General features: G+C 40.7%; 1 protein-coding gene and 1 pseudogene across 1 annotated transcript; one reads left to right on the top strand and one right to left on the bottom strand.

Annotated features, from left to right (window-relative positions):
* Positions 1-14,474: 14,474 nt before the first annotated feature.
* LOC125366940 (vomeronasal type-2 receptor 116-like) lies at positions 14,475-27,420 on the bottom strand. The gene is made up of 6 exons (XM_048367629.1): positions 27,323-27,420; positions 26,075-26,198; positions 24,199-25,005; positions 17,759-17,986; positions 16,307-16,430; positions 14,475-15,397 (listed from the first exon to the last, which is right to left on the bottom strand). The coding sequence occupies exons 1-6, from the start codon at positions 27,418-27,420 to the stop codon at positions 14,475-14,477; spliced, it is 2,304 nt and encodes a 767-aa protein (XP_048223586.1).
* On the top strand, positions 27,419-38,692 carry LOC125366939 (annotated as a pseudogene).
* Positions 38,693-72,089: the final 33,397 nt, after the last annotated feature.

Below are 72,089 nucleotides of genomic sequence, written 5' to 3'. Positions count from 1 at the left end.
AAGCCTAAAGTGCACGCGGCCAAATGAGATCCCTTTTTCCACCCTCCTTACCCACCAAGGAAGCCAGGTGCAGATGGATTTCGGAGCTGCTTCGGAGAGCAATCCAATTTAATCGGGAGGGGCTTACAGTAATATAGTAGTGATGACGAGGATTGAGCATGAGCTTGCGATAGGCTGGCGAGCTTGTCCATCCAAGAGCAGCTCCCAAGGACCTCCCTCATGGGCTAACGTCACTTCCCATAGTACCGCCCTCTGGGCAAAGCGCTTGAAAAGGGAGCACATGTGCTCACTGGCGCAAGGTGGGGGATGGTCTCAAAGCTATCCCTTCTGGTTCCTGACCCAGAAGGAGATAGGTGTGGCTCATTTCCACACTGCCCCAGGGCTGGGGGAAGGGCGGCATCTCTGAGCACTCTCCTTACCCTTCCCCCCTTAAGGTCAAGATGAATCCCCAACAATTGTTGATTATTTATTTCTCTTATTATTGATTATTTATTGTTATCTATTATTTATTATTATCATTTATTGTTATTTATGAGTATTTATTTTCCTTACTATTTATTTTTTATTATTTATTGCTATGCTTTTTATTGTTGATTATCAGTATTACTTTCTCATGATTATGTGTTAGCTATTTATTATTATACACTGATATTTATTATCATTGATTGCTATTATGATTTACTTTTTTCTTATTTATTCTTTATTGCTGTAGTTTTCATGGCTGATTATTTGATGTGTTTAATTATTTGTTTCTTTCTATTCATTTTATTATTAATTAATACTTATGGTTATGTGTTGTTGTCATTTAATATTATTATTTATTATTATCTTTATCATTATTATTATTTATTGTTATCATTTTTATTACTGATTATACATTACTTGCTAATATTTATTTCCTATTGCTGTTTATTATACTCTGAATCATTTCTTTGTTAGCCATTGCTATTTTATCATTTATTATTATTATTCCTCATTGTTAGTGATTGCTATTATTTATTACTATTATAATGGTTATTTATTGCTCTGATTTTTATGGTTGATGATTTATTATGTCCTTATTTGCTTCCTATTATTATTTATTTTGTCATTTAATATTTACTTTACTATGTGTTGTCATTATTTGTTTTTTATTATTTATTATTTATTATTATTTTGTTTTCCTGGATGATGAGGGTGAGGATGGTGAGGATGAAGATGATGAAGATGATGAGGATGAGGAGGGTGAGCTTAAGATGTTGGAGACAATGAAAATGAGGGTGAAGATGAGGATGAGGAGAGTGAGGAAGAGGATGAGGATGTTGAGGATGAAGATGAGGAGGGTGAGGAGGAGGATGAAGAGTGTGAGGATGAGGATGGTGAGGATGACGATGAGGATGAAGATGAGGATGAGGATGAGGATGGTGAGGATAGTGAGGATGGTGAGGATGAGGATGGTGATGAGTAGGGTGAGGAAGAGGATGAGGATGATGAGGATAAAGATGATAAAGTTGATGAAGATGAGGATGAGGATGATGAGGATGAAGATGAAGATAGTGAGGATGAAGCTGATGATGATGGAAGAAGTGGTGGTGGGCAAAAGGAAACGGAAATGGACAGAGATGGCTGTGGTTTTCCTTTTCTCTTCCTCTCCCTGCCTTTCCTCCTTCCTCTCTCTTCCTCTCTCTCTCTCTCTCTCTTTCTCTCTCTCTCTGTATATATATATATATATATATATATATATATAATCAAACTGAATTACAGAGAGGTTACCTCTTTCCTCTTCCTGTCTTGGTTCTTCTTCCTGTTCTTGTGCTGGTCCCTCTTCCTCTCCCCCCTATTCGTCTTCCTGCTTCCTCTTATCCTTCCTCTTCCTCTCTTTCCATTTCGTTGTCCTCTCCTTCCTATTCGTTCACTCCCTCTTCCAATCCCACTTCCTCTTCCTCTGCCTCTAAGTGTTTTCCTCTTGTTTCTTTTCCTCTTTCCCTCCTTCTTCCTCTGCCTTTCTCTTCCTCTCCACTTCCCCTTCCCTTCAACATGTTCATCCTCTTTCTTGTCTTGTTCTCCATTTCCTCCTGCTTTCTCTACTTCCTCTTTCTCTCCATATTCCTCCTCCAATTTTTCCCTTTCTGTCTTCTCCTTCCTGTTCATCTGCTCTTCCTTCCCTCTCCCATCCTTCTCCTTCCTGTTCCTGTTTCCTTCCTTTTCCTCTTCCTCTTCTTCCCCAACTCCTTGCTCTCAACATTCCTTTCCCTCTTCTCCTTTTCCTCCTCCTTCAATCTCATCACCTCCCTCTTCCTCTCCCTTCCCTGCCTTTTCCCCTTTCCTTTCTCCTTCCACTCCTGCTTCCTCTTCCCCCTCAAATTCCTCTTCCGCTTACCCTTTATCTTCTTCTTCTTCTGCTTCCCCTCCCTCTAACTCTTCCTGTCTATTTCCTCCTCCTCTTCCACTGCTGCTTCCTGTTCTCCCTTTACCCTCAATTTCCTTCCTCTTCTGCTTCAGGTTCCCCTCCATCTTCTCCTTGCCCTTGTTGTGCCCCTTCCTCTTCCCCTTCTACTTCCCATTCTGCTGCTTATTCCCCTTTCTCTTCCTCTTCTACTTCCTATCCTCCTTCTTCTTCCACTTCTCATTCCCTTCTACTTCAACTTCCATGCCTACTTCCACTTCTGATTCTGGTTAACCGCCCCCTTCCCCTTCCTGTTTCCCTTCTACTTCTGATTCCCCTTCTGCTTGCTCTACTGCTTCATCTTCTCTTCCCGCTTTCCCTTCCCTTCCTGTTCACCTTCCACTGTCTTGTCCCCTTCCACTTCACATTTCCCTTTTTTTCTGCCACTTCCACACCTACTTCCTCTTCTGCTTCCAACTACTCTTCTACTTCCCTTTCCTCTTCACCGTCTACTCCCGATTTCCCTTCCAATTTTTCTTCTGCTTCCTCTTCCCCTACCCCTTCTCCTTCCTGTTCTCCTTCCACGTTCTATTCCCATTCTGCTTCCACTTCCATGCCAACTTTCTCTTCCACTTCCGGTTAACCTTTCACTTCCGGTTCCCCATCCATTTCCACTTCCTCTTTTGCTAATCCTGCCACTTCCAAATTCCCTTCAACTTTCTGTTCTACTTCCACTTCCTGTTACCCTTCCACTTCCTAATCCCATTGTACTTCCTCTTCAACGTCTACTTTCTCTTCCACTTCTGGTTCCCCTTCCCATTACCCTTCTACTTCCGCTTCCCCTTCTCCTTCCTGTTAACCTTCTACTTCCTACTCACCTTCCCCTTCCTCTTCCCACCTCGCACAGGTCAGTTCTGCACGATTGTAGCTGCAGCCCTGGTGCCCAGTGGCCTCCGCGTCATCTGTGGCCTCCCCGTCCCGACCCCTGGGATGTGGTGCCAGTTCCACCTGCTGCTGCTGCTGCTGCTGCTGCTGCTGGGCTGCATCCCCACCACCTGCCCGGCTCCCTGGCAGCCCAAGGCCCTGCTCCTAATACACCCCGGCCGCGCTGCACAGCACCTTCCGTGGCCTCCACGCCTTGCCCAGCGCCCTGCCCACTGACCTGGAGCGTGTCAACCTTGGGTGAGTGAGCAAGGGCATGGGTGAAAGGGTGCGTGAAAACAGGTGAAGGGTGCCGTGCAAATAGGTGTGCCCACAGGAATTGTTGGGCTTGTATGGCATGGGCAGGCATGCAGATGACTTGTGTGAATGTGCAAGGAAGGTGTGACTGCAATGTATGTGAGTGTGCAAGATGCACTGAGTGTGTGTGACAGGCATGTATACAGGAGATGGAAGTGCAAGCCAGACATGGGCGTGAATGTTCAAGTTGGTGTGAGTGTGCAAGGAAGATGTGAGTGTGCTCAGTACATGGGAGTGTGCAACATAGGCATGTATCCAGGTGATCATCATGTATGCATGACAAGCCTGTGCATGTAAAAGTGTGATTGAGTATACAGGGTAAGTGTGAGTGTGTATGGGCACTGTGAGTGTGCAAGACAGTTGTAGGTGAGTGTGTGAAACATAGGTGTCCATGCACCAGAAAGGCGTGCATGTGTGAGATAGATGTTTATGTGCAAGATAAGAAGGTGTGCATATGCAAGATATGTGTGCATGGGGAGATAGGTGTGCATATGCAAGAGATTGGCATCCATATGCAAGATGGGTGTGCATGCACATGATAGGCGTGAATGTGTAAGACAAGTGCATGCAGGACTTGGGCGTGCGCATGTGAGATGCCTGTGCCCATCTGAGGAACGTGCGCACGTGTGTTGTGACGAGTTCAGGATGTATCACATGATGATGTCGTGTACAATCCCATAGATTGTATCAAGTAGCACAATCCCACGTCCTCATTACACAACATACTGTTTTATATACACGTAATCATGACGTATAACATAGGATGAGTTACTATTACATCACATATATGCATAAAATAATATAATGCATATAAAATTATATATAGCATGCATATTACTATATATAACATATAATTACATATGTATATAATCATGTAATACATATTATATACAATTATATAATATAACACATAATATATAATAATATATCATCTAATATGTGATGTATAATAACATATAATAAATCAAATAATATATAATAACATAATACATAATATATAATTCTCATATAATACATAATATGTAATAACATTTAGTACATCATTTATAATATATAATATCATATCATACATAATATATAACATAATAACATGGAATATATAACATATAGTATATAGTAACATAAAATACGTAATATATAACATAATACATAGAATATATCATATAATATAATATATAATTTACAATAACATAATATAATATATAATAACATATAATACATGATATGTACTGCATAATATCATGTAGTACATAATATATCATATAATATGTAATATATAATATAAAATAACATATAATACATATTATATAATATGTAATAGCATATAATACAAAATATATATAACATATAACACATAATATAATACATAACATATACTATTTTCTAAAATATAACATAAACATACTACGCACAAGGTGCAATCATGACATTGTCTGCAATTACCCTATGACGTCTCACAATTCACTATGATGTCACAGTAGTGGATTCTGATACAGGGCTGCACATTGCGTTTTGGATGGATGAAAGAATGCGTTATCGTATCACACCCAATCATATCATATATGATAAGGTAGTATAATGTATATTACGTGTCCCCATGTATGTGATATAAAATATAATAATATATGGATAATAATGCGTGGGTCATGTGGTTGGATCAATGTTGCGCTGGGAGCATGACACCAGTTATATAAGGATACCTAATATTAATATAATGTTGTAGACTATATATATCATCTGATATATAATATATAATAATAATAATATACATACAATACATATGGTATAGAACATGTCACCAATATTATATAAAATATATGTGATATATTATAATATGAATAAAATATCAAATAATATGGATACGAATATGATTATATGTAGTTATATCATATCGTCTATCGCATTCCATCGTGTTCTGTGGTGAAATATTGTTTTATTCTATACAACATAGAATAATATGTCACCCATATGTATGTTTCTATAGAATAATGTAATCATTCTGTGTTGAAAATACCACCCTGGGGAATCCGTCCACAGACCAGAAGTGGCTTCTGGGAAGTGAACTCTCTGAGAAGTGACTTCTGGGAAATGGGATCTAGGAAGTGGCTTCCGGGAAAGGGGTTCTGGGAAGTGGCTCCCGTGAAGTCATCTGTAAGGAGGAGGTACAGAGAAGTGGCTTCCAGAAAGTTAACTCGGAGAAGTGACTTCTGGGAAATAGGTTCCAGGAAGTGGCTTCTGGGATGTGACTTCCAGGAAGTGGTTTCTGGGAAATGAATTCTGGGAAATGGGCTCCAGGATGTGGCTCCCCGGAAGTGGGTTCTGGGAAGTGGAATACAGGAAGCATGTTCTGGGATATGACTTCTAGGAAGTGAGTTCCCAGAGGGAAGTGGCTTCTGAGAAATGAGTTATGGGAACTGGGCTCAGGGCTGTGGCTTTCAGGAAGTGAAATCTGGGAAGTGGCTTCCTGGAAATGTGCTTCACATAAATCAATCTATGGAATTCTTCTCTGCAATATCAGGTTTCACATTCTCCAGGCATTGGCAGAAACTTCCTTCTCGGGTCTGCGGAAGCTGGAGCTACTGATGCTGCATGGAAATGAGATCCAGGAAATCCCAGATGGCGACCTGAGCGACCCTGAGTCGCTGCAAGTAAGCAGGAATGAAGGGCAGAAGTGAGGGAAGAGAAAGAAGGAAGGGAGGAGGGAGGGAAAGGAGGAGGGATGGATGGAGGGAGAGAAGGACGGAGGGGGGAGGGAGGGAAGGAGGAGAGATGGAAGGGAGATGGAAGGAGGGAAGGAAGGAAGGAAGGAATGAAGGGAGGGAGGGAAGGAAAGAGGGAGGGGAGGAGGGAGGTAGGAGAGAGAAGGAAGGAGGGAAGGAGGAGGGATGGAAGGGAGAAGGAAGGAAGGAGGGAAGGAAGGAAGGATGGATGGAAGGAAAGAGCGTTCCTTGGCCATTGGTTTTTATCTAGTGCTCTTTGTCCAATGTTCTTTGCACAGTGCTCCTGGTCGAGGGCTACTTCCACAGTGCTCCTTTACCCATGACTATGGTGTAGCGCTCCTCATCCAGTGCTCCCCCTCCAGTGTTCCTCACACAGTGCTCCTCACACAGAGCTCTCCCTCCCTGGGTGCTGAAGCTCAGCTACAACTGCCTGCGTGCCCAGGGCCCCATCACCTGCGTGGCCTCTGCTGCCTCGTCTGCCTCCACCTGGACCACAACGAGCTTGGCATGGTGCACCTGGCCATGCTGCTGACACTGCGGTCCCCGCCGGGCCTCAACTTACCTGCTGTGTCCATCCTGTGCTACCTGAGCCTGGTGAACAATCATCTGCACGCACTGCTGCAAGATGCACTGCATTGGAGCTGGGGCTGGAGATTCTGCACCTGCTTGGGAACCCATGAGTCTGCGGTACCAAATGCAATGGTACCTGGGCTGTGGTGGACAGGGCTCAGATGTGGAGTGGACTCAGTGTACATTGCTGAATGCAATTGCCCTTGTACAGTGGTCCTTTGCAAATGTTCCCTGCACAGTGCTCATTGCAAATGCTCCTTTTACAGTGCTCATTGCAAATATTCCATGCACTGTGCTCCTCTGCAGATGCTCCGTGCACAGTGCTTAATGCAAATGCTCCCTTCACGTGCTCCTTTGCACAGCTTGCTTTTCAAATGCTCCTCACACAGTGCTCCTTTTACAGTGCTCATCTGCAAATGCTCCATGCACAGTGCTCCTCTTACAGTGCTCCTCTGCAAATGCTACCTATACATTGCTAAATGCAAATGCTCCTTGTTCAGTGCTCAATGCCAATGCTCCATGCACAATGCTCCTCTGCAAACGCTCTGTGCACAGTGCTCCTTTTTACTCCCTGTACAGTGCTAATGGCCAAGACCAGAGATACCATGGAGGCCGAGACCAAGGAGACCACAGAGGCCCAGCCCTTGGAGGCCCAGACAGTGGAGACTATGAAGGCCAAAACCAAGGACTGAGACTGTGGCAGCTGGAAACACCAAGACCACGAAGGCTGAGACTATGTAGGCTGAGATCTTGAAGGCTGAGACCTAAAAGGCTGAGACCATGGAGGTCCAGACAGTGGAGGCCAAGACCATGGAATCTGAGACCTTGGAGGCCCAGGCAGAGAAGGCTGAGACCACAAAGCCCGCAAACACCGAGACCATGGAGGCCAAGACCATGAAGTTTGAGACCACAGAGGCACAGACATTGGAGGCACAGCCCTTGGAGGCCCCGCCCTTACAGGCCTACACAGTGTAGGTCCATGCCTTGGAGACCCACACAGTGGAGGCCCAAGCCATGAAAGCCCAGCCCTTGGAGGCCCAGGCAGCAGAGGCTCAGGCCATGGAGGCTGTGTGGCGCTCTCCAATGGATGCCAGCACCTTCACCACCATGCCACGCACCCTTTGGACTCAGGCTGGTTCCACTGCGTGGCCCACGCGTGGTCAACCACAGCCCAATGATCCCACTGCATCCTTATCTTCCCTCAGCCCCAACTGGAGGCCCAGATGGTGGAGGCCCAGATGGTGGAGGCCGGGTGCACTTTACACCTGCCCTGCGTGGCCCAGGCTGACCCTGACCCCCATGTGGCATGGATCTTTTAGAAAGGCCACATCCTGGCTGCCATGGACAATTCCTTCCGTGCCTCAGTTCTACCAGATGAGACCCTGGCCATTGAGGACATCCATGTTGGGGATGGAGGGTGCTGCATGAGTGTGGCTGCCAACTACGTGGGGCAGGCCAAGTGGGACATGGAGATCACTGTGGAGGCCCGGCAAAGTGGAGGCCCGGGAGGGAGGATCGAGGGTGGAGGCTTTGGATGGAAAAGTGGAGGCCCGGTGCGAAGGATAGAGGGTGGAGGCACACAGAATGGATGCCTGGGCTGGAGGATCCAGGGTGGATGCCCGGGATAGAGGAGGATCGAGTGTAGAGGCCCACGGAGGAAAGGTGGAGGCACAGGACAGAGTAGGATCGGAGGTGGAGGCCCACAGAATGGAGGCTCAGAACACAGGATTGATGGTGGAGGCCTGGGATGGAGGAGGTTCAAGGGTAGAGGCCTGGGATGGAAAAGTGGAGGCCCAGGAAGGAGGAAGATCGAGGTTGGAGGCCCACAGAATGGAGGCCCAGAACACAGGATTGAGTGTGGAGGCCCAGGATGGAGGTCTGGAGTGGAGGATCAAGGTTGGAAGCCCAGGATGGAGGAGGATTTAGGGTGTAGGTACATGATGGAAAAGTGGAGGCCCAGGCCAGAGAAGGATTGTGGGTCGAGGCCCAGAGAATGGAGGTTAAATTTCTTGTGATCTCCCATTAATCACATTAAGGAATTAGTAGTTGAAAAAATAAAATAAAGATACTACATAGTTGAATTTGGACTATTATTCTCATTTGAAAATTTTACTACACATGGCAATGAATAGCATTGTATAGCTTTTTCTATCTTACTCCATGCAAAATTATGCAAAGTTAAAGACTTTGACACACGTAGAAGCACAATTTAATGTATCCAATTCTGCAAGTTGAAAGGGAGCCTATTAATTTCTCCTCAGGGGGTTTATTACCTCAGTGTGCATAACAGCCTTAGTTAGAAAAGCATTCCTTATGGGTAAAATAGAGGGATTCAATCATTTTTTTCTTCTTTGAACAGGTGAGAGTATATGCAACCATTATTAATGAAGAATGCTGAAACATTCCCAGCATGAAAATATTTAACAACTCCTCTAGGATAAGCAAGGATTCTATTTTCTCTTCATATCTGATAGAGCTTTGCAAAGAATCACGCGTGTTGCAGGTACACAACATATGCCTTTAGAAGTGAATGAATCAATGTACCCAGAAACCAAAAGCGAGAGTGCTGGAATATGCTGAAAACAAAACTCATTAAGTAAAAACTGTCTTGGATGTTTGGGAGGCAGAGCATATTTAAAAAAAAATAGTTGGTAAATATAAAAAGCTAGTTATTTTGTTAACCCTCATTTGGAAAATGATTATTTTCCTGGAAACCTGTGGTATAAAATGGTTTCTTTTCTTGGCTGGCAATTTCCAGTGCCTAGTCTCAGAGACTATGATACTTTTATTCCAACAGAAAGGCCAACCTAAATCAGAAACCCATGTGAGGTGTGGGGCACTGGCTTGCAGCTTAAAGAGGCAATCCTAGCAGGGCCCGCCTCTTCTCCAGCCCTGGGGCCACGTGGCTTCAAGCCCCGCCTGTCTTCTCTGGGTCCGGAACCAGAAAAGCGGCTCTAACCACCCCGCCTCCCACCTCAGACTGCATTTGCACCAAGATGGCTGGGGATGATGAACCCAGAGGCGGTCCTGGGGGCCGTGATGACTGCCCTTAGGGCAAGCCCCATGACGTTACTCCTGATGGACAGGTTAGACATCAAATCCCAGCTCCTACGTAGGTGCATGTACCCCTCCCCTTCCTCTGCCCTCCAACCCGTGTAAAAGAACAGATCATTTCCCAAATAAACGAGTTAGATCTGACTGGCTCCCAGGATGCATGAGTGTCCTCTGTGGAGAGGGGGGCTGGGTGGCGGTCTGTCAGTCGTCTTAACCTCTTCCTGGTCCATCAGGGTGGGGCATGTTTTCCCGTCTCTCCTGCAGGACAGGAGAACCCAGGAGGCTAAAATCCTACGACCCTTTTTTGGCGCCCAATGTGGAGCACGAAGCATTATGAGGTGAAACTTTCGGCGGGTCAGGCGAGTCGGATGTCGAGGTGAGGGCACCCGAAGTGATGGGGCAGGCACAACTTCAGCATGACGACCGAGTACTCAGAATGCTGAGATTCATGCTACAAAACATAGGTTTGGAGATCTCGGACTCCCAGGCCAAGAGGATCTGAGAAACCTGTTAGCACGCTGCACCCTGGGTGGTGTCCGCTGACTTTTTAGCCTGGCTACTTGGGATGGAGTAGAACAAATGGTAAAATGGAAGGAAGTTAGCTTAGGGGTGGAGCCCCCTCCCGGGCTCTACACAATCCTCTCTGCCCTTAAGGCTTGCCTCTCCCCAGGCCCTTCTAAGGAGAGCGACTCGGCCAGGGAAGCATCTGGGAAAGAATATCGTGGAGGGACGGTAGACAGCCCTTCCGCTGCCCAGCAGGGGAGGGAGGGGCCTGGGCCAAGTTCCCCAGGTCTTGAGTCAAATGCCCATGTCCCAGAACACGTGGCGGACAGGCAAGGCGGAGGATGGCCTCCGCCGAGCCACTCCCCTGCTGGAGGCTCCCCACCACATTTTGAGAGCCTGGGATAGCCCGGTGAGTCGCCCACTCATGGTCTCGGCTCACGCTTACCTTGCATGGCCTTCCCAGTGAACGCTAACCCGGGACACAATAGGCCAGACCGGTGCTACGTCTAGGAAGCCCACGACCTTCAAGATCTTAAAAAGGCAGTTTCTGAGGATGGGCCTAACTCTCCCTGGGCCGAAGCCATCCTCCAAGGTCTGTCTCGTCAACAGTGCACCACCCAGGACTGGAAAAATTTAACTAAGGCCGTACTTCCTAGCCCACTGTACATAAAATGGTGTGCTTTTTTTTTTTTTTAACCAATGAGTGCCAGGCTCAAGCTGAGAGAAATCAAGCCGGAGAACCCCCGGTCTCCAGTGCATGTTGGGTCGACTTTGAAATGTTTGAACTTGTTGTCATTTTCCTTTGGGTCCCTTCGTGATTGTGTTCTTCCCTGGGTGTGAAGCTCCACATGGTCTCCTCTCTTCAGCTATTTCCAAATACAGGCCTGGGAGGGATAGTGTGGCTATTTTCCTCTATATAGTTAGCCATAATGGTTTGCGATTTATCCTCAAAATATTTTTAAAGCATCTGAGTATAATGTTACCATGTGATGTGAGGCAATGTATCATAAATCAAAAGAGGTCCTTCCTAAGAAGGAAGTATATATCAGAGAGTGTGATTTAAGAGACCCATAAAATGAGAAGTTTGAGGTGAACTATCAAAATAGTCATGAGACATCAAGACGATTAAGTACAGCATGGAATTAGATTTTGTACATTTACATTGAACAAATAACATTTTTCCTTTTACATAGGGATATGGTCATAGGTGTACATAAGATACACTGTATATGATTCTGGTACACTGGATATTGTATATATGCTTATCTGAACTGGGGAAGGGAAAGAAAAATGAAGGAGGGTGTAACAAATATGACAGGAAATGTATTCACTACCTTATTATGTAATTATACTCTCTCTGCATATCATCTTATCAATAAAATTTAAAATAAAATAAAATAAAAAATAATAAAAAAGACTTGACCAACAAAAAAGTGATTAAAGTTGAAATAAGTAAAACTAAAATTTCCCCCAATAGACAAATAAAATCTAGCTAAAACACCTCCATCTCTGAGTCATTAATTGTTAAGAAAATTAAAATAAAACAAGAATATTCAATTCACTGATTAAAGAAATATTGTATTTCCACAAACTTGGAAAAGCTTAGCTCAAACTCATACAATATTGACGGATCACTAAAATAAGACTTAAATTTTAAGAAAATAAAAGCTGTACTATTGAAAATGCAGACTTTGTTCACCTCTCTGTCATCTAGCTAAAGAAGAGTGTGATATTCTACTGGAACTAAATTAAAAGGTGTGGCTGATTTATCATATTTAGCAGCACTTTGATAAAGCACAAAAGCTTCTGGGCCTGGATTAAAAAAAGGAAGAAACAGCCAGGTACCCAGTCGTTCATGCCTGTAATCCTGTCTCCTCTCAGAAGACTGAGATCTGAGGATTTTAGTTCAAAGCCAAAGGTGCAGAATAGTCTATGAGACTACTATCTCCAATTAATCACCAAGAAGTCTGAAGTGGATGTGTGGCCCAAGTAGTAGAATGCTAGCCATGAGCAAATGAAAAAGCTCAGAGACAATGAAAAGGTCTTGAGTTCAAGCTTCAAGATTGACACTAAAAAATTAAAGAAAGAGGGCTGGGAATATGGCCTAGTGGTAGAGTGTTTGCCTTGTATGCATGAATCCCTGGGTTCAACTCCTCAGAATTACATATATAGAAAAGGCCAGAAGTGGTGCTGCGGCTCAAGTGGCAGAGTGCTAGCCTTGATCATAAAGAAGCCAGGCACAGTGCTCAGGTCTTCAGTTCAAGGCCCAGTATTGGCCCAAAAATGTAAAGGAAGTTCCCTGTACACTTTGTCTCTAGGCATTCTCACATAGTAAGCCCAGTGGAAGATATTCTTATGAGAGGAACACAAAGGTACAATATTTACATGCATCCTGTCATATAAAATGCTATTTACTGAAATGAATGCAAGTAAATGCAAACAAGAGTCTTTTTCATAGTTGCTGGTTTTGTTTTCTTTCCATTTGGTCTTGTTCTTTCATTTATTGTTTTTAGGAGTATAAGTAGGAGCACAGAAATGGAGGGACCAAGGGTAAACAAATAAAGCGGTGGTACTCCTTGTACACTATGTTGACTAGGTAGGATAACAATTGTGGGTAAGTATTGGAGAATTAACTTCTCTGACCATTGGAAAACTTAGCCTAGGCACAGTTACTCAGATTCCTCATTAGCAAACTAACAGGCCCCTGGAGAAAAGTCCCTCCTAATGAGTTCCTTTGTGTTTGCAGGCCAAAGGAAGCCACCTTTTGCTATGAGAATCTCCCTTTCCCCTGCTTAGAGTCTCCCTGAGGAGACTTGCTTGACCAGCTGCCTTTAGCGAAAGATTCTTACTGTAGATAGGAAAGTCACTTCACAAGTAAATGGAGAAGTTATGATCAAAGTTAATTAGTCTTGAGGAAATAGTAGCTAGGTGATAATTAGAATTCTGCCTCGACTGTTTATAATCCCTTGTTTTGATATCAACAATCTTTGTAGTAACTACCTCCTGTAATAGGAAATCTTTTGTATTAGTTTCCTCTCTCACCATAGTAACATCCTCCACTTTTGTATTTGAGATGGATATCATGCTGTATTACTTTTTACCCTTGAAGTTGTGAAATTGATTTCTAACCCTATATGAACCCTGGCCCTCCTGAAATAAAGCATGCATTGGTTCACTCGCCTTGCATCTCAGGTGTCCTGACTACGGTTGCAGTTACCCGGGTCCAACAGGTAGGGATGGGAAGGAAAATGTGGGACAGAGAGATGCATGGGGTGACATTGTCCAAAAAGAAATTTTCTCCTTCTATGACTTTAGTAACTGTAACCCCTCTGTGCATCACCATTACAAAAATAATAAAACAATGCAAAGACAAAAGAAATAATATCTGCATAGGAAAAACAAATTCCTAAACTTTTACTGTCAACAATCTGCCTTCTGTGTGTACCCATAGGAACAATGCATCAAATCCCATTTCTCTATTTCTCTCTATCTCTGACATTTTTTTCTCTGTCTACTTGTCCCTCAACCTTCTTCTTTCTCTCCCATTCTTCATTTCCCACCTACAACTCTTTTTCTCTCTGTGCTTTTCTTTTCTCCATTTTCCCCTCACTTTATTCACAGTAAACCTACACTCCAGAATCCTTACCCAGGACTTTAGTCTGTGAGTTTAATGGCCTCCCCATCCCACTGTTTGATTTCTTGAGGCTATCTCCCCTTCGGAGTGCATGAACACCCTGCTGGGTTGGAAGCAACACAAGAGGAGAGAACTTACCAGTGTTATGTGTCATTATGTCTACACATAACTCTTCACCTAGGACCTAGCTCAAAAGGAACTAAGAAAAGGGGAAAAAGATTAAGTACATATTAAATAGAAGAAATAAAAAATGCCCAAGAATATTTGTAAACAATAGACCCTCATTCACTGGACTTAATTTCCATAATGTAAACAAATGTAGGATTGGAAAATGACTGTAGATTTAGTTCAGAAATTATATACGGAAATCAAATATATGAATTAAGTATTAAAAATGCTTAGTTCTAATTCTGTGTTTTTTATCCCTGTAGCCATGCAGAAAAATTTTATTTGGACTTAATAAGATGACATAGCACTTGGGGGTAAAAATGCAGCAGAGGAGACCTGCACTGGAGGCTAAGATGGAGAAGACTTCCATAGATATCATGACCTTTCCCTTGGCACTGTGGTAGACAGGCAGGAAGGTGAGCCACACACTGCAGAACACCAGCATGCTGAAGGTCAAGAACTTGGCTTCATTGAAGGTGTCAGGCAGGTTCCTGGCCAGGAAAGCCACAGTGAAGCTGGCCAGGGCCAGGAAAACAAGGTATCCCAAGACACAATAGAAAGCAGTGAGGGAGCCCTTGTTACACTGGATGATGATTAGGCCATGTTCAGAGTGGGGATCTGTGTCAATGAAGGGAGGAGAGGATACCAGCCAGATTGCACAGAGAATCACTTGGATCAGGGTGCAGATGGGAATGATGATGTTAGGAGCCCCAGATACCAGTAGCCATCTCATCCTTCTCCCTGGAGACGTGATCTTGAAGGCCAGAACCACAGTTACAGTTTTGGCTAAGACAGCAGAAACAGCTACAGTGAATGAAACTCCAAATATGGTTTGCTGTAGAATGCAGGTGACTGAGTTGGGGCGGCCAATAAAGAGCAAGGAACAGAGAAAACAGAAGATGAGGGAGATGAGCAGGATGTAGCTGAGAGCCTGGTTATTAGCCCTGACAATGGGGGTGTTGTGATGTTTCACAAACACCCCAAGAACAACTGCTGTTAGTGTAGATAAGGAAAGAGCCATGCATGCCAAGGCCATCCCTAAGGGCTCTCCATAAGCCAGGAAACTTGCAGCTCTTAGGAGGCACTGGTTTCTCTGTGTGTTGGCATACTGATGATCTGGACACTTCATACACTGCTCCACATCTGGTGAGAATTGTGATCTATCATTAATTATTGTTTAGTTCCACTCATTTTTTTCAAATAAATTAGGAAATTGTTCACTTAAATATAATCCTAACACGTTAACATTTCCTATCATAAAAGTACTTTCTTTTTCTACATCGGAACGTTCTCTACTTTCCATATTCTTCTTTATGTAAGCTATTTTTTTCATCCTGTTTTTTCCTCTTTGGTTACCACATGTATCACCAATGTGCCAGTTTTGTCAGGCTAATATCATAACACCCTTTGTTTGAAATCTTTTGTCACTCTTTTTAACATTTAGCACTGTGCACAATTCTGTAACCATATAGAAAATTGTGAATGACATGGCATGAATTTTCCTACATGTGTTCTTTTAACACTCAATATCTGTGGCACATGCTTACACTCCTACTCATGTGTGAAGTAATGGGAACAGAGAAAACACTCTTTGATTCACTAAAGCAATTGTATGTACTAGACTCACTCTCATTTCTTAAACTGATTCCATCTTTCTGAACACTTTCTCTGTTGCAGGAACAGTTCTCTTCACTATGAAATAAAAGTGCGCAATCGGTGTTTCCTGTATGAATAAAATGTGTCTTTTATGGCGAAGACTGTCCTGAATATGATGTGATTAATTTTCTGTTAGAATTTTAAACTTAATGATTAGTGACAAGAAGGATTTCCTGGAGATAAGTTTGCCTGCATAAACTAGAAAATATTAATAATTTTTTTTCAAATTGTGAACTGTGGTATTTCAACTGGGAATGCCATCAGTTCTCACAGTTAAATCAACAGGGCAAAGGAATATGGGCTCTGTAATCCTAATATACAACTTTTGCATTGACTTTGTTGGATTAAGGAAATCTAGGGAGAGATGAACTATTTCTCCTGAAGTCATGGGCTTACCTGTACCATTGGCAATCTCATTCTCTGTGCAAGGGGTACAATCAAAGCAACAGAAAGCCTCCTCTTCCTGAGGAGATTTCCTATATCCAGGACCACAGCTCTCACTGCAGACAGAGTGAGGAGTCTGAGGGAAATCAGATATTTGTCAGTAACTATTCAGTTTTTATCTAACACTCTAAAACCTTCAGTATTTTAAGACTTGGATTATTAAACAATATTCCCATGCAAGTAAGTCTAGTTGATTAACTGAAGACTGTAACTGACTTTAGTTCCTATGAGTTTCAAACATTTATGTACAATCACCTTGAACTCTTACATATTTAACTATTGAGTAATGTGGGAATTTTTAAAGGTGGAAATTAATGGTAAGAAGGTTAAGTCCTAGTTTCCTGCCCTATGGAATTGTCTTGAATTCATGTCATTATATGTTGTCTCACCTGTCGCATGGTAAAGAGAAGAGAGGAAGAATCCCCTTTAAACCTCTAAATGCTGTAAAATACAGCACAGATCTCCCTTGTGTAAGGTAATATGAACTGCATTCCCATCATCTCTCCCTCTTTATTTTCCAGTATCAATGAGATGAGAATCTTCTTTTCACACAGGCCCCTCAATGATACCTCTAACCACAGATGCTTAAATAGCAGACCAACTAATCAATGAATGAAACTGACACAGAAGGCAACAAAATCAACTTTTCACCCACATAAAGTGATTCCTCAGGTACTTTGTCAGGATATTAGAACCATGATAAAGTGTAATTTATATTTTAAGACAATATTCTAAACCAACATTTTGAAACATTTAATTTTTTTGTTGCTCTGATCCTTGGGTTTTTAGTCAAGGACTGGGCACTGTTCTTGAGCTCTTTTTAATAAACATTAGCACTCTAGCACTTGAGCCACAATTCAACTTCCAGATTTGGGTGGTGAATTGAGATGAGTCTCACAAACTTTCTGCCTTTTTCGGATTTATCCTGACCTGTAATCTTAGACCAGAGAACATTAGAGTCCTGAGTAGCTAGGATGACAGATATGATCACAAGCACCCAGCCATGTTAAATTACTTTGTTCCTTCCTTAGTTGAAAGTCACTGAATACAATTTTTAGGTTGGAATTAATTAAATGTGTTATACATAAGATATAAATTTCTGGGGCTACATGTGGCAGATCTAAGGCTTTAATTCAGGAAATGTATATTATATCTGAGGTTAGTTGCTTAAGGCAAGTGTTTCACAACTTGAATTGGAGCTCCATTTCCATCATTATTGCTGGTTAATTGGAGATAAATGTCCTAAAGGCTTGGTCTGACTCCAAACCATGATATTCATATCTCAGCCATCTCAGTAAGTAGGATTACAGGAGGATGTTCCTGGCACCAAGCCTGATAAACAATCTAATGTTGAACTTTGCTTACCTTCAGGTTTTTCAATCATTATGTTTAGATCCAACTCACCTCTGTAGTTCCTACGGCCCACTGTACCATATCTTCTGATAAAGACAGTTGATGGCCATGTAGAGCACGTGGAGAAAATTTCCCTACTATCACCTCAAGTTGAAGACCTTCTGGAAAATTCCAAATGTTCACAATGTCATACTCTGCCTCCAGCTTCCTTTTCTCATCCAAAATGATTGGGTCTCCAGCAGGGTTGTGAAATTGGTTGTTTTTCAGGAAAGCATGCAGCTAAAAGAGATGCATCATCTTATGGTGAAGTTTATTCCAGAGCTAAGACAGAAAACTAGAACTAAGAACAGCTCCTCATTGCATTTAATCTCACATTCAGAATTAAGGCTTACAAGAGGCATGTAATAAGGTATCCCAGAAGAAAATCTAGGAGGAATAAAAATATTATTTCCTAACCTTGGTCACTCAGAAAGGAATTAGAAGTGTTATTTTTAAGGGAAACTAATTCTACATAAAATCATGAATGAAACAATTCTAAATTGCCTACCTGCAGTTTGGCACAGCCATTAATCTTATGATTGTGTATCATTTGAGACTGCTAAAATTTTAAAACAAAAGTTGGAATTATTCTAGATCACTTATGAAAAATGTGGATAATTCTGCTCAGCAGAATATTCTTTGTGTTAGGGATTCATCTTGGCCTTAAGGGGGGGAGGGCGATGAGAGCACTCCCGAGAAACTGCCCTTCCCCCAGCCTTGGGGCAGTGTGGAAGTGAGCCACACCTATCTCCTTCTGCCTCTGGAACCAGAAGGGATAGCTTTGAGACCATCCCCCACCTTGCGCCAGTGAGCACATGTGCTCCCTTTTCACGGGCTTTGCCCAGAGGGCGGTACTATGGGAAGTGACGTTAGCCCATGAGGGAGATCCTTGGGAGCTGCTCGTGGACGAACAAGCTCGCCAGCCTATCGCCGGCTCATGCTCAATCCTCGTCATCACTACTATATTACTGTGAGCCCCTCCTGAATAAACCAGATTTCTCTCAGAAGCATCTCCGAGATCCATGTGCGCCTGGCTTCCTTGGTGGGTAAGGAGGGAGGAAAAGGGGATCTCATTTGGCCGCGTGCACTTTAGGCTTGCCCATGTCCCTTCCCTCCACCTTGGCCGCCCGTGGGTCAGGCGCCCAGGGGAGAGGGTGAAAAGGGGAGCACGGATAAGGGAGTAAGCTTAGCATCCTCGCACCAGGGAGGTAAATCTAGCCCGGCAATTGGCGCCCAGCGTGGGGCCCAGAGCCCACGGGAGCGAGTATGGCAGCTACCGGCAAGCCCTAAGGGAATTGGAGTAGAGTCTCCGGGACACGTGTTTCTCCCATCAGGTCAGCAAAGAAAATGGGACAGAGTCAAAACAGGTTGAATAATTTGCCTCTTGAAATACTGAGGTTCATCCTCCAAAACGCGGGGATGGGCGTGAATCCGAGCCCTGGGCTGTGCACAGCTTTGTGTGTCTCCTGGCACCAGGCAGGGCAGAGGCAGCTGTCTGTCTGGTCTGGGCCCCCCCCCCCACCCGCTGGGGACTTTTAAAGTCCCGAATTTCGAGCAGCTGCGTGCACTGCGCACTGGGCTCCTGGGATGTGGGGCCCAAGGTGGCGGCAGGTGCCTTGAGAGGTCATGGCCCTGGCAATGTTTTGGATATGGCGGGCTCAGAGTTTTCCACTTCTGGGTCCACCAAGTGCAGCGGTGGCGGCGGCAGCGACTAGCGGCCTGGAGCTAGAATTTTTGGGCTGGTGATACACGGGGCCCGGCGGCTGTGGGCATGGAGCTTTGAGCGCTCTCTCCACCCCCAAAGCCGGCCCCAAACCCACTGGATTGGAATGTGTGGCTCTTGGAAAAAGAGACAGGATCTTATATTTTTGTTATCAGTGCTTGCTAAGTCGGGATGATCTCCTTCCTGTGCCCACCCTTGCTGGGGGCCGTGCCAAATTCCTGGAGACTGGGTGGGGACTCAGAGACTGGAAGACCTCTGGCAACTTCACACAGCTGGGTGGGGTTAGCAGTCTGCCTGCATCCCACCCCCGTGCTGTGGCACTGCAGGCTTTCCTGCAGTGTTTTCTCTCTGTGTTAAACTATAGCTCACAGGCAGAGAGCACAAGGACAAGGCCTCAGGTAAATGCAAATGGTACAGGACCTAAGGAAAATTAATGAACTGATAATCCCCGCCGGCACCCCTTTATGGGGGCTGCCATGGATCCCCTCCATTCCTCAGGATCGGAATTTCATTATAATTGACATCAAGGACTGTTTCTTTTCCATTCCCCTTGACCCCCAGGATTGTGAAAAGTTTGATTTCTCCATGCCCTCGGTTAACTACCAGGGGCCAGACCAGAGGTATGAGTGGGTAGTCTTTCCTCAGGGCATGGTTAATAATCCTGCCTTCTGCCAATATTACGTGTCACAAGTTCTTCAACCTCTTAGGAGCGAGTCAGATATTATTTTATATGTCTATATGGATGACATCATTATTGGAGCAGCAGATGTCCAAGAGCTAGACGCTGCCTATGGCAAGCTACAAACACTCCTATAAAGAGGAGGACTGCATATAGCCAGTGACAAGATTCAGAAAGTATACCCCTTTAAGATCTTGGGGGAAGAACTTAAACTAGACTCTGTGTGCCCCCTTAAGCCCCAGTTATCCTTCCAGACATCTTATACTCTGGTGGAGATGCAAAGATTGTTTGAGGAGAATAACTGGTTAAGACCCTGGCTTCCCCTGCCTACAGAGGATCTGCTTCCGCTCCATGACTCTTTGAAGGGCAATGTGCCCACTGATGTTATTACAATAACTCCATCACTTCAAAGAGCCTTCCAGAAAATCCAAATGGCCCTAAATATGGCACAGTTGGCCCGCTACAAGCCTGAGTGCCCACTTTGCATTTGGATCCTCCCCAGGTCTGAGTTTTCCTCAGCCACTATTACCCACTCAGGCGAGCCTCTGCAATGGGTGCACGCATCAGTGGGAGGAGCTCCCAGGGTTTATTCCCAGCTAGACCAAGTAGCTGACTTGGTAATCAAGGGCAGGGATACTTCCCTGAGACATTATGGGCGAGATCCCGATGTGCTAACCGTTCCCTACCGGCTGTCAGATTTTGAATGGATCAGAAGGAATAATGAACAGGTTTCCAGTACCCTGGAGGGTTTTATGGGAAAGGTAGATTGCCATTATGGCACCTCGAGGTGGGATGACCTCATTTTCCAGTCTACAATGGACCCGTCCTGTACTTTTATCTACCAGGACTCTTGTCAAGGCTGCCAATGTTTTTACAGATGAGGGAAGAGCGGGGTCTGTGGTGGTGGCACGCTCCACCTCCCCTCCTGCCGATGGGAAAGGAAACACCCATTACTTTGAGGCAGTTACTGGATCTGCATAGTTTAAGGAACTGTACGCAGTCGCCCTGGCACTGACCCCTGTCAAACAGCCAATGAACCTGTTTTCTGACAGTTTGTATGTGGTTAATTTGCTACCAAACCTGTTGTCCTCATATATTAAACAAGATGAAAACACAATCACCTCTCTGATGATCCAAGTCAGGTCTCTGTTAAAAGAGCAGACTGAGCCTATATTCTTACAGCGCATTTGCAGACACCAAAGACTGCCAGGGGACCTGACACAAGGTAATCCTATGGCCGACCAGCTGGCCACTAATGGGACTATTATAGCAATGGTATTGCACAACCTCAAAACCTTCAAATGGCCCAAGGACTCCATGAGTGTACACACTTAAACTGGAGAGGGTTGCCTCAGAGATTCCGTTCATTTCCTATAAATGACTTAAAAAGAGTATTAGGACTTGCAAGTCATGGATGCCCTTTCTGCAAGTCCCTCCTCTGCAATCTCCGGGGATCAACCCCAGAGGCCTAAGGCCTAATGATATCTGGCAAACTGATGTAATCCACTACACTCCTTTTTGAAGGCTGAAATATATATTTATGTCCATAGATACTCATTCACATGCGTGCTGGGCCACGGCACATTCGGGGGAAAGACTGTGGCATGCTGAGAGCCACTTCGTATAATGCTTTGCTATCCTAGGGCTCCTCTTACAGGTAAAGACAGATAATGGACGTTGTTTCATCAACAAGCCTTTACAGGCCTTTTTCCAAACGTGAAATATTAAACATACCACTGGAATACCATACAACCCAAAGGGTCAGGCCATAATTGAGAGGCATAATAAGACCCTGAAGGATCAATTATTAAAACAAAAAGAGGGGTAAGCCCCCATGACCAGCTGAGGACGGTGATGTTTACACTGAATATTTTAAATTTCTCTAAGGACCAACCTCTGTCGGCTTTCCAGAGACATTGGTCAAGCCAAACACCTTACATAAAGGTGGAAGTCCATTGGAAGAACCCCCTTACAGGAGCATGGTGAAGCCTGGACCCACTTATCAGTGCAGGAAGGGGCTTCGCATGTGTTTTCCCAACTGGGGAACCGAATCCCATCTGGATTCCAGCTAGAGACATAAAATATTGTTCGCCTGAATGACCACCCAAGGGCACCTGCCCTTGAGGGATGTGTCTCCTTGTTTTCTCTTCAGGAAAACAAAGACCATGGTGGATTTTTCAATGGAGAAATGGGAAAGCCTACCTGTACCAGCGATGGACCCAGTGTCGGCCTTGTTTCTTCCCTGGACTTTGCTTGGCGCCTTTTGGCGTAATGTTTGCTGTGACAGCGTGTCCCACAGCGTTGCACAAGAACTAAAGGGAAATTTTGAACACTGTTGTTCTTTCCTCTGCCCTCCCCTTGCTGCTTATCTTAGGGGTCCCCATTGGAAGGAAATAGGAGGTAAAGTGTTTGGACACCTTAATGTTTTATGGTAAGTGGTTACAATAAGCAAGGGATTGGTACCTTGCTGCAATGTTTTCTATAAAGTGTTTACTAACATTAATCGTTAAGTTACCAGCACCCTGGCTGCCAAATCGCCAGGACCTGAACCTGCCTCTACCTCACCATCAAGGGAAGGGAGAGCCATCTGTACTACCTTGAGTGACACCGAAATGGACCAGGACTCCTCTATCTCCTATGGACTGAGCCAGATAAGAGACCCTCCATTGCATTGTGCCTGTGTTACAATTGCTCATGTGTTACAGTTGCTCATGTTGCATTTACCTTGTGTTAGGATTGCTTAAGCTCATGTCTGCTTGATGCTTCCATTTGCATTATGTTTGCATTGCCCTCTGCTAGACAAATTGGTCTCTTATATTGGGAGAGAAAAGCCAGAGCTGTCCAGACAACAAGTGGCCTTTGGCCTTCAGCCATTTAGGAACCCCATGAGGTTGGTCACACACCCATTAGGACCCACTGCTCACTGAGGTCTGCTGGCATGAGAGAAAATTAACAGGGCTTTCTTTCAAGTGCCAATCTCACTCTCCCCGAGTCCCCTCATCGGGCTGGCCGGCCCGGCAGGCAGGTTGGCCTGAAGTGCTAGTGCGTTAGCCGAAGATGAGTGAGATCCTCCATGGGGGTTTCAACCTAAGACATGGCGCGCCTCAAGTAAAGCGCCTCCTGCTCTTCAAAAGAAAAAAAATAAAAGGGGAAGATGTTGGGGATTCATCTTGGTCTTAAGGGGGGAAGGGCGATGAGAGTGCTCCCGAGACGGCGCCCTTCCTCCAGTCCTGGGGCAGTGTGGAAGTAAGCCACACCTATCTCCTTCTGGGTCCGGAAGATAAGGGGTAGCTTTGAGACCATCCCCCACCTTGCACAAGAGAGCTTGTGTGCTCCCTTTTTGCAGGCTTTGCCCAGAGGGCAGTACTATGGGAAGTGACGTTAGCTAGCCCATGAGGGAGGTCCTTGGGAGCTGCTCTTGGATGGACAAGCTCGCCAGCCTATTACAAGCTCATGCTCAATCCTTGTCATCACTACTATATTACTGTGAGCCCCTCCTGAATAAACCGGATTGCTCTCCGAAGCATCTCCGAGGTCCATGTGCGCCTGGCTTCCTTGGTGGGTAAGGAGGGAGGAAAAGGGGATCTCATTTGGCCGCGTGCACTTTAGGCTTGCCCGTGTCCCTTCACTCCACCTTGGCCGCCCGAGTTTTGGGCGCCCAGGGGAGAGATGAAAAGGGGAGCACTGATAAGGGAGTAAGCTTAGCATTTCCACACCAGAGGAGGCGAATCTAGCCCAGCACCTTTGCTACTTCTTAATAAACTAAAAGGGGAAAGATGAATTTACAGTTTTCAAACATTAGCTATGAGCATGGTGAAGTTATCTGTAACTAAGAGTTCATAAGACATGGAATACATGCCTTTCTTGTTATTGACCTGCTTTTGCTTAAGATCATATGAACACATGTGTAGAGCACATCACAAAACTTAATCAGGTATAGTGCCTTGTATTTTTGAAACATACTTGAAACATTGCATTTCATAAAGTGAGAAACCCCTCTAGAGAGTGACTGTGCTCACGATGTATGCAATCCAAGTGTGAAGGTCTTACCTGTGCAGGGGAAGGCACTGTTCCTTTTTGGTTTCCCATGGTTTGTTGTTCTGTTTGATAAAGAAGCGTCTCATGTAGAGCCTGGGCCACAGCATACACAGCATTGTGTATATTGTAACTGTCTCCAGACATAGTTAGGTCATAATTATGCCTAGGCAACCAATCCAAGGAGGCATTACGAGGACAGTTCTCCCACGTTACACAGTCAGACTCAGAATTGGAGCAATTAAAAGAGAGAAACCACAGCCGAGCAAGGAAAAAGTCTTCTGGGTATTTGGAAGGGCTAACAGCCTTGACAAAATCTGCGAATCCAGAAATAGCTGGATGATGATGTGAGAAAATGAGAGGTACATGGACGGAGCCTAGCAGGAAATACTTCTTTCTGATGGTTAACTCCCACTGTGAGTTCAATATACACACTTTGCCTTTTATGAATACTTGCTCAACACACTTCATTAAATCTAGTAGGGATTCATCATCACCATATATGATGAGAACATTTGCTGAAGATTTATTAATCTGGTTGTAAAGGGACATGATTTTGAGTGTATATGAAAAGGCATGGGTTGGAATCACTAGCTCAAAGGCTATACAAAGTCTGCTCTTGGCCATTTCTACTTTTAATTCAGGTAGAATCCACAAACCATTCTCAGCTTCTAAGGTGAATATTCCCACCCAGTTCCAGTTGAAGTGAAGCAGTAAGGAGACAATGGCAGGGGCCATTGATGTGTCCTTTGGGGCCATCTGATAGAGAGCAGGGAACTTGTTATGGTCATTCAGGGTATGATCAAAAGGCCCAAATGTAAGCTAAGAGGAATGAAAATTAGACAGCCCAAGAATGAGAATATTACCATCTATCACAATCTCTAGTGAAGTATAAAAACTAAGTAACCAATAAAATTAGATGGAAAGATTGTTTTCATTAAAAATTTTTCAAATGTTTTTTAATAGTAGTGCAACGTATCAATGTTCTCATACATACATTTGATCTTTGCCATTTCTATGACTTCTATATATTACAACCACACCCATTCCAACTTTTCTAAGTCCATTTTTATAACTGTACGTTGAATCTTATGTTGTATTTCCCACCCAATTACTTCCACTCCCCATTTCTCTGCACTTTTAAATGTGCATTCAATATCTATCACCCTCTGACAAGATAAGCTTCAGCTTTCCATTGTTCATATATTTTTATACTGTCTTTTATTTGGTCTGCCATATTACACCTTGGGATTCCATCCTATATAATTAATCAACTAGCAAGATGGATTATGCATATACACACATGACTTTTTATGTATTCCATACTGATTTCACATTTTACAGTCATATCTTAGCCCTAACTTTCATATATGAGAGGACGGATGTCCTCTTTCTTTCTGAACCTGACTTCATTCAACATAATATCTTGCATGAGTGTGTGTTTGTGCGTGTGCATGCATGCCAGCCAGTAGAGTACAATGAACTCAGGGTCTCGTGCACTAACTTGAATTTTTCCCTCAAGGTTAGCACTCTGCCAATGGAGTCACACATTCACTTCCTGCTTTTGGCTGGCTATGTAGACATAAAAGTTTCTTGAGTAACTGGGTTTACAGGTGTGAGCTAGCAGAACACTGGTCAACACATCTCCACACTTTAAAATCATTTCCTGTTTCTTGCTTCAAAAGAAAAGAATCCCTTTAAACTGCTCTAAAATTTTCTATTGTCTTTTCTACACATGGAACAATAAATATCTAATCATTTTGAACTCATTTTTTGATATCACAAAATTATTTAGACTCACACATCTAGTATCTTCCTATCATTCTTCTATCCCTTGAAATGGCACCAAATTATACATTTAGTTAGTAACCTCCCACTTTCCCACCCTTACCTGTGGATACCTGTAGAGGCTCAACAACGTTCCAATCTCGGAAGATGTTAATCCTGATGGTCCCGTAATCACTGCTATCGATTTGCTGTCTCTCATGCAGGAGTAGTTTGGACTCCTGTACTTCCTAAAGAGGCAAGTAAAGTGATTTTTAAATGCTAGCCAATGTCCAAATTGAACATCATAGATATCAAATCCCAGAGTCAAGTTGTGTAAAAGATGAGAATTTTTGTTGATTTCTTCAATAGCAAAAGCCAAGGCTAAAACAAACTGGTAGTTTTTGAAGATAAACCTACATAAAGAGCAGAGAAATTTAGGAGGAGCAATTCAAAACATGTGACTTTGATGGATTGAATACTTACTTTTATTTGCCAGGGAATAGGCTAAAACATTACGCTTATTTTAATTGAGGTAATAATTGGATTGTGGACCATATCTGACATGAAATAATGACACAGTGCTTAGTTTTATACAGTAAATTCTGTCTACAGTAAAAGAGACTGAGAATGAGAGAGAGAGAGAGAGAGAGAGAGAGAGAGAGAGAGAGAGAGAGAGAGAGATGTGTATATGGGTAGGTGTCAGTGTCCCGGAGCTTGAAATCAAAGTGTGGCCACTTTCCTTGAGCTTTTTTGCTCAAGGGAAGCACTTGGTTACTTGAACCAAAGTTCCACTTCCAGCTTTTGTCTGGGTAAGTGGAGATAAAATTCTCAAAGATATTCATGTCCAGGCTGGCTTCAACCCTCAATCCTCAGATATCAGCCTTTTGCATAGAGAGGATTACTGTCATGAGTCACCAGACTACAATAAGAATTTTAATCTATTTCCTCAAAATGCTTGTTAAAAAAGAAAATTTTTCAGACCACTGGCCAGTGGGGAAGGAAAGGTTTCTGTAACCTTTGGGTAAAGAATTCATGCCACTGACTCAGGTTGTCTCTAATAACATCACTTCATTATCAACCATGATAGCTGGGATGCAGGAAAAACAGGGATTTTGGAATAAAGTGAAGAACTTACAGACCTGGAAAGGAGAAGCTACACTGCATGAAACAAGAGTCTTCCACTGACATGCAGAAAGTCACTCTCGAGTACTTGCAAGATAGTTCAGTGAAACTGAGCAGTTTCAGGCATAGGAGGGATAGGAGGTCAGAGTATAGAAGACAGAGGATATTGCTGTGCACACCCAAGTTCCCTCAGCCATTGCCAATCCTGAAAACAAAACAGTAAAGGGAAATAGAATGGTAAATTACTTACGGATTACTGTCTTCCTTCCTGGAACCATCAGTGTTACTGCTATCTGTTCCTAAAGTGTAAAGAGGAAAAAATCCAGCAATCAGCACATCTCCATTCATGTGTGCTCGATGCTTCATTGTAGAAAAGCAGCTAGTGCCAGCCAAGGACGTGAAAGGATGGGGAAGCTGGAGAAGAATGAGTATAAAGATCAAAGTGCCCATCCCTGAAGCATCTGCCAAGCTGAAATTCTGCCTGAAAGTAAAGGTTGCAGTGCCAAGTATGTAGATTCATATATGTCTGTATGTATGCATATGTGTCTTTTTATTGGCAGAGATTTACACTGTAGCCCATGGAAGCCTCTTGTGCATCCCCAGGGAAGAATGTGTAAAACTCTTCCCTGAGGCTCTGCATCTGAGGCTTTGCATCCAGGAGAAAAACAAGAGTTTGAAAACATGTTTGCCTATTTTTCTTCTTCCTCACAGGTGCTATAATTTTACCAAGACCACAGATACTGAAGTCCCTGAGATGAAAGTTATATTTGTTCTGATATCTATGTCAAGATAGTATTTGCATGAAAGCCATTTGGGAAGATGCAACTAGATTGCCTCAGAGGATACAATTTTCTTGTTAAATGTGAAATGCCAAGAAAAATTTCTAGGCTATTGAGATGTCCACCAAACATATGAGGGTAGCATACCCATAGGGTCAATTCGCACATCCAATATCCATTATAGGCACAGAGTATTGCTGGTTGATGCAAACAGTTTTCAGCAGGTATTCCATACACAGAGGCCTGTACAAATGTACTCATTTAGTATAACCTAAGGAAGGTATGATGCTGCTGTAACCTATAATCTTTAAATGCCAAAACTGAATTTCACAATTCCATTCTGAACTTCCACCTTCAAACAAGGTTATTTTTTTCTAAGCTTTCAAATGTAGATCAAGTTATTTTGATAATGCACCTTTCTGCGAACACGTGGTAATAGATGTCATTCTTCTCTATCATAAGCCTTAGTCAATATAGTAAACAACTCCATGTTCGTTCATGTCACAATATATCAAAATTTCATGCAGAGGCCTCAATGGCCCCAGAGAACAGGGCCATTGTATGTCATTTTGGCAGTATGTCCATATTTAGCAAATTAGCCATTTTCACAATATTGAGTTGGGTTATCTGTGAACATGAAAGAATGAAAGGTATTTACATTTCCTGCTATTTGTGTTGGTTTTGTTCAGACTTCTTTAGTTTTCACTATAAAGCTCTTATATCACTTTGGGTGGGTTAGTTCATAGTTTTTTGTGTTTGTTTTTTTCTGAGGCCATTAGAAATGGAGTTGTTTTCATGGTTTCCCTTTCAGCTTGTACATTGCTAGCATATGGAAAGACTACTGATTTTGTGAGTTAATATTGTATTCTGCTTCTTTGCCATATTCGTTGATCATCTCTAAGCTCTTAGCTCTTGGAGATGGAGCTTTTGGGTTGTTTGAAGAATAAGATCATGTTGTTTGCAAAAAGGGGTACTTAAATTTCTTCTTTCCCTATGTAAATCTTTTTAATGTATGTTTTCTTTCCTGATTGCTGTGAGTAGGAATTCCAGAACTATATTAAAGAGGACTAGAGAGAGTGCACATACTTGCCTTTTCCTGATTTTAGGGGAAATGTTTTTAGTTTTACCTCATTCAATATGATATTGGCTGTTGGTCTGTCATTTATAACTTTACTATTTTAAGGAAGGTTCCTTATATCTATAGCCTCTCCAAAGTTTTGACATGAATTGATGTTGCATTTTTTCAGTCTTTTTATACAATTATTCAAAGGATCATATGGGTTTTGTGTGTGGCCCTGTGAATATCATGAAGTACGTTTATTGATTTATATGTTTTAAACCAGGCTTGCATCCGTGGGATGAAGCCTACGTGGCCATAATATATATATATATATATATATATATATATATATATATTTATATATATTATATATTATATATATATATATATATATATATTATATATATATTATATATGTATGTATTTTTTCATTTGTTTCTGGTTCAATTGGCTGTTATTGCATTGGAAAGCTTTGCATCTGTGTTCATCAGATAAATTATTCTGTAATTATTTTTATGTTTGTCCTTACATGATTTGGGGTTGTGTATAATATTGGCTTCATAGAATGAGTTTGGAATTGCTCCATCTGTTTCCAATTCATGGAAAAGCTTGAGAAATATTAGTGCTACTTCATCTTTAAAATTATTATAGAATTGTGCTGTGAAACCATCTGATCTTGAGCTTTTTCTTGATGGAAGACTTCTGGTTACTTCCTCAGTCTCATCTTTTTTCTTGTATATTTCTTCTTAGATCCTTTTCTTTATGATTCTCAGGAAGGTGAGATTTTTTTCTCCCTTGAGATTGGCAAGTTTTCAGTTACTACTTTATTGAATTTATTTTTCTTACTAAATTTATTTTAAAGGTGATGTACACAGGGGTTATAGTTTCATAAGTAAGGTCATGAGTCACTTCTTTTTGAATAGTTCTTACTCTTAGTTACACTCATTTTCCCCCTCCCTGAATCCAATGACCCCTAGCTGTAAAGTCTGTTTCCAATATAGAATCTGGTATTGATGGTGCATTGGTTCATCCTTTGTTCCACCATTTCTGTGATTTCCCCTTCTCTTCTCCAAATCAGAGAAAGTTATACATAAGACAAAGGATAGAGAAATTGAAATTTGTTACAACATAAAATAAACCAAATGAACAAAATAAAGGAAAGAATTAGCTGCAAATAGTACACTAAAGGAATAATCCTCTTCCATTTCTTGGAGTTCATTTCAATAAGCATCATGTTATATACTCACATGCTCATAACTTTGCAGCTATTATCACCAATGACGGAAATTACGCAGTCTATGTTTCTTTGGGTCTGGCTTGCTTTACTTAATATACTTTTATCCCAGTCTTTCCATTTCTTTCTGACTGGGGCAATAGCATTCTTTCTGTTGGAAGCATAGAATTCTATTGTCATATATATATATATATATATATATATATATATATATCACATTTTCTTGAATCATTTATCTACCTCTACCGATGGGCATCTGGGCTGATTCCATATCTTAACTATGGTAAATATTGCTTCAATGAACATGATTTTACCGGTAGCTTTAGTGTGGCCTTGTTTATTGGCTTTGGGGTATATTTCCAGGAGTGAGATTGCTGGGAAATAGGGAGCTCTTTCAGGAACTGCCATGCAGCTTACCAAAGTAGCTGGATAAGTTTGCTGGAAAATGACAAGGTTTACTTGAAGGACAGTACTAATCCCGAGATGTTTTATTATGTCAACAAGAGTCTGTTATGTAAACCACTCAACCATATCTTGTTTTACTGTCTGTTGTTATTTACCAATTTCAGGGCCTTCCTGTTTTCTTAAACCTTAGTTAATCCTATGCTATTTCCTAGTTGTCAAACTGTATATAAGCTGGAATATAAGAATAAACATCGCTACAGTCTTGAGTCTCAATCTCGAGATGCAGACCTCCTGTACCCCATCTTTGCCTCTTGTCTTTTTTCTCTTGTCTTGTATTTTTCCTTTTCCTTAATCCTCGCCCCCGCCCTCAGTCAGGATTCCCGTTCACTGCCGGCTGGCTTGGCAGGATCCAGTTGTCACTTTCCCCTTCTTTAGTTGTTCATGTGTGTCCCTCTTGAAGCTGCACATTCTTCTGTAGAGAATAACCTTCCCTAACAGAGAAGTACCATTCTTTGATCAGTGGTATATGAAAAACTGTGTTCTTCCCTTGGGATCTCCAAGCAGCTCTCAAGAAATAGCTATGTGATTTATTTCTAGTTGTTAGTTCCTTATACATGATCTTATTCTTAGCTTTGCACACAAGCTACTCTCAACATAACAGAAAATGGATTCAGAATCTACCTAGGTTTCTTAGTTTCTGAGAAATAACTATGTTATTGGCAAAAAATATGAATTCTGATATTGGGTAAAAAATGCAAGAGAACAACAAAGTCACTTTGATATGTTTTTATTATATGTGAGGCACTTAAAATCATAACTGATTTTCTTCCTTTTAAGAAAAAGAAAATAGGGGTTTGGGAATGTGTCTTAGTGGTGGAGTGCTTGCCTAGCAGACATGAAGCATGGATTTTATTCCTCAGTAGCACATAAACAGAAAAAAAACAGAAGTGGCGCTGTGGCTCAGGTAGTAGAGTGCTAGCCTTGAGCAAAGGAAGTTCTGGGCCAGTGTCCAGGCTCTAAGTTCAAGCCCCAGGAATGGCAAAAAAGAAAGAACATTTCTATCTGTCTGCCTCTCTCTCTCTCTCTTTCTCTCTCTCTTTCTTTCTACTTACCTACACCTATCAACCTATCTAGCTACCTGTCAGGATCTGACAGATCCCTTTCTCCCTGATCTCCTGGGGAAAATGCTTGAACCCCAAAACCTATGAAAGAGCACTCGGCCTTGCCTTCCACCAGCAGAAGGCCAAGGCATACTCTTATGGAAATATGCTAAGTTGAGGAAAGGTTGCTGAAGCCTCCCCTCCCCCCCATCCCCTCACATGTCAGGAGCGGAGGCAGAAGAAGGCATCAGGGAGACGCTGTGATGGTTCAATGCGTCTCAAAGGATTTAACTGGGAGGGGGGTTTATATAGCGGTAATGGTGGGAATGGGAAGGACTTAGGCCATTGGCTAAGTCTGGCTGCCCATCAGGTGATGTCATGAAACTTCCTTTGTGGGCTGGACAGTCCTATCATGGTGGCATGCACTGGTTTGCCCCCCAGGGGCGGGGGCTTCCCTTCCGGTTGAGGCCGGAAGGTGGGATGGACTCGCTGTTACACTGTCCCAGGGCTGCAGGAAGGGCAGCGTCTTGCTCTTGGCGCCCTTCCCCCACCAAGGCCAAAACTTGTTGGGGTCAGCTGCACCTTTAAGGGGCCACAGCTGACCTCGGCCTGTCCCTCCCCTTCCTGTCTTTAACAGGAAGAGAAGCTCCTGTCCCTGGGGCTAGCACTTGTGCTATGGCGGAGGGGTACCCCAGGGGCCCACCCATAGGGGGCTGGACCTCTGCCAACAAAGGAAGTCTCCTCACATCATTTGAGGGACAGCTCCTTGGGACCAATCAGGGGCCCCTCTCTTGTGCCCGCCTTTGGGGTATATCTGGGAGGCTCCTCATTTGAATAAACAGAAGCCCTAGAGGTTTTCTCCAGGGACCCACGCGTCTGTGTCGTTCTTGGTGGTTTTGGGGCACCCTGTGACCACACGCTACCGAGGCTACCTGTGGCCATCGCTCCAACCTGAGAGCAATAGAGGACCACCCAGGAAGGGGTGGACAAGCCCCTCCCCCCTAGCGAGGGGAAGTCGAGAGAGATCCCACAAAAACTGGGTCCCCAACAGCTACTGACCTGGTATTGACTTTATCAGTTTCACTTGGAAAATAGCTACTATTGCAATCTAGGTTAAAAAAAGAAGCAGCAGCTATAAACCATAGGAGCTATAGCATTCGCTGTTATAGCTCTAACTATTCAATTGTAACAACCAGTTCATGAATTGGTTCATATGGGCTTGAGATTATTCTTTAGCACAAACCTAAGCATGCTATATATTATGTGCACAAATTTATTTAAAAATAGTTTCTAAAATTAAGAATACATAGGATGAGGTTTCCATGACATCCTAAAGCTTAGCTCCCAGGTTAATACATTTTTCAAAACCTCATTTAGTTAGTTTTTATTGTCATCTTACTGTTTTTATTTTGTAGTAGCAAATACTGATAAGCAGGTATTTAAATTGTATTGCTATTTACCCAATGTTTAACTTGTATAGAGGTTTATCTAAAATTGTTGATTACCTAAAATACATATCTACATTCTGATTTAGGATTTCAGAAAGATAGAAAGAAATAATTGGTTTCCATAATGAGTTAGATGCTTTGAAGAATGCTGTTGAACACCAGAGAAAGAAGAAAAACAATGTAAGTAAATCTTCATGAGAATGAAGCTTTGCTTAAGTGGTGAAAGATGAGATGATTCATGAATCTATACGCACTTTAGATGTTTTAAATCTTTGTAAGAAACTACTATTGATGTACCATGTGTAACTTTAGGGGACGTATTGTTAACTTTACTGGGAAAGGAGATTTTTTAAGTGATGAGAAGGCCAAATTTTGTGCTTTGAAATATCATCTTAATTATGTGCATTTTAAATTGAAATATTTTAATATGGAATGTCATTTATACTTTGGAATAACATACTGCAGTTGTAATTACTGTGTCTTTAATATTTTTCTTTTAAATTTAAAATGCAGTTGATTTTGTTGAACTCATGTTTGTAATAATAATTCTTCAAACTTAGACTTTTAAAATTAGAAGGCTTTCTTATTTAATAAGATTAGCCTTTCTGTAGATGAAAAATAATGCCAGTGTTCCAAGTTTAAATGCTTCCTACTCAAATTTTCAAGGCTTCAGAAATTTCCATATTAAAACTGAGTAGTACAAATTTTAGTAATTTACTAGTAACATTAGAATGTTTATACTAACATTTATATTAAAATAGGAACATTCTCTAGTACTTTTATTGAACAGATTAATAGTGAATATAGGTAAATGTTATAAATTCACTTTATCAGAAGATGGTAACCGATAAGTAGAGACTAATGGTTCGTGCTAGAGAGGAAAAAATTTGGACACAGAGTGGTTACTAAGTAGTAAGCAAGACTAAAAAGGTAATTTAAGGGATATTGATATTAAATGGATTTGTGGTTTATAATGTAAGTTAAATTTTTCTATGTATGAAATTGTTAACAAGTTGGGATTTTCCTGAGTTTGTCAAAATTAGGTATGTGAATTGACCTTTTTGTGTTGTGTAGTATCATTAACAGCATTGCTTAATCAAAAACTTGAGGTAAACTTGCCAGTATACTATTAACACCTGTATTTTATTGTTGGGTTTCTGAGATAAGGAGTACGTGATATGTTAGCAGCAATAGCAACAGCAGCAGCCGCAGCACTGATTGCCTTGAATCTAATCTTCAGCTGTGGTTTCCTCATCTACAAAATGAATAAGTAACTCATAAATTGTAGGGATTGGTGAGGATTTATAGTTACCACGTAAAGTGTTTGGCACCTAAGTATTTAATTAAGTTGATTATTGGCTTTGTATGTTTAGAGTCGTACTTATCATATAAGACTGAAATATAGTAAACTGTTTTTGTGTATATTTGCTAATGAAATTGTGTTAAAATCGACATCTTTCTGAGCTGTTTACAGTAACCTTTGCTTCTTGTAAAGATAATTTGTTTCACTGTTTCCGAACTTTCTCATTTGCTTCAGGTAGCTTATATAATTTGTGTTAGTTTGTTTTGTAGTATAAATACCATGCCGAGAAAGAACATAATGAGTTTCTATATGATTCCTAGATAGACTGGAAATATGTTAATTTTATTAAAACAGAGTTAGAGGGAAAAATATCATAGTGTACTGTCTCCTGAAAGATGTTGGATCTTGTTTTAAAATTTCATGGAAGTTTTCTGTAATACTTATATGTTGTTCTGTCCTTAATTCTCTAATATGTGGTGTACCTGTAGTCTTTATTTGTGTGTTTATTTTGTATGCTTTCTTCTTTATCACATGTGCATAGTAATATTTCAAACTGGTGTTACGTGCTTATACTAAAACATGAAACGTAAACCCCTTTCCTCATTCAAATTCTAAACACTTTTTTCTAATATACATATTTTCCCATTGCAGTAATGAGCAAATGCAGTGCAAAGGAAGTGCAAAACTACTGATGAAATAAAAACAAAAAATCTTTCAATAATGGATAAGCTGAAATCATTCCTTCTAAAAATGATTAGGACCTTTGGGAGAAAAACTGGGAAGCAATGGAAACATTGGCATCAACTGAAAAATTGCAACAGGACCAAGTGAACAAGACTTCCAAGGTTGTAATGCTAACTCCTAGAAGCAATCTGCTGAACAGAGAAAATCTGGAGCTTCTCTTAAAATCAGACTAAAACATCGAATTTTTCTCCAATTTAAATATAAGTTTCTTATCACCCACATTTATCATCTCTTTCTTTCATATACTTTTTTCCTTATTTCTGTGAGGCTTTAATTTTGAACATTCTGGAGTTTTTTTTGTTGCTGTTGTTGGGAATTACCTCATCTTTGGTAAACAGGAGAGTCTCAGAAGACCTCTGCTATAAATGCAGGCCTTTGTCAAGTGGTGTGCATATTTAAGTGGTTTAGAGACTTTTATGAAAAGCACAAAACAAGCCTAACTGAATTAGCAAACACATTTACAATCCTAGCACGATCTATGATGTGCAGGGAACTAGGTTTCCTGGGACACACCAAGAAATCTTAGGCAAAGTAGAAAATGAAGAAAGTCTTAAGCTACACAAGAAAGGGATTCGTTCTTAGTGTGTTATTTACAATAATTCCTTAGAAGAAAGGGAGTTAACTTAGATATTTAAGCATCAGGCAAGTATCATATTTGGTATAGAATATTAGTAAGAAAGGATATTATTTAGAAAGAGAACTTCAGTACTCCTGAAGTATTCCTTTGTCTTCAAAACAATGAAGGACATTCTCCCTGAAATTCAGTTAAATTTGTTGTATATGAAGAATTATAATGGATAAATCAACTATGAGAATGAAGTAAACAATAAAAATACTAAATTTTGTAGGTGGTTAAATGAAGGAAACTGTATGATTTACTTCAGCATTATAAAAGTGTTTTTGTGTGGCATAGTAATCTGTTGCAATTTTGAATACTAGTCTTAAGTATATTTGAAAGATTTCTTGGCAGTATAGATTTATATAAATTGTGTTACATTTATATTTCTGGTTTCATTTCCTTTAGTGTAGTGGATTTATATTAACATTAAAACTCTTCTCTTCAATTTCCACTAAAAGTAAAATGAGATATCTGGTATGTACTAAAGAAATTTAGGCCAGATAGGGCTGGGAATATGGTATAGTGGCAAAAGTGCTTGCCTCATATACATGAAGCACTGGATTCAATTCCCCAGCACCACATATACAGAAAATGGCCAGAAGTGGCACTGTGGCTCAAGTGGCAGAGTGCTAGCCTTGAGCAAAGAGAAGCCAAGGACAGTGCTCAGGGCCTGAGTCCAAGGCCCAGGACTAGCAAAAAAAAAATTAGGCCAGATAGTAGGAGAATGTAGGTCAGGTAAGGTGTTGTTACTTCCTTGTGTGGGGTTATGACAGTAATAGTCATTTCTGTCAGAAAACAGGTCTCTAGTATGATTTCTGATTACCTCTATCTTTGTTTTCTGTTAATAGTTGCCTTTCTGTTTTTGAACTGCTTATCATATCATATCATTACTATGGAACTGATAATGCCATCAACCAGTGAGTATTCATGTGATTTCCCTAAAATGATGGGGGTAGGTCTTTTTCTATTTAAATAGAATGTTGTATATATTTTCATAGGCCTGAGTCTAGTTCTTTATTCCAGCAATTATCACTACATGCCTTGAATTAATACATAAAAAATCTTATTTTACCTCCCATAACACAATGCTCTAAGTTACTGTGCAAGAATTCAAGCCTTAGAACATTTCATCTGTAAGTATTTTAGTATGTTCTTAAAAATAACAATTCATTTCTTAAAACATTGTTATATTAAAATATATATTCTAAATTTGATATATTTAATCAGTGCATTCCTCTAGTTGCCAATTCATAGTAATCTATGTATGTATGTATGTATGTATGTATGTATGTATGTGTATGTGTCTATGTATATATCTATCTACCTATCTACCGAGCTATCTATCAATCTATCTGTCTATGTATCTATCTGTCAATCAATCACTACCTATCCACCCACCCACCCACTCACCCACCATGGGTACTGAGGCTTGAACTCAGGGCCTTAATGCTGTCCATTAATTTTTTCATTCAAGGCTTACACACTGCCACTTGAGCCACAGCTCCACATCTGGAATTTAGGTAGTTGGTTAATTGGACACAGGCTCATGGACTTACTTTCTTTGAACCATGATGCTCCCTAAGATCCTGTCAGAAAGCCAGCCCATTCCAGGGCACACAGAGAGCCGAGCACCCAGAAGAGCACCTTCAAGCCATACTGTACTAAGGGAAATGCCCTTCTACAAGGAGTCATGTGACATGATAAAGGGCAGAAGATCAGGCAGGGAATGCTTTAAGACTCAACATCAGGCTAATATTGTCTACCACTGAACAAGCTTTGGCACATACATTTAAACACACACAGAGATTCACAGCAATTGTAGGGTTTTTTGATCTGCTTGGGATGCTAGGAAATAATTCCTGAACTCAGCTCCAAAAATAGTGTCAGCACCTGGACTTAGCAGATGTCAAGACAAAGAATGAGCAGTTTGTTCTTGAGCAAACATCTTTGACACACCACCCAGGAAGCCCTTGGAGCAGGGGTTGGATTTTCTCTCCTTCCTGGGAGAGTTGAGAGTCTGCCAGATCTCTTTGGGTTCTTGTAAGATAAGGAGGGCAGATTATTGCTGCTCTCATGGGCATTATCAGGGGGGATGGGTTCTTTAGAGAAGGAAGAGTGCGGCTACCTATTTATCTATCATCTATCTATCTACTTTCCTATCACTTTTTTGTCTTCCTGTCCTCTACCATGGCTCATGCCTATAATCCTACTTACTCAGGAGGCTGAGATCTAAGGATTGTGGTTCAAAGTTAGCCCTGCAGGAAAGTCCAAGAGACTCTTTATCTCCAATTAACCACCAGAAAAACAGACGTAGAGCTGTCTCTTGAAGTGGTAGAGCATTAGTCTTGAGCAGAAAAGCTCAGAGATAGTGCCCAGGCCATTAGCTCAAGACCTATGACCAGCTCCCCCCCCAAAAAAAATTAATTGTAAGAAATAAGTCTGTAGCTGCCAACAGGCCACATGGAGGCAGAGGCTGGGTGCACTCAAGATTTGGCATCACCCATAATCCACCCCCATAGCTGAAGAAGGCATTGCTGTTGGAGGTGTAATGGACATTAATACAGCTTTACAAGAGGTGCTGAAGACCGCCCTCATCCACAACAGCCTAGCACGTGGAATCTGCATAGATGCCAAAGCCTTAGACAAGTGCCAAGCTGATCTGTGTGTGCTTGTATCCAACTGCAATGAGCCCATGCATGTCAAGCTGGTGGAGGCCCTTTGTGCTGAGCACCAAATCAACCTTATTAAGGTCAATGACAACAAAAACCTAGTGGAGTGGCTAGGTCTCTGCAAAATAGATTGAGAGGGAAATCCCCTAAAGTGGTTGCTTGCAGTTGTGTTGTGGTTAAGGACTATGGCAAAGAGTCTCAGGCCAATGATGTCATCAAATAGTACTTCAAATGCAAGAAATTAACAAATAAATTTTGAAAGTTGAAAAATAGATAAGGAGGGCAAATCAGGAACCACAGAAACTTGTTGGTCCTGATACCTCTCTACTACTGAGAAAATGACAACCACGCCATCACCAAGTGGCAAAAGCATAGTTCTAACTTCTTTTAGAGCCTTAGGAAGGTCCTTTCCAAATTTTACACCCTGAGATATAGGCCATCAGCCACACAAGAAAGCCTACCCTACCATACCCAGCTCTGTGGTGATGTTAGAGAATGCTACTCCAGCCTATGAAGGGAAAGCTTCAAACCCCATCCACCTATCAGCCTGCATTGTGAGCCCAGACTAAGAATGAACACAACCAGAGCAATCCGAGGAACTGTCTGAATACCCCATGTTGGGAGCTAGGGACTTTGAGCCTATGCCAACTTTGCCATGGTTACCACCATATTTGCACCTCTGCACTGATCACATCTGATCATTCACACTGAAGGTTCTCTGAATGTACACTGAACACACTTTTACTTGCCTCCAAGAGGTGTATGGTGGTGAGTGAAGGAACAGGACCAAGAAGTGACAGATCTGGCTCAGGAGATGAACTCTCACCAAACACCTTGTAAGTGCCAGACACTATGTTGGATGTGTGGCCTGTGTTGACTGTTTAGCACTCACAATGCACCATGAGAAAGAATCCTTGTTAGATAGAGGCAAAAGTCAGGACTCTGAAGGTTTAGATCATTTTCCCAAGGCTACACAACCAAGGTCTGGACATATAGAAGTGCTCTGATTACACTGCTGGTACCAAGAAGCAGCAAATGCTACTACTAGTGAAAATTGATGCCTAAAAAGACAAATACATTCAGGTAGGGACATATTTGGTAAAGAAAGGTTTACCTAGGCACATTGTGTACCTAGTCAGTGAGGCTGGACACTTAAGTCTATATTATAATCGGCAGTTTAGGACTACCCCTTCGATATTATGAAGTAGCTCTTTTACTTTATGGAGCCAGCCAAAGAACAAGATGAGAATAACTCCATTCTCTCGAGCAAACAGAACTGAGAGATAGGCAGTGAGAACTTGATAGGACACTTAGAAGCTCTAAAACCTTGAACAAGTAAATGAACTTCTTTGAGCCTCAGATTTTTTTTCTTTAATTTTGTTCTACAATGGGGGAGATAGAGAGCAGAATTCATTTAGTGTGATGGTTAAATGAGATGCTATAAGGTCCCCAGCATAGTAGATAGACAGAGCAATAATTTAATTAATTCTTATTATTACTGTTATTAATCAAATTTGTATGTAATAAAAGATAATCTAGAGTGGGGTGGGCTCAGGTAATGATTACTAAACTATCCTTAGTAGAAGAAGGCCTTCCCACTGTCTGGCTTTGCATTTCATTCAGGTTCTTTTCTATGAAATACAACACACACTCTCCCTCTTGCCTTATTGCCCATGTGCTGGGCATGGAAGAGCTTCCCGGCAGAAAACTGGTGTGGTTAAGGGATGCTCATCAGAGCCCAGTCACCTTGACTTTCCCTTTCTCTTGAATGAGGTTCTTAATAACCAAAGCAAGAAATAAGTAGTATTTGTTTCAAGTCCATATAAATGTATAAATATGGTCTCTATTCACTGCATTGTGAAAGGAAGGCATTTTCTTGCTTTACTTCAATTTGCTGCCATATACATATAATGTAGTGCACATATACATATAATGTAGTGCAGTGTATTTATTTGGAATCAGCAGATAGAGCCAATAGCATTATATGAATATATAATCATATATAAATGTACGTAAAATACATAGACACAAGTGTAGTATTTTTTTAGATTAGGTCTTGCTGCATAGCTCAGGCTGGTTTGAACTCATGACACCCCTCATCAGCTTCTCAAGTGCTTGGATGACAGGTGTCAATCAGTAGACTCCCATGTAGTCTGGTAAATGGCCTTGGTTGAATTATTTGAAAGTTGTGTCCACCCTGACATGCCACCTGCTGGTCCTGCAGCATTCTCCACTGCCTGAAGACTAATGACCACCTATCCTGAATCTTCTGTCATTTTTGTTGCACAGCTTCATTAATTCTTGTAGAAATCCACTAGGGATAAATTGTTAGAGTGCCCAGAACATCTTAAAAATCTTCACATTAAAAGTGAGCAGCCTACCCAAACCTTGTGGATCACGCCTGTAATCCTAGATACTCAGGAGGCTGAGATATAATGATCATGGTTCAAAGCCAGCCTGGGCAGAAAAGCACTTGAAACTTTTATCTCCAATAAACAACTCAGATAAAACTGGAAGTGGCGCTGTGGCTCAAGTGGTGGAGTGCAACCTCGAGCACAAGGAAGCTTAGGGACAGCGCCCAGCCCTGAGTTCAAGCTCAAGGACTGGCAGAAAAGAGAAGTGAACATCCCAGCTATTCTCTTCCTACACCAAGTTCCCTGGAACGTGTTTAAAGTGGTAGTTAATTGGTGACACAACTCCTCAATGAAATTAGGATCTCTAATCTCACTTTCTCAAGATCATCAAATGACTTCATCCTACTTTAAAGGAAATCTTTCTTTTTAATAACAGACAAACATTTAGTGCCTTGAAGTCTCTCTGCTAGCCAGCTGACTCTCCCTCCCAGAAGCATTGCTGTTACTGTGATCTGCACCCAATGTGTAGAGAGGGAAAAGCCCAGAAATTTTCGCATCTACATCCATATGTTCTCAATGCTTCATTGTAGAAAAGAAGCTAGTGCTGGCTAAGGATATGACAGGACGGAAAACTGGAGAAGGAGGAATGTGAAAATCAAGGCGCACATCCTGGAAGCATCTGCCAAGCTGAAATCCTGGCAGGAAAGGAGGCCCACAGTTTCAGGTGTATATATTTTAGTAACTTTATATATGTGCATAAGTGCCTTTTTTATTGATAGAGATGTACACTGTAGAATACCTTTCTTGGAAAGCTCTTGTAAATCCCTGGGAAGAATGTGTAAAACTCTTACCAAAGGCTCTGCATCTGAGCCTAGCATCCAGGAGGAAAATACAAGTTGTAAACATGTTTGCAGATTCTCCTTCTTCATCAAAGGTGCTATGATTTTCTCCAAATCCCAGATAGTGAGGCCCTAGGGATGAAGTTAACTTTGATAGATTTTGTCAGACATCTGAGCCATGAAATTATTTGAATGAAAGCCATTTGTAACTGGATTGAATTAGTGGAGGCAATGTCAGGTGCATGGTGAAATGGCCAGAAAACAATATGTGCTGGTGGGATGTCAACCAAAGTTCACTTGACAAACTCTATCCAGAACAGTGACAACGTTGCTAGTTGATCCAGGCCAGTTGCCCTAAATTTCAATGTGCAGAGGTCTCCACTAATGCACCCCAACTTTTCAAGGACACAAGCAGAGAGCGATAGAGACAGAAGAAAAGAGGAAGGGCCTCTTAATAGACATTTTCCATTTTCCTGAATGCTTGCAGAAATTATGTCAGTTCCATAAAATATTGGAGGTCTAGTTTCCCATGAGAGGGCCACGTGGAGTTATTATCCAGTGAATATTGGGGCCAAATTTGATTGCATAGGAGCATGAGATTATGAGGTTTAAGATTGGAATCATACTCCTGTGTTTGTAGGATGTGTTCTGAGGAATTTTATACTGTGTCTTACCCGTGATGAGTGACCAACAGAGATGACACTGTAGCTACCATGGGCAACCCCAAGAAGCACTCTGTTTAGCTAACACAGAGGGAACAGGCACGAGAGGGGTCATTGCACAGAGCTGTTGACTCCCTTGGCCTGTAGCATGGTGACTTAGGCCTCTGGGGTAGGGCTCAGACCTTGGCGCAAAGATTCTTCTCCCTATTTTGGCATGGTGTCCTGGTGGAAAATGGACTCTGAGCACCCAGCTTGCTGTGGGCAATCACTCACCTGTGGTGTGATGAATGGAAGTAGAGCTCTGAATCAGGAGAAAGTTACCTTGGCAGTTTTCTGGGTGGGCCTGAGAGCAGCAAAAGTTCCTAGGGTTGGCTGGAACTCCTAGTAGCATAAAGCAAATTTACCAGGGGAACCTTCATTTTAGTCATGGCACCAATGAAAGCACCCATCCCAAAGGACCACATGGAAACAATCATGTCCATGGAAACAGCTTATTTGTCACCAAAGCTGACAAAAACACCTCACCCACGGATGATTCCCCCTGTTCAGGGGCATCTTTATAGCATTGTGGACGGAGGTGGGAGTTAGTTTGCATGTTCAGGTCACTGAAAACAGAGCATAGGCAGGATGGAGTCGATGTCTTGATGGACAGTGGGGATTGGGACTGATCCTGGAGAAAGCAGTAGGAGTCCAGGGAAGAGTTCTCTTTTGCGTGAAGGGCAGAGTAGAGTTCAGGTCTGAGTAGAGGGTGTTCTGCTGATGCATCTGGGGGCTGGAAATACTAACATTCTTCTGGTTCTCTGTTCAATTGCAGATAAGTGTCTCATGAACTTCACACCAAGGCTAGCTTGGAACACTGATCCACAGATTTCAGCCTCCTGAAGAGCTAGGTTGACAGGTGGGAGCCACCAGTGCCTGGATGGCTGGTTCTAATTTTATCACCAGCCTGGATACAATGGATTGCATTTAATATTAATTCTTTGCATCTAAAAGAACTGTTGATTTTATTTCCTTTGCTAGTGTGTGTGTGTGTGTGTGTGTGTGTGTGTGTGTGTGTGTGTGAATATGCCTTTCTATATCTTTCCTGAAGGAACTGTAAAGAAAAGTATGAGACATTATTTTATCATGATGGTAGCAGAGTTTCATTCTTTTGGTGCCTCACATGAAAATAAGATGAGCCTCAAGTGGCAGAGTGCTAACCTTGAGCAAAAAGAAGCCAGGGACAGTGCTCAGGCCCTGAGTCCAAGCCCCAGGACTGGCCAAAAAAAAAAAAACAAGAAGATGAGCCAAATCCTGAGGACATCATCCTATAGATCTGTGAGGGAACTGGTATGAGTTCCACTCCCAATCCTCTCTCCTGTAAATGAATACTCCCTGTGCATACATAAAATATTATGTGTATACATGTAATATGTACTTCCATGTGATACTTTTGCCTTATTAACACCAATGTCAGCACAAGAATTTCTCCTCTACATTTGATGTCGTTATTTGAACCATATTGACTGGATGTCTTGAGAATTATCACTATATCTTTTTTCTTACTCAGACTTGATAACTTGCTCCCCTTCCTGATGATCAAAATACACTTTGACTTCTGCATAGTGGGTAGTGGGGAGCTCATATTTTGTAATGAGAGAAATTGCTTGCTACTGAATGGGCAATCACAACATTATTGATGAATTATCAAAATCAAGAAGATAAAATATGAATTTCAATATGAACTGAGGCACATTGACCATGTCCTGATAAAAACACGAATGATTTAAAATATTTGAAAAGTAGCAATCTATGTAAAATGAATATGAACACAATGGGTTTATTTTTGCCAATATATAGTTGTATTTACAACTCCAAACAAAAGCAGTAGAAATCCACTGTCATTATGAAATTATGTATTAGAAATAAAGATGTCAGAACAAAGGCACAATAACAATACCAGAGATCAAGAAGGGCTTCCATTATGTGACCATGCGTTTTCAGTAATCAAACCAAGTATAAAACCCAATAATTTAGTCTATTTAATTATGAGTAAAGCATATCATATAAAATTAAGGTCTTGTAAATGTAATATTTACTTGCTGTCAACTGATGAAATATCAACTGATAACATAGAAATTATACATGTATATTTAGTGTATATAACTTTGTATGTATATTATCCTTAAATGAGTAAGCTAGATTAAGTTTAACGCAAATCCAGCCACATATAATCAAAGAATCTATACTCTCCCCACTATTACTCCATTAATCCAATACATCATGTTATACAATTGAATTGTATCTTAGTTACCGCCTGTAACCCATTTTGTTGTGCAGATTGCAAGGGCTGAGGAAATCTTGATATTTATCTTCTGTCCAAAATCACACTTGTTATTTTGAGTACCATCTACAAAAACATTAGGAGCATTTAGAATGGGTTCAGAAAGTAAAATATTATCAATAATATAAGTTTGTCTTTGAAACAATTGCCATAAAAGGCTAGAAGGTAAATGATATACAATTTCTCCAGTAAAGCCATTCACTTCCAGAGGGAGAAGATCAAAGGTTTGTAATGCAAATTCGAACTGCCTTTTAGGTATAGGGATGATAATGAAGTAGGTGTCTTGCCTGCTGTTTTGTAGGCACCTTTCATGACTTAGTATAATCAAAACCCAATCATTTTCATATGGGTGGTTAGTATTTTAGTGAATATGGGCCTGGTATATATCCATTCCACAGGCTTATTGTACTGTGCTAGCACCCCAGTAGTGTAGTATTAGGTAAGTAAAGTTAGTAACCGAATAGGGGCATATAAGTCTACCCGAGATAAGGAATTTTGAGTCAGAGCTTTTCTACCAAAATATTTCCTGACATGCCTCACTAGTTTATTACAAAGGCTATTTAAAGCTGAATCTCTTTGAAGAATGGAGTATAGATTATGTAAAACATAGGTAGGGATCAGTCAATATCTCCCAGTAACTTTTGAAAGTCATTAAGTGTTTAATTCTTCAGTCTGAATCTTTATTGATTGGGGGTTAATTGCTTGTCTTCTAACTAAATATCCTAGATATTGTATCAGGGGCAATTATTAAATCATACTGTTTTAAGTACAAAGGTAAAATTGGCAACAATTCTGATACAATATTTTTATCAGGTGCAGCAAATAATAAATCATTTTATTGAAAACCTGCAAGAGAAACTGGATTAGCAAATAAACAATCATCTTGGTAGCCATAATTTTCCTATATCCAACTGAACATTTGGGACAGGTCTGTTTTTCAAATGTCATATCTAGAGATCCATTTTTCATCTCAAGTCTTTTATCAAGCCTGGATGTATTTGAAGAAATCTGGAGACTAGGTGCCGCCTATTGCTTCAGGCTGCTTGTTTTCACTTCCAAATTTGTTATCTAGCAAGGCATTCTAAAGCCTTTTAAGGTAGAGGCTTTCACTCCTTCCTCTCAGTCTTTCTTTGCAAGGAAAAACTAAAGCCCAGGGGACACATTGCCTCCTGGATGCCTGTTTTAAAAGAGCCATTTTTTTTTATACAGAGAGTTAATGAGAGTTGTGTACTTCTATCTCCATTCGCTTATGTACTGTAAAATATTTACCTTATTATATGTAACTTTAGATAGTCTTACTATTACATCACAGTTTACACTTATAAAATTTAGTACCCAAAACAATTGTAACAAGTGTACACTTACCAGTGTGCACCAGAATTATAAACATGAGATTCCAGACTTAGCATCTTTGCCTTTTTAATACATCCAAATTGCAAAACTGTACAGAAATCAAATTATATCAGGTAAATAAACTTTTAACTCTCCTTTAAGATATTCCAATTTGAATCCATCCTAAGGGGCAGTTTTAGAAGTATGAGTTAAATCATTTATTTTTAACACCAGTTTTCCCATGTTTACCTGAAAACAAAAGAAAAAGAAAGGCCTCCATTGGCCTGTCTTATAAAATGGGCCTATTTTCATCCTACTCCTTAGAGCTTTATGAACTGGCTTGGCACCAGCTTGCCTTCTTCCACTGTGAATGGATGCCCGCTATGGCTGTCCCACCACATGGACTAGCTAAGCTGCACCTTTGTCAGTTTACCCCTCACTCCTGAGGAGAGGTTCACAGGCCCATGCTAACTTCTTATTCATTCATTTATTTATTTAATTACTTTTAACCATGAATTGAAGAGATTTTTAACTGTAGTTCCTTTTTAAAATAAAGTAACAATCCTTAAAACTTTTGGTAATGCCCAAACTTGATGACCTTTTGAAGTTTAAAGTTAAACTAATCCATTTTTACATCATACAGTTTCAATCTTAAACATATTCATACCCACATACATGTGCACACACACACACACACACACACACACACATACATTACATATACAAGTTCAAACAACTATTGGCCGTACACTTTTTTTTAGTGGCAAGAGGTATTTTTGCCAATCTTACTCTTGCAATAACCAAAACTTAAGACAACACCTTTAATGAATGATTTTAGCATTTTTTTTAGTCTTATTCACCAGGGCCTGTTAGATTTAGCAAAACATTTTAGCATACTAAATACTTTTCAGCTGAAGATAACTGGGTTAGGGTCACCTGGAGCATAACTGAGCCCACCTAGCACTTGACTCTAGTGTTTAGCCCAATTTTAGCTAGGGGAACTTTACAGTTTTGAGTTAAGATTAGCCAGCTGTTCGAACCCGGCTCTTAGCAGCCTGAACTTTTCAACTGCCTTCTTGCAGAAGGGGACACAACACATTGTAGACTCTGTTTTACTCATAGACATGTAAATGGGCAACAGAAATATGGGAAACAAAAGTTTGTATTTAAAACTGGTACGAACCTCAAAGACAAAAGTAGTCAAGACAAAACAGGACATAGAAATAGAGGCTTTATACCTTGGATGGCATGTCCAGCTTCCACAAGCTGCCAGCCAGAGTGATTGAAAGTCCATAGGGCCCTGAAAATTCTCAGGGGGATCCTTCCCAGCGGAAATTTCCATCCCCTGGCAATCAGCCTGCCGAGGCCACCCAAGCCAGACATCTGTTGCATGAAGACTTCTGTACACTAGCAAATAAAGACATACATGATAGCGGTTTTCCTTGTGATCTAAACACAATTTTGAACAAGTTGTAGAACTTGTCCTTAAAATCACTTTGCACTTAAAAAGATACAAGTTAATTACATTATGGAGTAGTTGAATAAATATGCATACAAAAGAATAGAATAATTAATTGGACTCATTTTTTTCCTCAAGGAGCAGTATTATCCATGGTCATTATTGAATTACTAAGTGAAGAAAAGAAGTCTTTGATTCTGCATCTTAACACACAACTTTTGATTTGACTTACATGGATTGTGGGCATGAAATTCTCATTAATTTTCATTTCCAAAGCTGGATCCTCAAATATTAGCATACTAAGTAGTTAAGATTACAATTAAGAGCCACCAGCCTAAAATAAGTATTTTACCAGTGTCTTGCAAACACAAATGTTACCAAAGAAAACTTCTCAGACCACTGGCCATTAGGGAAGAAAATGTGTCTGCAGCCATTCCATATAGAACACATGCTGATGACTCAGGTTGTTTGTAATAACATCACTTCATTCTCTGCAGTGACTTCCAGGATAATGGTGTTCCAGGGATTCCAGATTGAAGTAAAGATCTTATAGACCTGAAAAGAAGGTACATGGAAGGAAAGCAGAGTCTTCTCCGACTGGCAGGCATAAATTTCCTCAATAGCAGATGCAAGATACCATAATGAAACTAAGCTGTTTCTCGTGCAATATGGATGGTTTGACCTGGTAGAGAACACAGAATATTCATGTGTGTATACAGATCCTCCAGCCATTGCCTATCCTGAGAATAAAATATCACATTGAAATAAATTGATGACTTACTTACAGCTTGTTTTCTTCATGCCAAGAAGCATTGCTCTTACTGCGATCGGCACCCTAAGTGTAGAGAGGTAAAAACTCAACAATCATTGCATATCCATCAATGTGTGCTTGGGGATTCATTGTAGAAAAGCAGCTAGTTCCTGCCAAGGATCTGACAGGGAGGGAAAGATGGAGAAGAAGGAGTGTGAAAATCAAGGGCAAATCCCAGAAGCTTCTTCCTAGCAGAAATTCTGGGTGGAAGTGAGGCAAACTGATTTAGTTGTGCACATCCATATATCTTTGTATAGGTGCCTGTGGATCTTTTTATTGACAGGGATGTACACTGAAGTCCACCTTCCCACCTAGCCTCTTGTGAGTCCCCAGGAAGAATGTAAAAATTTTCCCTTGGGCTCTGCCTCTGAGGCCTTGCATCCAGGAGAAAAAACACGAGCCGAAAAACATGTTTGCAGATTCTCCTTCTTCCACCTAGGTTCAAGGATTTCCTCCAAGACCACAGATAATGAGATCCCAGGGAAGATATCTTTGATGAAGTTGGTCCACTATCAGTGTTAAGATACTGATTGCATGGAAGCCATTTTTGATGCAACTAGATTGCATAAGAAAGTCCCACGACAGGTACACAGTGAAATGGTACAAAGAAGTATGCCAGTGAGATGTCAAAGTTATTAGGGACACACAGAGGGTCCAGTCACCCACCCAGTGAAGAGAAGAGCCACAATACAGTTCTGGTTAACCCAGCAAAATTTCAATATGAATTATTTGTGCACAGGACACCACAAATGCACCTATTTACTGATTGCCTAAATAAGAGATGATGCTACTGAAACCAGCAACATCTTATTGAGGTATAGACATGGATTTAGGTCTAATATATTTTTATAAGTAAAAAATATAGAGTTAGTCTTCTTACTGATTTACCCTTGTGTAGGAGAAATAAATGTCCTCTATTACCACGTCATGTTGTCAGAGCCTTGCATCATGAAAAAATATTCTCAATAGGAAAACCTAAACAAGTTAAGGTCAATGCCAAAATTTGGATGCATATCTGCATTCGGAACTTTCACATTCTTGCAGGTAATTTTTGATGAGCAAGATAACATAGAACAAGACTAGGTGCTAGAGTTGGCTGTACCTCTTGAGACATATCACCACAGGGCACGAGGGAATAGTTCAGCATTTTTTTTTTTGTATGGACCAAAATGAATCTGTCAGTTGATTGGTCATCACAGATGAGGGTGAACTGATTGCTGCTGTTGGTTCAAAGACTAGCACAACACAAGCTCATTCCCTTTGGCTGCTTATTACAGGAAACCCAAATAGTAACTGACAGTAGCCTCTAGGGAGTAAGCCAGAGACCAAGTGTTCCTAGTAGCCCTAATATTTTCTGAAAGTTTCATAGCCTCCTTTCTCTGTTATAAAGATTTTTTTTTACAGAAATCACCTCTGAGTTGCAGTCTCAACTGGAGGTCACAACAATATCTACCCTCCTGTTCTTCCTCCTGTAGAGAAAGCCCCATACTTCAGTGCTCTGTGGGAAATCTCAATGGTGACCATGTTGAAGAAAAGCACCCTCAGTGCAGAGCAATACACACTAACTTTTTGAGTTGATCCTGTGTGGGAGAATGATTTCTCTGACCAGTGGGGGGCTTAGCCTGGGCACAGATATCCTGATGCCTTATTAGCAAACTAATAGGCCAGTGGGGAAACATTTCCATTAAAGAGTCTTCTGTGTTTGTTGGCCAAAGGAAGCCACTTTGTCATGAGACTCACCTCCCCTGAATAGAAAGTCCCTGCGGAGACTTGTTTTCCCAACTGCTCCAAGGAAAACTTTTACAGTAAATAGGGAAGTCAATTGAGGAAATAGTAGCTAGGTAATAGAATGTTGTCTTGACTGTTTTGATCCTTTGTTGTAGAGACACTGTGTTGTAGAGACATCCTTAGTAGTAGAGACATCCCTTGTAGTAGCGACATTCGCAACTTTTGTATTTATATGGATAACTTTCTGTATTAATTTTACTCTTGAAGTTTTGAATTGATTTCTAACCCTATTTAAATCCTGTCTCTCCTAAAATAAAGTGTGTATTGGTCCACTCGCCTCTGCATCCCCCGTGTCCTGACTTTTGGTTGCAGTTACCCAGGTCCAACAGCTGGCATCTGGAACCAGGTACCTGATAATTGATCCACAGCATATTGTGAAACTGCATTGCAAGCTGTCGAGTGGAGGTAAGAGGTATTTTGATTCACAAGAATCAAAGCTTTAAAGTGAAGATAAAATATTACGGGGTTTTGGGACAAGCTAAATCTACTCTTTTTAAAATAATTTTATCCATCATGTGGTAAAACGTAATGGAGCTATGGCCTGGCATTCACAAATAGAAGAATGTATGCAGGTGGCACTGGAATGTAATGCTTGATTCCCAGAGGAAGGTACTTTAGACTTAGAAGCCTGGGAACGAGTAAAGAATAATGTAGAAAAGTCATATTGATGTGGTGACAAGGTTCCAGTTATGTTTTGGTCTATTTGGGCCCTAATGCATACAGCTCTGATTATGATGTCTTGCGATGCTATAATAACATCAGCTGCTGAGCAAGGGGCTAACTTGGAGAACGCAATGAATGCCCATGATGTGCCGGAGGAGGCAAAAACTCAAAATTGGGCAGGAGCTAAAAGTTAAGTCTACACCTGAGCAATCTTCTGTCAGTTCTGTTAAAAGAAAATTAACATCATATAAACCTTTGGCTTCTACATATGCTTCTTCAGAGAATGACACTAATTTAGGTAGCTCAGCAATGCAGTCGGAGCACTACAGACGCTCATGTGAGCTGCCAGGGGCCATCAGGAAGGTGAAAGTAAAAAAAAAAGATTGCCACCATGGGGCCCACTTTTAATTTTCTTATTCTGATTCCTATGGTTCTGTTTCTCTCCCTTGCTATCGAGATTTTCCTGTCATTCAACCCCCTCTAGTCTGAGGTGTAGCTCAGCCCCCTCATTATCAACATATTGACCTGATTCACTTAACTTAGGAAAGTTGTTATATAGGGCCGACTCATAGCTCCACTCCAGTGAAAGAGGCTTCCCCATCATCTTTTCCTTACAACCAGGCACTAGCAGGGGAGCAAGCACTCCCCATTTCCATCTATCCGCTTGCAATTCTGGAAGGACCAGTGATTTTTTTTTTTACGTCTCAAGAGAATTTTTACTACAATTGCATTTTTAATTCACACCAGGCCTACATATTTCATGCATATGTTTCTTGGGTCTTTGTCCTTGTCTGATTAGTTGTGTTTTGTGTGGACTACTATATTGGGAAAAAAGCCTCTGGCAGACTGCCGTGGCAGGCTGATTGCTGGGGGAAAACTCCACTGGGGAGGATCTCCCTGAGAATTTTCAGGGCCCTGTGAGCTTTCCATCACTCTGGCTGGCAGCTTGTGGACGCTGGACATGCCATCCCAGGCATAAAGCCTCTGTTTCTATGGCTTGTTTTGTCTTGGCTAGTTTTGTCTTTGAGGTTGGTACCAGTTTTAAATATAAACTTTTGTTTCCCATGTTTCTGTTGTCCATTTACATGTCTATGGGGAAAACATCAGAGTCTACAATGTGCTGTGTCCCCTTCTGCAAGTAGGCAGTTGAAAAAGCACAGGCTGCTAAGAGCTGGGTTCAAACAGCCAGCTAATCTTAGCCTGAGAGTAATTCAAAACTGCACGTAAAATGCACGTAGCTAAAATTGGGCTAAACACTAGCGTCAAGTGCTGGGTGGGCTCAGTTACTCCAGGGAACCCCAACCCAGTTATCTTCAGCTGAGAAGTATTTAGCATGCTAAGATGTCTTGCTAAAACTATCAGGCCCTGGTCAATGAGACTAAAAAATGCTAAAAATCATTCATTGAAGGTTTTGTTTTAAGTTTTGGTCATCGCAAGAGTAAGAATGTAAAAAATACCTCTTATGGCCAATAGTTGTTTTGCATGCTTTAAGTTCTTTTACATAAATCGTTGAATATGTGAATGCATGTATATGTGTGCACATACATGGGTATGTGGGTGTGAATGTGTTCAAGATTGAAACTGTATGGTGTAAAAATGGGTTAGTTTAACTTTAAACTTGAAAAGATCATCAAGTTTGGGCATTACCAAAAGTTTTAAAGGATTATTACTTTATCTTAAGGAGGAAATATATTTTAAAATCTCTTTAATTCATAGTTAAAAGTAAATAAATGAATAAAAAAGAAAAAATAAGAACTTAGCATGGGCCCATGAGCCTACCCTCAGGAGTGAGGGGTAAACTGACAAAGGTGCAGCTTAGCCAGTCCACGTGGTGGCACAGCCATAGGGGGTTCCATTCATGGTGGAAGAAGATAAGCTGGCGCCAAGGCAGTTCATCAAGCTCTAAGGAGTAGGATGGAGATAGGCCTTTTTTTTTTCAGGTGAACTTTGGAAGCTTGGTGGTAAAAATGAATGATTTGACTGATATTTCTAAAACTGCCCCTTAGGGTGGATTAAAATTGGAATATCTTAAAGGAGATTTAAAAGTTTATTTATAACTTGATATAACTTGATTTCTGTACAGTTTTGCAGTTTGGATGTATTAAAAAGGCAATGACGCTAAGTCTGGAATCTCAAGTTTATAATTCTGGGGCTCACTGCTAAATGTCCTCTTTTTACAATAGTTCCAGCAATTTTCTTGCCAGTCCTGGGCCTTGAACTCAGGGCCTAAGCACTGTCCGTGGCTTGTTTCTACTCAAAGATAGCACTCTGACACTTGAGCCATAGGGCCACTTCTGGCCAGTATATATATATAAACATATATCTGTTGGGGTCCATCTTCCCCCTAGATGGAAGGGGCCTGAGGCACCTCCCCCAGCTGGGGAATGCAGCCCTTCCATCCTCCCTACATTGGAATCTGGAGAAACCGGTCCGATAAGAGACCCCCGACCTAGCTGGCAGCCAGCCTGGCGCCTACCAGCCCCGCCCTGGAGGTCGAGTGACATAGCCCCTTGGAGGTCAAGTGACCAGCCCCTTGGAGGTCACCTGACAGCTCGTGGCCTATGGGAATCCTGGCCAACCCCCTTTCCCCCGGATCATCTACCCTTGTCCCTTTCTCAATAAAGTTAGTTCGCTCTCAGAAGCTGACTCCGTGGTCTATGTCCGTTGCTTCCAGAGTAGGATAGCGGTCACATTACCACGCGGGTCGCGCGCCCGCCAGGACGGAGACATCCCCACGTCTCACCCCGACAAACCTGCAGGCCGAGGGTCGGGGGAGAAGGCGATGCGAGGATAATAAGAGAGAAAGAAATGAGCACTTGAGCCGGAGCAGAGAGAGCAGTCCCCACATATATCTATATCTATATCTATATCTATATCTATATCTATATCTATATCTATATCTATATATATATATAATAGTGCGGAAGAATCGAACCCAGGGCTTCATGTATATGAGGTGAGAACTCTTGCCACTAGACAATATTCCCAGCCCTCTCTTGTTACAATTGCTTTGGGTATCAGTTTAATGTTTCAGGTACTAAATTTTATAAGTGTAAACTGTGATGTAATAGTAGGATTATCTTAAGTTACATATAATCAAGTAAATAATTTAAAGTACATAAATTAATGGGGGTAGCATTACACAACTTTCATTAACTCTCTGCATAAAGAAAAAAATGGCTCCTTTAAAACAGGCAGTCAGGAGGCAATGTGCCCTCTAGGCTTCAGTTTTTCCATGCAAATCAGGGTTGAGGTGAAAGGGAGAAAGCCTCTCTTTAAAAGGCTTTAGAATGCCTTTCTAGATAAGAAATTTGGAAGTGAAAACAAGCAGCCTGAAGCAATGTGTGGCACCTAGGCTCCAGATGTCTTCAAATACATCCAGACTTGGAACATCCATATTTATGGACGGAAGCCCCTGTCCCTGTTTCTACATCTATTCCTGATTTATTTTCTCCCCCTTGTGGGTCTGGTATTCCAGTCTTTCCTATGGAAGAAGGATGATCTTTTAACTTGTCTTACTATCAGTTCCCCCAGCCAGTCAGGAACACACTTTTTCAAAGTAGAATGTTAAAAGGCTACAGTGCTGTAGCCCCAAGAAACAGGGTATATAATTATTAAAATTTAATGTATGCATTGTTGTCAGCCTGAAAAATTTACAGAAGATGCATGATGCTTGCCCATTGGCTCCCCTTAAAGATTGAAGGATTATAGTTATTTATAAAAGACGAGGCATTTGGTAATTCCTTTTGAAAAGCTTCAAGAACTTTCTGGTATAAACTTTGTTCACTTACAGAACCATTTATTATGCCTCCATTGTTAAGCATTTGTATATTATTCCATTCATATTCAGAGGCATTATATTTGTAAGGTGTTACATAGACATGACTAAAATTCCAATCACATCTCAAAAACAATCGTTGCTGCAAAGCCACATATTTCTGTCCAAGCCAGAACACTCCTCCTTTGATGGCTTCTATCTCATCTTCCAGATGATGTTGCCATAAATTGTGGTGCCAATACACCATAAAGTCATGAATTTATACAGATTGTAACAATGCAGCTCCGGATATTGCTGCAGTAGTAGAAATGGCAATCAGTCCAATGAGTCCTGTGATAATCAGTCCAATTGCACGCTGACTCCTCTTCAAAAGTTGCTTGAAAAAGCACATTACTAGTCCTTGTACAGGTCCTCCAGCCCAGGGACAATGCAAGCAAACAGGCACCTGAAGTGAGTGGCGCTGGGTCAAAATCACCATCCTATCTTGACATGGTAGGGGTGCACAGGAGGAAGATGTAGATTCTTCCAGATGACTGTCAGTCTTTCCTCCATCTTAACCCAAATGGTATGACCAGTGGCTCTGGTGGCATCAGGCAGAAGTTTCTCCCAGTAGCTCCAAGAGAGTGTCACACCTCTTGCTGGGCTGCCTGCAACTTTCTGCATAGACTGGTTAAAGAAGCTTAACCTAACGTCTGACTTGAGCAAAATCTACTATTTTCCTGGTTGCTTTTTAAGTACACTTTCTTTGCAAGCTGGCGCTCCACTGAATTTCAAAACAGCTTTAGGCAATCAATGGCCCTTGGGTAATTTTGCCAGGGCAATAATATTAGTAATTAGACATTTTCAATAAGGCTAGGATTTTCTAGGCCAATATAGAAGGTTTTGCCTATAACCATCTCTCACAAGTGCAGTCTCTACTCTTGTACACTTGTTAGACTGATTTCTATACTTCTGCCTTTTCTATTGATGAGATTTCCAGGGACTAGCCCAGACCTCAGAAGGAATAGACCCCAGGGGGTGGTTGAAAGTATTAAACATAGTGTTGGAAGTGCTTTTATTGCCTTAATACTTATGTTATGTGTTTTTACCTTAGGATATTGTTCTACCATAGCAATAATGAAGCATTTTGCTAAGAATAGATCTTCTGATATTTTACTCCCTGCCCTTAAGCTTACTAGAGAAGCAGATGCAGAAAACTAATAACTACAGGGGGAATTGTGGAAGAAAGATTTCTCTGACCAGTGGGGACTTAACCTCAGCACAGATATTCTGATGCCTTATTACCAAACTAATAGGTCAATGGGGAAACATCTCTATTAAAGAGTCTCCTGTGTTTGTTGGTCAAAGGAAGCCACTTTGTCATGAGACTCTCCTCCCCTGTACAGAGCCTCCCTGGGGAGACTTGTTTGCCCAGCTGCTCCAGGGAAATCTTTTTATAGTAAATAGAGAAGTCAATTGAGGAAATAGTAGCTGGGTGATTGTGTTTTCCTTGATTTTTGGTCCTTTGTTGTAGTGTTTACCCCTTTGTTGTAGAGACAACCTAAGTAGTAGAGACATCCCTTGTAGAAGTGACATCTGCAACTTTTGTATTGATATAAATATCTTTATTAATTTTACTCTTGAAGTTGTGAATTGATGTCTAACCCTATATAAACCCTAGTCCTCCTAAAATAACGTGTGCATTGGTCGACTTGCCTCTGCATCCCCTTGTCCTGACTTTCGGTTTCAGTTACCCGGGTCCAACAATCCTGTGATGTTCAAAGTGTAATAGGGGAGAATTACATCTTCCCACAGTCCATGATGGCTTCACACCTACTGAACATGTACAGGAATCCTAGTGTTAATGATCAACTCTCCATTGCCTAGAGTCAAGCAGAGTTGGTAATTTCTTGATCATCTCAGTAAGCAGTGTCAGTGCTCAGAGAAATGCTGTTACTATGTAGGTGGTTCATGAATAGGAGGACAACTGGCTACTTTCCAGATTATACTGTGTTACCAGAATATCTCAATTTTCTCTAAGCCCTCCTTCCTCTATCTATACCTAGATCCCATTAATAAATAATTCTTTATTTTCTCAGGTGTCACAAAAGTGAAAGCTGGATCCCCACTTTTGGGCATCTACCCAAAAGATTACAAGCAAGAACACACTAAAGCCACCAGCACAATGATGTTCATGGCAGCACAATTTGTCATTGCTAAAATATAGATCCAACCCAGATGCCCCTTAGTACCGGAGTGAAACAGGAAAATGTGGTACATATACACAATGGAATTCTATGCCTCTATAAAAAAAAATGACATTGCCACATTTGTAAGGAAACGGAAGGACTTGGAAAATATTATATTTAGAGAGGTGAGCCAGACCCAAAGAAACATGGGCTCTATGGTTTCCCTCATAGGGAATAATTAGTACAGGTTTAGGATAGTCATAGCAGAAGATCACAATAGCCCAATAACTATGCCCTTATGACCACATAAGTTAATGGTAAGTGAAATGAACACATTATGGAAACAAGTGTTATATCATTGTTGTAATTATTTTTAATATGCCATGTGAAACCATAGCTTTTATGTTTCTCTTGTATTCCTTCCTGTGTTTGTGCCTCAACTATCACTTCTCTCATCTGAGTACCCTGGATACTGTATGTACGTGTATTAGAACTAGGGAAGAGAAATGGAATATCAAAATCGAGATACAAAGGATAAAAAGACAAACGACTCCAAAAGCAATACTTACAAAACCATTTGGTATAAACCAACTGAACAACTCTAGGGAGGAGTAGGAAAGAGGAAGGGGGGGGGGAAAGGGGAAAAATGAGGGAGGAGGTAACACATTGAACAAGAAAGGTACTCACTGCCTTACGTGTGAAACTGTAACACCTATACATCACTTGACAATAAGTAATTATTTTTTTAAAGTGAAGCTGTATCTAGAGGATGTTGTCTTCTTAAGGAAATAAAGGACAGCTCATTCCACAGGGTCAGACTAATCCAGCCCTTCTCTGGCTCCTAATACATGGTGCTGGGAATAGACAATGAGGGTGCTACTCTGAGCACACCCTTTCCCAGGCTCTATTTGCTTGGCTTCACCTGAAGATAAAGTCTCATGTTGTTACAATTGTTATTAATATTTGAACACAGTTAATGCATATTGGGTGTTGGCAAACTTCTGTCAGATGGACAGGAAGGGTGAGTTGTATATTTTAAAGTATTCACCAACACTAAGAAGCTTGTAGAAGACTCATATCTGTCCAGATCATTATGCAAATATTTTGTTCCATGAAACCCAAATGGTATCAATGATGACGATATATTCATACAATGACTCTAAAGAGACAGAGATGCTGCTTTTGTCAATCAAATCACAGACAAATCTTTCTTGTATTATTCTTGTGATCATAAATGTACTAGGTTTCCTATTCACGTATATGGACAACTTGTAAACCATTTAATACATGGCTAATTCTTGAAAACAAGAGATGCATACCTGCAATACATGACAAGCTTCCTGTCTGTGTGTTAGGGAAACAAATCTTGGCTTTAGGTAAGTATTCTAGCCTATGTGACAGGCAGGAACACTGTGCCTGCAAAGCATCAACATGCATACACACAAAGGCAACATATGTGATAATTAAATATTTCAATTCACAGAGATTCTATCACCACAATTCCAGTCATTTTCTCCTGCAGTCAGGGATTCCAGGATGCCCTATGCTGTGCATGTTCTGTGTTTTTCTAGACACCAGAAATATAAGAGCTAAAGTGTAAGATAAAACACTGGCCTACAGGTAACAAAATCAATAAACTTTTTTTACACAGTTATAATATACTGATGGAAACTTCATACAGTTCAATAAATAAGAGCGAGGACTGCCAAACAGAATAACAGAATAACAGGATAACCAAAGTAAAACTTGCATCACAACAAAGGAAACAGTCATTAGAGTGAACAGATGACCTAAAGAATTAACCAGCTGAACAAATGGCAATCGATTAATAACCAGAATATACAAGAAGCACAAAAAACTACTCTTAAGGAATGAACACATCAAATAATACATTGGCAAATAAAGTTATAGATACTTCTTCATGCCAGTCCTGGGGCTTGGACACACTGTCTGAGCACTGTTTCTGGCTTCTTTTTACTCAAGGTTAGCACTCTACCATTTGAGCCACAGTGCACACTTCTGGGTCTCTGTATATACGTGGTGCTGAGGAATCGATCCCTGGGCTTCATATATACAAAGCAAGTACTCTGCCACTATGCCATATACCCAGCCCCTATGGATACTTCTGAAATACAGAAATAACATAGGTAATAAAAATACACAAAGCACGTTTCATGTTGAAATGCAAAACCAAATGACAGTGAATTTTATCTCTCCCCAGTGACAAGGTCTATTACCCAGAAACCTAGTTATGAATGCTGGAAAGAATGAAATGAAAGCGAGCACATATACACAATTCATGGGAATGTTATTTTTTTTCAGCCACTATTGAAAGACATGTAGTTTCTTCAAGAAACTATACATAGATTGAGGATATGAACAAATACCACTACCTTGTGAGACTGGGGTTCATTCCATGTACGTGTGTAAATAAACCCTCTGAAGAGCTAACAGGTGCTACCAAAACTTTTAGTGATGAAATCCAAGGTAACGAGTATGCAAGCATGAAAAGCCAGTGTTAACCTCACTAGAAGGTCTTTTTTTCCTCCTACCATTTTAAAATACATATGGCGTTGTTGTTTTTTTTAATGTTGTGATGCATAATTCCATCTACCATTGCAGTCTTCTGTGAAGTGTGTTCACTGCCCTGATGTAGCTCTATTCTCTACTGTCATCGAGGTCTCTACATAGAATTTGGGTCTACTATATATTGACAAGAAGAAACTATACAGATGATTTGATATTGATTTATACTTGAGATAGAGGTGAATTTCCTCCATTACCCCATGTCCTCACACCAGTGCATCATGAAAAAAAAATCTGGATCTATGTTAACATGTTTAGTAAAATTTACCCATGTGAAGGAGAAAGACCAGAATGCAAATGTGCAACTCAATTTGGGCATTGACGTTGACTTACTGAATTTCTTTAATTGAGGGTATTTTTATGATGTATTGATCTCTGAATTTGTCAATATATATTCAACACAAAGTCCATGCATAGACCCCAATAAGATGCTGCTGGTTTCAGCAGCATCACCAATTTGCAAGGAATAGTAAGTAAGTGCATTTATGGCAACCTGCCTGGATCAACAAGCAATGTTGTCATTGTTCTGGATAGTGAGTTTGTGAAGTGAACTTTGGTTGAAATCCCACCGGCATAAATTGTTTTCTGGCCATTTCAACATGCACCTCACATGGCCTCTGCTGATGCAATGCAGTTGCATCATCCAAAATGGCTTTTATGCAAATACTTTCATGACTCAGATGATTGACAAAAATCTATCAAAGTTAACCTCATCCCTAGGCCCTCCCTATCTGTGGTCGTAGCACCTGTGACAAAGAAGGAGAATCTGCAAACATGTTTTCAACTTCTGTTTTCCTCCTGGACGCAAGGCCTCAGATGCAGAGCCCCTGGGAAGAGTTTTACACATTTTACAGGGGACTTACAAGAGCTTTCTAAAGAAAGGTATTCTACAGTGTATATCTCTATCAATAAAAAGGCACTTATGCACACATATAAAGTTACTAAAATATATACACCTGAAACTGTGGGCCTCATTTCCTGCCAGGATTTCAGCTTGGCAGAGGCTTCCAGGATGTACCCCTTGATTTTCACATTCCTTCTTCTCCAGTTTCCCTTCCCTGTCATATTCTTAGCTGGCACTAGCTGCTTTTCCACCATGAAGCAGAAAGCACACATGGATGAAGATGTGGTGATCGCTGGATTTTTCCTTCTACACTTTGGGAACAGATCGCACTAACAGCGATGCTTCTGGGCATGAAGAAAATAAGCCGTAAGCTACTCATCAATTTATTTTCATTTACTGTCTTGTTCTCAGGACTGGCAATGGCTGAGGGATCTCTGGGTGTGTAGATGAGTACTCTCTGTCTTCTTTACCCTCACAACCAATTTGTACTGCAACAGAAACACCTCAGTTTCATTATTTTATCTTCTATCTATTGTTGAATAGTTTCTACCTGTTGGCTAGTTAAGGAATTTGATTTCCTTCCATATAACTTGTCTTTCCAGGACTGTAAAGTACTTCACTTTAAGCTGTAAACACTTGACAATGAAGTGATATTGTTACCAATAAACTGAGTAGGTATAATGCTGCAGACACATTTCATTCCCCACTGACCAGTCATCTCAGACCTTGTCTTTGGTTACACTTAAATTTTGAGGACACTGAAAAAAATTCCTTATTGTAGTCTGCTGGCTTATGAGGTAATACTAACTACTCAGGATTGTGGTATCTGAGGATTAAGTTTTGAAGTCAGCCCAGGCGTGAAAATTCCTAAGACACTTATCTCCACTTAATCAGCCAAAGGTGGAAGTGGTCCTGTGACTTAACTGGAAGAAAACTATTGTTGAGCTAAAATAGCTTGAAAACATTGTCCAGGATCTGATTTTAAGCCCTTAGATGCAATTTCTGACTCTTTCTGTTTCTTTTACTTCTACTTCTACTTTAGACAAATCAAACTAAGCAATATGTCATTATTTCTTGTCACATATGCTCCACAATCCAGGTTTACTGAGAATTATCTAAGAGTTCTTATGGGAGCATTTTATCTACCTAATATGAGATGTGCTTTATTCATTCACATGTATATCCTTGGCTCTTGTCTCTAGCTGAGGGTCTCACTAATAAATAGCTATGCAAAAATATTCAGCTAGAAATTCAGGCATGTGCAAGCTGCACATGCTGCTCATTGATTTAATTTTAATTTTCTGGCATCTCTCCAAACTTTAATTTCTATCCATGAAACACCAACACTGCAATCAAAATTGAGGGAATTTAATAATATTTTGCTTTGAACGTGTAAAAATCATAATAAGATGGCATCCAATGTGATACTTCCATGCAATAACACAGAACATTTGACATAATTTTACTTCCTTCCTTTGGTTGTTCTAATAAAGAAATTTCACAAATTTCAGAAGCTACGTCTGAATTCCAGATGATCAGCATTAATAACTACATGGTTTTATTTATACAGAAGTAGATCCAGGTACAGATATTCATGAATGACAAATAGATTTTTTTGTTATTTAGCTGTTTGAGATTGATTCTTTGTCTTCGCCTTTGTCCCTGTATTTGATTTCTTTCTTCTATGTTTTGCTGAGAATAAGGGGGAAGCACAGAAATGGTTGCACAAATGATGAAAAAATTGCAGTGATACTCAGTGATACTCAGTAGACACTAGCTTGAACCGGAAATACACATGTTCTCAAGGAATGCATCTAGAGTGAAAACTGAGATCAAATGAGGGAAACGGTGACATCCTTGGAAAGCAAATGTACTCATTATGTGATTTATGTAACTGCAATACCTCTGTACATCACCTCTACAATAGCAATTAAAAATTGAATAAAAGAAGAAAGTGGAATAAGGCAGTTCATACTTCGTTTTTTAAATTTATTTCCCTTTTAATTGGTCATTTTTGATGCCTTCTATATCTTTACTGACGTTTCCTTTTTCATATATGGACTCCAGTATTTCCTTGATTTATCTATGTCTTCTCTCATAGATTTTGCTGGGAGAATATTTTCACTGGACCCCTATCTATTTGTGATATTCATTCAGGTTTCTCTTTGAAGATGCCACAAATTCTTCGAAAACACTTTAGTTAGTGTTATTATGCTCATGAATTCTATTGTGCATGTTTTCTTTCTTTTCATAAACATATTTATCACAGTGTTTTAAAACATTTTTACAACTATCTTCTTCGTCTTTTATTGCCTTCCCCATAGCCTCATTGTTTTCCTGTAAGGATTAAGGTTACCTTAATTGCCACTTTTCTTGTATTTCTTTGGATTCCTTCTGTCCATTTTACATCATTTGTATTTCCATGTTGCCTCCATTGTTTACTTCTTTCAACAATGTCGATTGAGTTCAATAATTTGTTTAGAATGTGCAATCGAAGACATACCTCCACACAGACATGCCACAAAAAAAGAAACTTATGTTGATCCTCTGTATTCCCCTGTTTTCTTTCCCTTTCAGACTCTCAATCTAAATATATTGGTTAGAGGGTGGGATTAGTGCAATTTCCCATGGTGGCCTAGGAAGTTGGATTTCAATGTAAAGCTTCCTCACAATTGTTTCCTCATCACTCATGTTGGAGATTCTACTCTCCAAAATGACTGCCTTTGGTATCATCTCCATTAATACTTAGCTCTTACTCTTGTTGAAAGTGCAGAAAAACCTTTGGGTCTGTGAGCACAGCTCAGTATAGAGTCTTTATTAAATGGCATTTTGCTTCTGAATGATGTTATTCATTTGAAGATTTGTTAGTTGGATCTACAATACAACCACACAACACATACTGGTGTATTGAAACACAAGATTTATCACACAGGTAGAGATAATTACCCAAGGTGAATGCAACAAAATATTTGGTGTCTCAAGAAAGCCTACCCAATGTTTACTGGAAAATTTTATTGTGGTCCATGTATATGGTAGTGGCAATCAAGCAAGCTCTCTCCTGGCATAGGTAATTTTCTGAATGTGATTCACGGCAAATCCCTTTCATTTCCTTACATAATCCTGTATACAAGTACAAGCCACTACATTCATATTTCATCTTAATTGGCAGTGATGTTTTAACATGTTTATTGGCAGAGAAGAAAGGATTCAGTCCATCAAAGTCATAAACTTGAAATACTCTTCTTGAGTTTCTATGCTCATTATTCAGGTTTACCTTCAAGAACTACCAGTTTATATTAAGCTTGGCTTTTGCTATCGAAGAGATCAACAAAAGCCCTGATCTTGTACATAATTTGACACTGGTATTTGATATATGTGATATTCGATGTGGAACATAGACAGTATTTAAAAATCCCTTCATTTGCCTCTTTGGAAAGTACAAGATTCCAAACTATAACTGAATGAGAGAGACCAAGTCTATAGCAGTGCTTACAGGAAATTCAGGACTCATATCTTCCCAGGTTGGGACACTGCTCGACCTGTACAGGTTTCTACAGGTAAGAGTGGGAGTGGTAGGGCATATTAAAAATGTCTAATTTGGTGCAATATTAGGTGTTAGTGGAGAATGATAGGACAAAACTGGATTTATAAACCTATCAAATTTGGTCATACCAAAGAGTAAATATTCAAAGGTAATGAGTTATCTATATTACCATGGGCTTTGAAAAGGAGATGGAAAATTTAGAGCAGACAGATTGATAATTTTGGAATCTTAAGCCTTATATTTATTTAAAAAGTCAGGAAATGGAAAATAATTTTAAAATACCAAACTATGTTGAGCTGGGTGTGCAGGGCACACAACTGTTATCCCAGCGACTCAGTGAAGTGATTTATAATGAACCAATAAATAGTAGACAATTATGTATTGTTCAAGTAATGCAATGGTCGCTGTGAGGGAAAGAGCCATGAGGTGCATGAGGCCCAAGTTTTTGGCCCTGTACTAGCACCACTACCACGAACACACACACTCAATTGTAAGATATATTCAATGTGGTAAGTCGGGCTCAGAAAAAGAAAGGAGGTAAGTTTTCTCTCACATGGAATGTTGGGTCAAAAATAGGAACATGAAACATTAAAAACATAAATGGATCATATACATATTCATTTACACATGTACATAATCAATCTGACTAAATTATAGTACACATTGGGTAAAATTTCATGTTGTACAGACAATATAGAAAACAGAAGCAAAACTTCTCTGAATGGAGGGGAAGATGTTAAGGGGATGTGGATAGGATCAGAGGTATAAAACTGGATGGCTGGGCAAATACAAAATGGTATTCAATGAACATATATGAAAATATAACTGGGAAATTCAGGGAATAAGTGAGGTCGCTCTAGATGACAACAGTTGATGTAAACAGTGACAAAGATCAAGAGGCAATGCACAAACTATTGATAGGGGTTACATCAATTTTTTTTAAGTTTTTTAAAAACTAAAAGAAAATGTAGCTTCCACCAATTTCACATGACTATACAAAATACGTCATGACTGGGATTATGGTGAATGTAAATCTTCTCATTAATCAACTGTGTACTATTTTCATTATCTTTAGCTAACCTGTGGGCCTTTTGCTCATGCCCTGAGCAAAAATAAGTTTCCTGCTCTCTAGCAGATGGCCCCAATGGACACATCAATAGCCATCGGTATGGTCTTATTACTGCTTCACTTCAACTGGAATTGGGTGGGACTGAGCACCTTACAAGATGAGAATGGTTTGTGGTAAATAAAAATAAATATTATAAATGATAAATATTATAAACCGTAAACAATGTAAATGATCAATACTATAAATCGTAAGTAAATGATAAATAAGTATTATAAGTTATAAATAAATATGTATATATGTAATATGAATCAGTAAAACTCTAATAGGCAATATATGATAAATATTATAAATGATAAACACTTTAAATGATAACTACTATAAATTACAAGTAAATAACAAATAAATGACATAATAAATAAATATTATAAATGATAAGTATTATAAACAGTAAACACTGTAAATGATAAATAATATAAATCATCAATAACTGATAAATGTTATATTACATAAGTTATAAATAAATATGAATGTAAACGGGATACAAGTCAATAAAACTGTAATGAACAAGGCCACGCTCCCGAGCAGCTCAGCGACAACATGCCAGGCCCCAGCGGAGTGCAAGGACCCCAGGCCAAGCCCCTAATGCCAGGCCACACCCCAAGGAGCATAGGGCTGCCATGCCACGCCCCTGAGGAGCCAATGGACTCCAGGCCACGCTGATGAGGAGCAAAGGGACACCAGGCCACACCCCTAAAAAAGAGGCCACACTCTCAAGGAGCCAGGGAGGCCAGGCCATGCCCTAGGTGCACAGGACGCCAGGCCACACCCCTGGATGGCAGACCACACCCATGAGTGTCAGGCCACGACCCCAACAAGCACAGGAACACCAGGCCACGCCCCCACCCACAGAATCATCACATCTGCCAGGCCACACCCCCCAGTGACACCACTTCTGCCAACCATGCCACTCTGTAAGGCCTCACCCCTACCAGGCCACGACCCCAAGCCCTCACTCCCACAGGCCATGGCTCCAAGGCTTCACAACCCACTAGGTCACGCCCCCACCTACACAGCCTCCTCACTCCAGCCAGGTTGTGGACCCAAGAGCCACTCCTTGGTAGGCCACACCCCACAAGGCCTCACCTCCTATCAAGCAAAGCCCCCTACACCTCACTTCCTACCAGACCATGACCCCTAGGCCTCAGGCAGACCGTGCCCCAAAACACCTCCATTCCCGTTAAGCCCTGCTCACCACATCACAATAATGTCCCCCAGGCCCTGCCACCAGCCTCACCACCCCCCTAGGCCCCACCCCCAGGCACTAACACCCACCAATCCCTGCCAGATGCGTCAGGATGGCCCCTGGGGCCGGGCGTCTCACTTCCCATAGGCCCCGCCCCTGGGTCACTAAAGGCCTGCCGGGCCCCGCCCACCACATCACAAAGATGTCTCCCATGCCCCGCCCCTATACTGATGCATAGACCTAGACCACACCCCCAAGTGCCTCGCCGCCCCTAGGCCCCGCCCACCGAAGGCTTCACATGCTCTAGGCCTCCTGCTCCCCCATGCACTCAAACGCTGGGCTTCCTGGCTTCTCGGCCCCACCACTTAAAGGCATCTCGCACCAGCCTAGGCGCCCACCTCTGTGTATCTGGGAATAGGGAGGGGGCGTCTTCATGGTTTCAGCACTGTCCACTTCCTCTGTGGAGCCCTATGCCGACAGCCACCACCACCACAACTCCTGCAGCTTCACTTCCAGGCCACGTGGCCACAGAGAAAGTACTGCCCCTTGTGGCTTCATAAGGCAGTGACCACCCAGCTCCCCGTCAGCCTGCTGCGCATGGGCCAGCAAGGCCCCAGCCCCAGCGGACACAGCCAAGGAGGTCTCACTGCACGAGCCCAGCATTAGTGGACCGGGTGTCACTGCACATGCTGGACCGGATGGGTAGGGAGCTTCTGGGCACCAGTGTGCATGCACAACAGCCTACACCAGGTAGCGGGGAGCAACAAGATGTTAGTGCATCACGACAGGCTGCACTGCCAAGCGGGGAGCCTCTATGTGCCACTGCATATGCACAGCACACTGGATGACCCAGTGGGGAATGACCAGGCAAACCGCTTGTGCAGCAGACTGGACTGCCTAGCAAAGAGGGACTGGGCACCAATGCACATGCACAGCAGGTTGAACCGCTGGGCAGAGGGCAACCAGATGCTCCTGCGCATGCAAACAGGCTGGACTGCCTAGCGGGGAGACTCTAGGCACCAGTGTGCATGCCCAATAGGCTGCACTGCTGGACAAGGGACAACGGGGCGCCTCCTTGGTTGCGCAGAATGGCAGAGATGGGGAGAGATCTGGCGCTACTGCGCATGTGCAGCAGGCTGGACTGCCAGGTGGGGCCAAGGAAGCCACAGTGCTTGTGCTCAGTAGACTGTGCCACAGAGATGGGAGGGGCCAGTGCACATGCACAATAGGGCGGGAATGGATTACCCACAATTCTGGGTAGTGACGTCATCATCCTCCATCCTGTAGTTCTTACTTCCTACGTAATTCATAAGTGTAATTATTCGTAATTATGATTTATAATTAATAATAATTTATAATTTATTTATAATTATATAATGCATATGGAATGTATGGTTATAATTATTTATATCATAATTATTCACAATCATAATTATTAATGTATAATTAGTTATAATTTAAATATAATTTATAATTACTGTACTTATTTATAATTTATGTATAATTTATGATTGCAATTATAATCAATATATAATATAGGATTATAATTATTTATAATTTATCTATATATACAATTGTAATTATTTGTCATCATTATGATTATTGATCATTTATGATCAGTTATAATTTGCATATAATTTGTAATGGATATAAACATAATTACTTGTCATTGACACGTAATTTATGATGATCATTATTTATGGTGTGTATATAATTTATGGTCATTTATCATTATGATGTGTATATATTGCACAATTACAATTATGTATAATTTTAATGTCATTTATATTCATTTATAATCATTAATAATTTACAAATTATACATAATTTATAATTATAATTATTTACAATTAATATATGTATTTTTCTCATAATGATTTAGAATATATCCTTATAATAATTTATAGTTATTATAATGAATGTATAATTACTTATAATTATATGTAGTTTATATATAATTTGTAATTATTTATTGTTATTCTAAGGATAATTTATTAGTAATGTATAATTATAATGATTTATATTTTATGTGATTTATAATTATAATTTTAAAAAATTATAATAATTTATCTAATTTATGATTACTATTATTTATAATATTTATGTGATTTAGAAATACAGTTCTTTAAAATTATTGTAATTATTCATCTTATGATTATTTATTATTAACAATGCTAATAATTTATAATTATGATTGTTATGTACGATTTGTATATAACTTATATTTGTTATAATTATTGTAAGAATTTATAATTATTACAATTATGTATTATGTATACATGTTATCAATATTGTAATTTTTCTAAATATATTATTAGTATAATTATTATGCCCTGCGATTGATGACACATCATGTTTTAGTATCTTTTATTTTGAAGTATACATATCATATGATGCACATCATCTATTATTCTTTGTATATAGAGAGATTTATTCTGTCCCACGTTGCACGTGGTATATTATGTATTTATGTACATCTTATTTTCATATATATATTTATATGTGATATCTCTTATTTGTATGTTTTCATGTCTATTACATATATTATCATATGTAATAAATTCGTATGTTATTTTATGCCTATTACATATATATTATCACACCTAGTATGTATGAATTATAAATCATTGATAATTTTTATATAATTCATGATTATTACAATTATTTATAATTTACATGTAATTTATAATTCTATTTATTTATAATTTTAATGGAATTTAGATTATACTATTATTATCATTCTATAATATTTCTCCTTTTTTTTATTTCCTCTTTTCTGCATTTTATCCTCCATGAGTCAGTTTTCAAACACTGGTGGTGTCCATTTCCCACAATTTGCATTGATCTATTGATTAGATTCGGATATTGATACCCACAGACAGGAAGGTTTTCTATCTCCCTGTTGATTGGAATTCATATTACAATTATTGATGAAAACCGAGATGTTTGGGATTATAATCACCACACAGGATGATGGATGGAAATTAACATTTTTTTAATCTAAGTTTTGTCCCTCAGGAAATATTGGAAAAATATGGTTGGGAACAAAATAAAGTCCACGTTTCTACAAGAATTCATCACTATAAATAAATAAAATAAACGAATTATGCAGTCTTAAGATGCTGCCCCTATAGCAACCTCAAAGCTGAAGGAGCAGGAAGCACAGACTGTAAGTCAGACTCTGCAGTGGCCTTGTGGAGCTGTGCTTCTTTCTCTGTGTCAGAGGCAGAATTGAAGCTTATTAGACCCTAGTATTCAGCGACTTTACATTATGCATATAAAACCAAACAGCTACTAAACAGAAAAAGGTCTAAAATAGACCTCTCAGTGGATCACAATAGCTCAAAAGGTATATAAGTGTGATCATATAAGACAAGGATAAGCAAACTCTATTGTTGACATTATATTTAAAGTTCTAGGTGAATTTCCTTTGGCATATGCCACGTGGCTACTGTATATGTTCTTGGTACACTGGGTATTGTATATATGCCTACCTGATCTAGGGAAGGGAAAGAAAAACAAGGGTGTAAGATATCACAAGAAATGTTCATATTGCCCTATTATGTAACTGTACCCCTTTTGCACAACACCTTGTCAACAAAATTTAATGAATAAGTGAATGAATGAATGAATGAATGAATAAATAAATAAATAAATAAATAAATAAATAAATAAATAACAGAAGACCTTACCTGTGCAGGGGAAGGCACTGTCATTTTTTTTTTTTTTTTTTTTTTTTTTTTGGCCAGTCCTGGGCCTTGGACTCAGGGCCTGAGTACTGTCCCTGGCTTCTTCCCGCTCAAGGCTAGCACTCTGCCACTTGAGCCACAGCGCCGCTTCTGGCCGTTTTCTGTATATGTGGTGCTGGGGAATCGAACCTAGGGCCTCGTGTATCCGAGGCAGGCACTCTTGCCACTAGGCTATATCCCCAGCCCCAGGCACTGTCATTTTTGTGTTCCCCATTCCTTATACTTCTTTTTGATGAAGAAACATCTCATGGAGAGCCTGGGCCACAGAATACCCAGCATTGTATATATTTTAACTGTTTTCAGATATAGTAACATCAAGCAGGCCTCATCAGGACAGTTCTCCCACATTATGCAGTCAGCCTCATAATCTGAGCAATTAAAAGAGAGAAACCAAAGCCACGCAAGGAAAAAGTCTTCTGGGTATGTGGAAGGGTTCACTGCCTTGACAAAATTTGTGAATCCGGAAACACCTGGCTGATGGTGTGAAAAAATGAAAGGTACGTGGCTTGAACCTCCCATGAAAAATGTCCTCCTGGTGGACAAATCCCACTATGAGTTCATGATCCAAACTTTGCCTTTTATTAAAAACTGCTCAATGCAAAACATTAAATCTACCAGGGATTCATTATCACCATATATTATGAGGAAATTGGCTGAAGATCTGGTTATACAATGCCATGACTTGAAATGTTAGGCCATAGTTTCAGATTGCTAACTCAAAGGCTACACAAGCTCTGTTCTTGGCCATCTCTTTTTATTCAATTCATGAAGAATCCACAATCCATTCACGTCTTGTCATGTTAACAGTTCCACCCAGTTCCAGCTGAAAGGAAGCAGTAAGGAGACCATAGCAGTGGCTATTGATGTGTCCTTCCAGGACATCTGATAGAGAGCAGGAAACTTGTTGTGGTTACTCAGGACACAATCAAAAGGCCCAAAGGTAAGCTTAAGGGAATGAAAATTGTATGCTCCATGAATGAGATTTCTGTTCATCACAATCTCAGCCATAACATATATTGAATAACTCATTGAATGAAGTGACAGGATTATCTTGCAGATTTTGAAAAAAATAAAAAATATGTGCATGCCATATCAATTGTCATTAAATTGTCTCTTGATCTTTGTCACAATTTCCATCAAATACTTCCTTCTGTCACAATCCCACCCATATATTCTTAGCTCCATTTGAATATTATGTTGTGTTTTCCCACCCATATATTTCCTATTCATCTGCTCCTTTGCACCTTCCCTTAACACCTACCCCCCACTCAGACAATATATGCTATATTTGTCTGGTGTCCATTTTTTATGAACTGATTGTTAGTTTATTACATAGGTTATAGCATGGAATTCCACCCCCTATGTGTACCATACTTCATAGATTTATCACAAACATATATGCCTATATATGTGTGTGTGTGCTCTACATTTATATGTAATATTTATAGAGGAGAGAATGAAGGCCTCCTTTATCTTTCAGAGAATGACTGACTTCATTCAACATATCTTGCACTTGGCAGCAGGTACATCTCTGTGTCTGCATGAGTGTGTGTTGGGGATTTAGTTTGGCCTTAATGGGGATGGGTGACAAGAGCCAGATGCTGCCCTTCGCTCCCCAGCCCTGGGGCAGTGTGGAAGGGAGCCCCTCCCACCTTCCGGCCTCAATGAGAAAAGAACCCCCTTGCCCCTGGGGGGTGAACACGTGCGTGCCACCATGATAGGGTTGTCCAGCCCACAAAGGAAGTTTCATGACATCACCTGATGGGCAGCCCGGCTTAGCCAATGGCCAATCCCCCTCCTTTCCCACCATTACCGCTATATAAACCCCCCTCCCAATTAAATCCTTGGAGACCCATTCAACCATCCAACCGTCTCCCCGATATCTTTGTCCTGCGGCTCCTGACACATTATGGGGGCCGAGGATGGGATTTCGGCATCCCACTTCAGCTTAGAGCAGTCCGGTAAGGACACACCTTACTCCTTCTGCCGGTATGAGGGGTAGTGTGGAGCTTCTTCCATAGAATTGACGTTTAGGCATTCCCCCGGGAGATGAGGGGAAGGGGTCCTCAGTGATCCCGACAAGTGTGCCTCTGTGTGTGTGTGTGATATTATAGGGGTATTAACTCTCAGATCTCCATGCACTTCCTTGGCCTTTTTCCTCTAACCTTGAACCACAGGATTATAGGTGTGAGACACCAACACCCAGCTCAGCATACCTTTACACTTTAATGTCATTTTCCATCTCCTGATTTTTTACAAAAAAATTATTGCTAATTTTGAAAACTACAAATAATATTCTTTTCTGACCTAAATTTCTGACCCTTTTCCAAATGATGGGAAGCCCATTTTCTTGTATACCCACTCTTTGATATCACAAAATTTGATAGGACCACAAATGCAGTCTCTTATTCTCATTCTCTTCCAACACTTGAAATAGCATCAAA

This window comes from Perognathus longimembris, chromosome 18, assembly GCF_023159225.1.
Source record: "Perognathus longimembris pacificus isolate PPM17 chromosome 18, ASM2315922v1, whole genome shotgun sequence".
NCBI lineage: Eukaryota > Metazoa > Chordata > Mammalia > Rodentia > Heteromyidae > Perognathus > Perognathus longimembris.
This window is presented reverse-complemented; position numbering and strand designations above follow the sequence as displayed.

Excerpts from the sequence above, each read along its gene's own strand:
- LOC125366940 (XM_048367629.1), bottom strand. The coding sequence starts at position 27,420 with ATGAATGGAGATGTGCTGATTGCTGGATTTTTTCCTCTTTACACTTTA. Across the intron at positions 25,006-26,074 it reads GCCTCTACAGGTATCCACAG|CTTACATTTGGGCCTTTTGA; the intron begins GTAAGGGTGGGA and ends CATTCCTCTTAG. Across the intron at positions 16,431-17,758 it reads GGGCCGTAGGAACTACAGAG|ACTCCTCACTCTGTCTGCAG; the intron begins GTGAGTTGGATC and ends GATTTCCCTCAG.